Raw genomic sequence first — 68,559 nt, forward strand, 5'->3', positions numbered from 1 at the left:
GCTAAGCAGGCGTGCGTACATCAGCAAGCAGCTTCCTGTCCGTCGCTGCTACAGCCTTCAGTGCCCTCACCTTTGAGCCAAGATCAAACTTGAATTTGCCTCCGTCGTCCTCCTGGACTCGAAAGCCTTCCATCCCTCTGGTCTTCATGGCGTTATAGAGGACAGAGGTGATCTTCAGCAGCTCCTTCACTGCGTACCCATCTGCCTGGTAGAGCTTCTTAGTGTTGAGCTTGATATGTGCTTTGGTGGCCTATTTACAAACAAACAAATCGGAAGGTCCTTAGCAAAAAATATCTAAGCCAAATCTCATCAAGTACTTTCAATTTTTTTTTTTTTTTTTTTTTACCAGAGCACTGCTCAGCTCTGGCTTATGGCGTTGTGGGGGATTGAACCTGGGACTTGAGAGCCTCAGGCAAGAAAGTCTCTTTGCATAACCATTATGCTATACTCCCACCCTCATCAGGTACTTTGTTAATGTCTCTGCTGAAATTTGGGGTGTAGTGTGACTGGACTAAAAGTCAGACTCTTTAAGTGATTCACACATGGCTAGAAGTGCAGATATTAGTACAACTTTGATGGAGAAAACTTGAGTCTGTGACAACATAGTAGCAAACCAACATAGTCTTTGACCCAGGAACTGAATCCTAGGATACACTCAAACAAAATAATATGTCTAGAAAGCAGGGGGCACCCCTGGCTGAGTGCACAAGTTACATTGTCCAAGGACCTGGGTTCAAGGCCCAGGTCCCCACCTGTGTTGGTGGGGGGAGGAAGCTTCATGAGTGGTGAGGCAGTACAGCGCCTATCTCTCTATCTCCACCTTTGCTCTCAATTTCTCTGTCTCTATCCAAAATAAATTTTTGGGTGGAGGAGACAGAATAAAGTTATACCAATGAACTATCATGCCTGAGGCACTGAGGTTCTAGGTTCAATCCTCCACACCACAAGCCAGGGTTGAGCAGCCCTCTGGTAAAAAAAATTTAAAAAAAGTAATAATAAATAAGTTTATTAAGCATAAATAAAATTTAAAATTTACCAAAAAATATATGTATATATACACATAGATCATTAATTACAATTAGCATCAAAGACCAATTTTTTTATTAATTTATTTTCCCTTTTTGTTGCAGTTTTTTTTATTGTTGTAGTTGTTATTGTTGTTATTGATGTCATTGTTGTTGGATAGGACAGAAATGGAGAGAGGAGGGGAACACAGAGGGGGAGAGAAAGAGAGACACCTGCAGACCTGCTTCACCACCTGTGAAGTGATTCCCCTGCAGGTGGGAGCCGGGGGCTCGAACCAGGATCCTTATGCCGGTCCTTGCACTTCGTGCCAAGTGCACTTAACCCGCTGTGCTACAGCCCGACTCCCCAAAGACCAATTTTTTAAAAAATTTTATTTATTTATTCCCTTCTGTTGCCCTTGTTGTTTTATTGTTGTAGTTATTATTGTTGTTATTGATGTCGTTGTTGGATAGGACAGAGAGAAATGGAGAGAGGAGGGGAAGACAGAGAGGAGGAGAGAAAGATAGACACCTGCAGACCTGCTTCACCGCCTGTGAAGCGACTCCCCTGCAGGTGGGGAGCCGGGGTTCGAACCGGGATCCTTATGCCGGTCCTTGTGCTTTGCGCCACCTGCGCTTAACCCGCTGCGCTACAGCCCGACTCCCCAATTTTTAAAAAATATTTTATTTATATCAATGAGAAAGATAGGAGGAGAGAAAGAACCATACATCACTCTGGTACTTGTGAGGCCAGGAATGGAACTCAGAACCTCATGCTTGAGAGTGCAGTGCTTTATCCACTCCGCCACCTCACAGACCACAAAGACCAAATGTTACAACCTGAAAATACCTGGTTGTCAGAAAAGACATGATGAATTTTTACGTAGAACATAGGGGCATGTGGTCCAGGAGGTGGTGCAGTGGGTAAAGCGTTGGACTCTCAAGCATGAGGTCCTGAGTTCAATCCCCAGCAGCACATACACCAGACTAATATCTGGTTCGTTTTCTCTCCACACAAATCCTGATATGCTCAACTGGCAAAAATGCGTAGGGGAGAAGGAAAGCAGTGGTGCTAAGCATGCGTGCATGCACAGGAAGAAACTTTCTGTCTGCCACCACAGCCTCCAGTGCCCTCACCTTTGAGCCAAAATCAAGCTTGAATTTGCCTCCATCGTCCTCATTAATAAATAAATAAAAATGTTTTTTTTTAAATGGGGGGTCGAGCAGTAGCATAGCAGGTTATACGCACATGGTGCAAAGTGCAAGGACCAGCGTAAGGATCCCGGTTCCAGCCCACGGCTCCCCACCTGCAGGAGAGTCGCTTCACAGGCGATGAAGCAGGTCTGCAGGTGTCTGTCTTTCTCTCTCCCTCTCAGATGTCTTCCCCTTCTCTCTCGATTTCTCTCTGTCCTATCCAACAATGACAGCAATAACAATAATAATAATAACTACAACAACAATAAACAACAAGGGCAACAAAAGAGAAACAATAGCCTCCAGGAGCAATGGATTCGTAGTGCAGGCACCGAGTCCCAGCAATAACCCTAGAGGAAAAAAAAGAACATAGGGGCGGGCGGGAGCTGGGTGGTGGTGGTATACCTGGTTAAGTACACATAGTACTAAGCTCAAGGACCTGGGTTTACTCCCAGCTCCCCACCTGCAAGAGGGACACTTCACAAGCAGTGGAGCAGGTCTATAAGTGTCTTTCTCTCTCCATATCTCACCCTCCTCTCTCAATTTCTGAGTCTTATATAATTAAAAAAGGAAGAAAGAAAGGTCAGGTGGTGGCACACCTGGTTATGTGCACAAATTACAGTGTGCGAGGACCTGGGTTCAAGCCCCTGGTCCCCACCTGCTGGGGAAAGCTTCATGAGTGGTGAAGCAGGGCTGCAGGGGTCTCTCTGTCTCTCCTCCTCTCTACCTACCCCTCCCTTCTCAATTTCTCTGTCTCTATTCAATAATAAATAATTTTTTTAAAAAAAAGATAGAAAGAAAAGAAGAAAGGAAGAAAGAAAGAAAGAAAGAAGTGGAAAATAGACACTGGGGCTGGGGAGATGACTTAATAGTTACGCAAAAGACTTTCATGCTTGAGGCCCCTAGGTCTCAGGTTCAATCCCCAGCCCCACCATAAACCATAGCTGAGCAGTGCTCTGGTCTTTCTCTATGTGTCTTCCTCTCTGTATCTCTCTCAATCATTAAAATAAATAAAATATCAGGGGTCTGTGGTAGTGTACCAGGGTGAGTGCACATGGCGCGAAGCACAAGGACCAGCGTAAAGATCTTGGTTCAAGCCCCTGGCTCCCCACCTGCAGGGGAGGTCGCTTCACAAGCAGTGAAACAGGTCTGCAGGTGTCTATTTTCTCTCCCCTGTCTTCCCCTGCTCTCTCAATTTCTCTGTTCTGTTCAACAACAGCAATAATAATAAAGTACAACAACAACAAAATGGAAAAAAATGGCCTCCAGGAGCAGTGGATTCGTAGGGAAGGTACCGAGTCCCAGCGATAAGCCTGGAGGCAATAAACAAATCAATAAAATATTAAAGAAAAACAACAGAAAACATATGACTTTTCAATGTGTATGTGCACACACACATACATGACTGTGGAGTGGTAGAGTTGCGTAGACACTGAGCCCCAGAAATAACCCAGAAAGGAAACACTGTTAGTGAAATAGTTTTTATGAAAAACTTGGAGTGCACTTAGCAAACCTAAGTACTCAACTTGAATGCAAACCTCACTAGGACTCATTCCTTCCTAAGCCATTTAATTTCACAACGAGGGGCTGTGAACTAACCATGAATTGGGCAATGGCCTTAATGAAGAAAACTCGGTCTTGCTCGGTCTCCAACTCAGAAGGAATGTCGGTCTGGGGTTCGTACCTGTCACAGAGAAAAGGAGACACACAGCAAGTCAACAGTCTATGGAGAGAAAGTGGGCAACTGACCTGCCACAAGGAGTTGTCCTGTCCCCGGCCAGGATGGTCAGAGCTGGGAAGAACCCAAAAGTAAAGCAAAGTGCTAAACACCCTGCGGAACAGAGCCTCACTGAAGACGAGGGCTGCTTTCAAAAGGTAAAGTCTGGGGCTCAGTCTACAGAATTAAGTCTGCCTCGGCCCTCAACGTTTAGTTAAAATAATCAAAACTACCGATCTGGCTGGCAGTCCTTCAGAGGGGGCTAACATCACAGGTAGCTTGCAAAGCAGTAGGGCTGGGCTACCCGTGGCCCCCACCGCCCTTCAGATAAGGAAACTGGGGCTTCACCACTTCAGGCCAACTGCTTCGCTTTCCCTTTCTCTCCCCGCAGATGCAGAGACTGAGGGAGAGAGATGCAGACACCACTGCCCTGAAGCATCCTGAGTTGAAGCGGCGCACCACCCAGATGAGCTATCCTGCCCAGCAAAAGCTTTTTTTTTAAATTTTCTTTTATTTCTTTTTCCTTTTGTTGCCCTTGTTTTTATTGTTGTTGTAGTTATTATTGTTGTCGTCATTGTTGGATAGGACAGAGAGAAATGGAGAGAGGAGGGACGACGGGGGGGAGAAAGAGAGACTCCTGCAGACCTGCTTCACCGCCAGTGAAGGGACTCCCCTGCAGGTGGGGAGCCGGGGGCTCGAACCGGGATCCTTATGCCGGTCCCTGCGCTTCGCGCCAGGTCCGCTCAATCCGCCCGACTCCCTACCAAAAGCTTTTGAAAGAGGCCACAGCGGAGTCTGCGAGTTCTGCTTCCCAGATGGATTCCTGTCTGGCTCACAAATGAGAAAGATGCAGTATCCAGTCCAACACCCACCTCCTCAAAAATAATAATAATTTTTTTAAAAAGGTGAAGCTCTAACCTTTTCACAAGCCAGAGAAGCACTTCGGAGACCAGAAAAAAATTGGGTGTGCGGAAATTCTCCATGGAGATGTGGCGCGGGTAGCCCAGCGCCCTCATCATCTCGGTGAAGTCTGCGGGGAGCACAGGCCAGTGAGGACGCGGAGCCGGCGGGGCTGCAGAGCGCCCGGGGCCATGGCAGCTAGGTGGTGCCCGCCCCAGTCATCTGCCGCGCCCATCTGGCCCAGGAGCTCGGGCCTCTCACAGGAAGGACACGGACGGGCCTCAGGCTCCACACAGCTCCCTGCACAGCTGGCCTGCTAGACCGGCCTCACCTTGGGGACAGCACGGAGGCACACAGGCAGGCCTCCTTGTCCCCGCGCACCCCCGTCCCCACAGGACGCCCCCGTCCCCACCAGGACGCCCCCGTCCCCACAGGACACCCTCGTCCCCCCACACAGGACACCCTGTCCCCCCCAGGACGCCCCCCTCCCCCCCAGGACGCCCCCGTCCCCCCCAGGACGCCCCCCTCCCCCCCAGGACGCCCCCGTCCCCCCCAGGACGCCCCCTCCCCCCAGGACGCCCCGTCCCCCCCAGGACGCCCCGTCCCCCCCAGGACGCCCCGTCCCCCCCAGGACGCCCCCCTCCCCCCCAGGACGCCCCCTCCCCCCAGGACGCCCCCTCCCCCCAGGACGCCCCGTCCCCCCCAGGACGCCCCGTCCCCCCCAGGACGCCCCCTCCCCCCCAGGACGCCCCCTCCCCCCCAAGAGGCCCCCCTCCCCCCCCAGGAGGCCCCCCTCCCCCCCAGGACGCCCCGTCCCCCCCAGGACACCCCCCCCAGGACACCCCGTCCCCCCCAGGACGCCCCGTCCCCACAGCCCCCTGTCCCCATAGGACCCGTGGTCCCCTTTCCAGAGCCCGAACCCGCAGGCCGGGAAGGGGGGACACGGGTCCGCCATCGCCACAGGTCGGCAGCGCCAGCGCTGGGTGGGGGGGGGTCGGGGCCTGACGAGACGCCGCTGCTCGGGCGCCCGCCGGGAGAACGCTCTGCCCAGCCCGCGCGGCAGCGGGCACTCCAAGCGGCCTTACTGCGGAGGTCGCGGAACGACATGGCGCTGGGTCCCGGAACCCGGGTCCACGCCGCCGCCGCCGCCGCCGGCCCTCAGCGCTCTCGGGTCGTCATGGCAACCGGCGGATTCCCCCGACAGCGCGCCGGAAGGACCAAATCGGCTGGAGGCGATGTGCGCATGCGCCCGAAGGAGGGCGGGGCAGGACCGGCGCACGCGCAGTCCACTTGGAAGCCCCTCCCCCGGCCCGCGGTTCACGTGACCTCCCCGTTGCCTCGGCAACCCGGGCCACTTCCGGTAGCAGCCTTGGGGCGCCTCCATCCCCGGACCCCTTTCCAGACTGCCACCCCCGACCCGAGCCGAAGCCGGGCGGCAGCTCTCTGCAAAAACTGGAAATGCAATTACGTGACTCTTCACCCTGCCCAGGCAGAAATAAAATGAAATTAAAAATAAAACAGTACAGGGGCCAGGTGGTGGCGCGCTACATTATAGTGTGTTGGGATGCATTGGATCCACCTTCCCGTGGTGCATCCCATGAGTCCCCATTCATTGGGGAAACTGACGATCCTTCCTAGCTGATTGAATCCACATGGATCCCAGTCACTTTCAAAGCCAGCAACAAGCAGCTCCTGACAGCTTTCAAGCTGCTGGTCCTGCTCTTCGAGTCCTCCAACTTAATGTTGAGGGGCTGTCCTTTGCCAAACGCGTTCTTATTGGTCAACTGGCGATACAGCATCAGGCAGATGTTATCTACCTACAAGAAACACATATAGCAGTCGATGAAGCTGCTTGATTCACCATCAGTGGATTCGATTTAATATGCTATAATCTCCATCCTAAACACGGCTGAGCCATCTACGCCAAATCGTGTCTTGCGGACGTTTACCACACGGCCTCTTCGACCTTCTACGAGCCCATTACTATTGGAACTATTCAGCTCGTCAACGTATATAAGCCTCCCAGTGCCTCATGGGATAATGAGGTCCTACCTAGCCCGAATCACCCAGCCGTTTATGTTGGTGACTTTAATAGTCATCACCAAGACTGGGGATATTCCTCCACTCGTGCTGACGGCTCTATCTTAGCAGACTGGGCTTCAGCGAATGACCTCTCCCTATTATACGATCCCAAACAGCCAGGCTCTTTTCACAGTGCTAGATGGAATAAAGACTCGTCACCCGACCTGTGCTGGATTAGCACAGTCAAAGGCCAAGCCTTTCCCACTACAAGACAAGTTCTCAAGATCTTCCCGCACAGTCATCACCGCCCAGCTATCATCCACATTGGTCTCCAGCTCCCACTGATTCTGTGCTCCGAGAAACTAAGATGGAACTTTTGGAAAGCAAACTGGCGTCTGTTCAGTGATCTTACTGTTAGCGAGCATAAATCAAACCACCATCCACTGTAAGGAAGCAAAGATGTTTATTGACGAATTGCAATCCGGGCCGAGATGGTGACTGGTGTTAGTCTACCAAGCTCGACCCCGAACAGGGCTCAAACCATACAATTTATAGGAATTCAGACTACACTCAGGGAGGGGGAGCACATCACCTTATCAACCTACATCCAATAACAGGCTATAGCAAACACAAGATCCAATCATTTCAAACTTAGCAAAAGCATGATCCATTCAAAGCAAAGCGCGGGCTAGTTTCAAATATAGTAAGATCACACAACCAATAGAATTCAACCAGGCAGGGTCGCCACATCCTCCTGTCATTGGCTATGACCACCCATCCGGTAGGCAGCACACCACAAAGTCTGTTCAAAGGTCCTGATAAGGTTTGTCCCCATGTAGGGTCCTTCGAACAATGGGTGGTCTTCACTGATTAGGTCCTGTTTATTCAAGGGGGAAGGGGCAAGGAATTTTTCTACTTCACTCAGCAAGACATACTAAAAGCACTTAACAAACAACTGCATAAAAAGGGAATTTCAAGGCTACTGCCTTTTACACTTACCAACAAATCTATTCCTGCAATTCCAATTAATTCTATCCCCTCTGAAGATTCCTACAGGCGCTTCCGCCAAGCCATCTTCAAAGCAGCTTCCCCAGCCATTCTCGTGGGAGACGTGCTAACTACACGCCTTGTCTTGATGCTGAATGCGAGCAACTACTAAAGCAGTATGATGAGTCAGGCGACCCAGATGTGGCTGACCATGTCATTGCCTCCCTGGATGCAGCATGCCAAGCCCGCTGGCAACAACTCACAGAAAGTCTGAACTTCACCCACTCAAGTAGGAAGGCCTGGAAGCTTCTTCACAGACTGGGTGCCGGTAGCCAACCCCCTCCCGTCTCCCATCCTCCCGTATCTCCAAACTCAGTGGCCAGTCACCTAACTCAAGTTGGACGTGCTAAGATCGACCCAGTCTGGAAAAGAGAAATTTCCCATGAGTGGTCATCCCACTTCCGGTTATCTTGTCCATCTCCAAAACTCTCTCCCTTTACACTGTCTGAACTGCAAGACGCTTTGAAGAGGGTTAAACCGGGAACAGCTGCTGGCTATGATAACATCACCTCAGAACTCATTCTTAACCTGGGTCCCGCGGCAAAGAAGTGGCTCGCTTCATTCCTGTCCCACATCTTGGAATCTGAGTCTATGCCCAAAATTTGGCGTCGTGCGAAGATTATAGGGGTTTTGAAACCAAAGAAAGACCCAACACTGGCCGCCAGCTATAAACCAATTTCTCTCCTCTCCATGTGTTACAAATTCCTTGAGAGGCTGCTTCTGTCACATATTTCTCATCTTACAGAGAAATTCCTATCACCCGCCCAAGCTGGTTTCTGCCCAGGAAGATCTACCTGCAAACAAGCCCTGGCCCTCTCTTCTTCCTCCTCCTCCTCCTCCTCCTCCTCCTCCTCCTCCTCCTCCTCCTCTTCTTCTTCTTCTTCTTTGGCAAATGCTAAAAGAAGAAGAATAGTGTGTAAGGACCTGGGTTCAAGACCCCAATCCCGGGAGTCGGGCGGTAAAGTGCACATGGTGCAAAGCACAAGGACCTGAGTAAGGATCTCAGTGGTGAAGCAGGTCTGCAGGTGTCTGTCTTTCTCTCCCTGTCTTCCCCTCCTCTCCATTTTTCTCTGCCGTATCCAACAAGAACGACAATAACAACAATGGTAAACAACTCTGGGGTTGGGGGGGCAAATATTGAGAGCAGCTGTTGGCCCAAGGCCAATTGTTCCCTGTGTGGATATTTCCACCTGTGCCCACCCTATGACAACTATAAAAAGGTGGGACGAGACGTGATCGGGGTTGCAGACTCTCCCTTTGCTTGGAAGAGTGTCAGCGGCCTAAGCTTCCTAATAAAGGCTCTTGCTATTGCATGTGATTCTGGTCTTCTTTGCGTGAGATTGGGAATCGAACTTCTGGGCATAATACAACAAAGGCAACAAAAGGGAAAAAAAACAGCCTCCAAGAGCAGTGGATTCATAGTGTAGGCGATAATCCTGGAGGCAAAAAAAAATAGTTTTTAATGTTGATGTTCAGTGTCAAACTTCAGGTATCTGTAGTGAGAGACCGTTGGAGTCGAAGGCAGACGTGCTGGGCAGCTCCAGGTCCAGGGTCCTGGGAGACGTCTCAGGCCCTGCTGTAGGGGATCGGATCCCCCTTGCAAATTTGGAAGGGGAGAGTGGGTCGCACCCACGAAGCAGCGAAAGGCTGTCCTCCCATCTGTAGGGAAGCGGCAAGAGGCCGTCCTCCCATCTGTTCATTCAGTGTGTTGGCGGCTGGGCCGCTGGAGGTTTCTTTGAGTGTGTTGTCTCTGTATTTTCTTTGTGTGTGTTGTCTCTATCAGTTTTGTGTTTAAGTCCAAAGTCAGGAGTCAGGCTATTTTGACTCCTCTGACTATGGTCCTGAATCATTTTAGAGAATTTAAACACAGAGCTCATAAATTGGGTCTAGGGGTAAAACAAGACACAAAGAATGACAACAAGACAGGATTCTGATCAAGCTGCAAAATTTTATTGTGTTTACAGGCATTATAAGGCTTTGGGGAAGGGGGAGTGCAGGAGGAGAAGGAGGAGGGGGAGCAATTATCAGGGTGGAATGTCCCTTGCAACATACATAGCCGAAACTATGTCTGTTAACTATAACTATGTGGTGTGTCACTTGTCTTCTGGTAAATGGCCTACCTGCGGGTGTTGGTATGCATGAGACCCCTTCTGTTTCATTTGGTTTAAATCCCCCCTGCTTAACACTATTCTATTTACATAACCACTTCATTCTATTTACATAACCGCTGTTAACAAGCACCTCCCTCCAGGGCATTGGTTCAATCCCCACTGTTTCATGATATGTTCTTGCTCCACCCCCCCTCCTTGTCACACCCTGATCCCTTCTTTGTCACACCCTGATTTTCACCAGTCACTTTTCTCTCCACCCTCTCTATGTCACATCCTGTTTCCACCCTACTTGGGAAGTATATATAAAGACAGCATTGTGAGTTTTAGAGTACTGTACTTTAGTTTAGCTCAGCTTAGATTGTGTTGCGTCCTGCATGAATAAAGAGATACTGCCTACAGCTCAACCATGAATCCCTGGTCGTCTGTCACCTGCCCGTGAAGCTAGCCCGGCGAAAACAACATAACCCATCGAAAACAACATGCGGGGAAATAGAAACTTATCTCGAGGGCTTTCATTGTTTCAAAGGCTTATCTTCTATCAAGCAGAGAATGGCTCTTGGCATCTCCTCCCTTCTTTACAATTTTAACTGAGGCAGGAAATTGAGGGTGAGGGGTAGAGACCTTAACAGCAGATTTGGTGGGCATTAACCAGAGGAGTGAAGTATTGACCTGATTCCTCCCGCAGGGTAAATACAAAACCAATCTTCCCGCATCTTATAAGGGTCTTGGTGTCTTTTGGGGAGGGGAGGGAGAGCCACAGTTTACAGGGTGAAGAGAACTTCAAGGTAAACAATTTTTGTTGCTGACACCAACCTCCATGCAAATCAGGTTTGCTTCACGGGGGACTCAGAGGCAGACTATATAGGGTCCTCCCCCTGCAGTGCTTAGCCTCGCACCCCTTACTGGTGTCCTTGCCCTGCCAAGGTTGGATGCCTCAATGCATAAATCTGAGTTTTATGCCATCCGTAAAGGAGGTCTGTCACCCTCAGGTTCAGCCAGGCCTCTGTCAGCCAAATCAAGTCTGTGGTAATATATTTGTAAGGGTTTGATGCCACGGAGTCAATATGCTGTTTTATAAAATCAGTAATCTTATTGAAAATAAAGGGTCCTAAGGTAATCATTAACAAAAGACTAATCAAGGGTCCCATAAGGGGCTCTGTAGTGACTCAAGACTATTTGTCGTGGAGTCTATAACCTGTTGTAATTTGTCAGAAAATTCATGGAAGGAATATATAGAGTGTCCTAGCGTGCCACCAGCAAGTCTAAGGGAAGCAGTCAGTGGATGTGATGTCCAGGGGAAGAAACACAGCACGTCTGGTCCTCTGGTGGTCGTCAGCGCCAACTGATGAAATTTTTTCTTCTTCATAGAGGGTCAGCTGTGGAACAAGCAAAACTAGGAGGCAAGGACCAGGTAGAGAAGAATTGACATGAAAATATAGGATGGTGTTGTACCAAAACACAGAGGAGGTGCATACACATTAGGTGAGGTTCCTTGAACATGAGGAATATTTTGAGAAAAGTGAGCAGTCAATAAACATGCAAAGATGAAGTCAGCAGTGGTAGGTCAGCAGAAAGAGAAGACTTGGATAGGCTGGTGCGGTTAGCTGGACTATATACTGCCATTGGCGTCCTTTGTGGTAAGGACTTGCCAACAGGGACTGTGGATTTTGCAAGAGCAATAATGTCATCCACCATAATAAAAGGAAAACAAACATGGAAATCCAGTGTTGAAAAAGAGAAAAAGAAGAAATATGTCTCTATGACTGGAAAAGTGGGTGGCTTTGTCAATGAGATACAATAAATGGACAATTCAAATTTTTGTAAATATTAAAAAGGTTTAGTATAGTTACTTCATTGACACTTTAGCCAACTGAATACTGGGGGGTGCATTACCCTTCTTTTTTTATTAATTGAGCTTAAGGGTTTTAGTTTTTCTTGTTTGAGCTGTAGCCCACATAAATTCAGAAAAAGTACCAACTGAGAAAAAAAAAGTTTTTGTTTACTAAACATGGGCAGGTGAATTACATCAACCTGACAGAAAGCATTGGCTTTTATCAATGGAGATTAATCTTAAAAGTCTGAATAGCAGGATCTTAATTAAACAATGCAGGAGCCAGTAAAGTGCTCTCACTATGGCAGGTCAAGCATTAAAATTTTAAGAGGCTTGTAAAGAAATGAGAAAAATTTTAGGATATGAGTGACTTTAGGAGTCATCATACACCCATAAATAAAAAAAAAATGTTTAGTTTTAAATCTTACCACATAAGCAGTCAGTTCTTCATGTGCAGGTGTACCTATAATTATTTACTTAGGGAGAGAACTTGTACCAAGTTAATTGATGATCTAATGGTTAGAATTGGCTTGCATTCTTTTATTTGATTTTAGAAGGCTCTTTATTAAAATATACCAATATCTTATAGAAAGTCAATACCTAATGTGTTGACATGATAAAATGTTTACCATTTTTTAGCATTATTTTAAACTGATTAGACAGTTTAAACACACTATTATAACTTAGTTTACTAAGATCTTTATTCACAAAGCTATCATGAGTGAGCGTAGACATAAAACTCTTAATAGATTTTGCTCCTTAGAACTCTAATATGGCAACTTAAAAGGCTAAAATAAAACCTCATAGCTTAAATGTTCAAAAATAAATTTTTGCTGTCACATTTCTTTTAGATGACAATTTTACACTAATTTTGTTGAATCACATCTGCTGAATAACATTTTTTTATCAGGCCAGGAATATCATGATTAACCCTTCTTTTCCTGGCAAGGCCACTGCTCTACCCAGACTGGGTTATTAGAAAGCCAGTTCAAGCATGGAATTTGTTACAAACAGTGGCAGTTGGTATTGGGGTGCTGTTAAAGTTTAGAATTTTCACAAGAGTGAGAGAGATTACAGAAGCGTTTTACCACGCCTAGAGATCTCAGAAAATCTTTTAACTAATGAATTGATGCTGATATTAGCTATCAGAAGGACGAAACTGTCCTATATTTTACTTTGGTAAAGGTGTGCCAACTCTATGAGTCGGGATCTTTAAAACCACATTTAGCTTAACTAAATCTTATTTAAAACTTAAAACAAACTTTAGTTACTTAGGGGTTAACACACATTAATAAAAACAAGGTTAGCACACAGACTTAAAACAGACATTCTTGGTGAAAAGAAAAATTTTCCCTACGAAAAGCAGCTTTTGGATTTCTTTTTTTTTTTTTTTTCCCCTTTTGTTGCCCTTATTGTAGCTTCATTGTGGTTATTATTATTGCCCTTGTTGACGCAATTCGTTGTTGGATAGGACAGAGAGAAATGGAGAGAGGAGGGGAAGACAAAGAAGGGGAGAGAAAGATAGACACCTGCAGACCTGCTTCACCGCCTGTGAAGCGACTCCCCTGCAGGTGGGGAGCCGGGGGCTCGAACCGGGATCCTTACGCCGGTCCCTGCGCTTTGCGCCACATGCGCTTAACCCACTGCGCCACCGCCCGACCCCCAGCTTTTGGATTTCTAACTCACAGCCTCTCCACCCCCCCACCCCCACGCCCAGGGGCGTTTGTGGCTTAGGGGATGATTGACTGAAGTCTTTGCCAATCTGTGGAGCAGGAGCTCTGTGCCATGATTGGCTGTGCGGACGGAACAGGCGGGCTTAGTTTACCGCCATGCACAGAGAAGCGCGGAGAAAAATCTTTTTGAAAGTTCTTTTTCTGGGCTGAGGTACATTTTACAGTTTTAAAGAAACAAATCATTAAATTTCTATCAAAAGTGTGTACTGGTTCTCTGATTAATAGCTTTTAAGTTAAAGAGAACCTCTTGTTTGATTGATTTCATTCTTTCTTTAAAGAATAGCTTGCTAGCCAGATAAGATCTCACTCAGAATTGGTTTAATGCTTTCTGAGAGTAGAGGGAAAAAAGCTGCATCTTTTTGGCTGGCTAATTTTAAGATAATGCCAAATCAAGAGCCCACAGTTCTTTAACTAATTGTAAATGCTCTCGTTTTTCTTCTACTAATTTTCTAAGGGAAGCTATTCTTTTGTGCTAGTTGAGTTTTAGCCTTGGTGGTATAATCAGTAATATTGGCCAAGTCGAGGACCGGAGCACAAAATGGAGGGGCGGTGGCGTAAGGAGGCAGTCTGGACAAGGAAGAGCGTAGGGGTGGCTGGTCAGGATTATATTTGGTCATTTCTTCATCAAGGGATAAGGCCTCTTCAGGAGAAAGACTATCATCAGGCCCTTCTTTGGCGGGGGGTCTTAAGGTTGTCAAAGAGGGGTAAATCTTAACAGGAGGGCACTTAGCAGGTGGCCTCAGGGGCGGGGCCTCCTGAATCAGGCATGGGAATAGAGACAGACTCACAAACAGAAGGTGGCCGGGAGTGTCCCTGTAAGACTTTTTCTCCCTCTCTCATGACTCCCTATACATCAGGACAATGTTTATATACTTTGAGTATATCATTTACTAAATTCCAATAAGAAAAAGCCTGGACTGGAATCTTTTTTGGACCAAAGGTCTCATAACAATCTCTTAAACAGTTTCCTACTCTAGCCCATCTTTTTTCATCAATAGTCCCCTCTAAGGGAAAACATGGACAAACATCACTCACAAAATAAAAAAAGAACTTCTTGAGATCTTTTTTTTTTTTTTTAACACCAGAGCACTGCTCAGCTCTGGCTTATGGTGGTGCAGGGGACTGAACCTGGGACTTCGGAGCCTCAGGCATGACAGTCTCTTTGCATAACCACTATGCTATCTACCCCCACCGGAGATCCTTTTTCTTAACCCTTACTCCTCGTGTCTTGAGGGACTCCCTGAGTCCTTTAATAAACAAGTCTTGCTTACTAAATGCCTGTCCCATGGTAGTGCTTACCTTGCGGCGCTATGACACTCCTCCAGATCTGACTCACGGCTGGGCTGCTCCGTGGCGATCAATGCGAGCCAGTGCATTACCTCCCAGGCCGCGGTAGCTTAGTGAATTTGGATAGGCCTATCCTCTCTAGCAGCGCCGTTCCAAAGGTCTCCAGAAGGCTTCTTCGCCCCACGTTTGGGCGCCAGATGCCCCGGCCAGCGGGGCGAGAACAGGGGCTAGGAACCCTGGGACCTGGAATGAAAGGGACAGGAGACACAAAGAATGACAGCAAGACAGGATTCTGATCAAGCTGCAAAATTTTATTGTGTTTACAGGCATTATAAGGCTTTGGGGAAGGGGGAGTGCAGGAGGAGAAGGAGGAGGGGGAGCAATTATCAGGGTGGAATGTCCCTTGCAACATACGTAGCCGAAACTATGTCTGTTAACTATAACTATGTGGTGTGTCACTTGTTTTCTGGTAAATGGCCTACCTGCGGGGAAATAGAAACTTATCTCGAGGGCTTTCATTGTTTCAAAGGCTTATCTTCTATCAAGCAGAGAATGGCTCTTGGCACCGGATGATCAATTATTGCCAAAATGAGTGGCCAGCCTTCTCTACCAATCAGCCCCCAGAAGGAACCTGGGACCTGCCTACTATCTATGCCACCAAAGACGTCATCTCAGGACATCCAGGACACCCGGACCAGATTTCTTATATCCTTACTTGGCAGGACCTGGTAAAGAAACCCCCATCTTGGCTAAAACTTTTTCTTCCTCCACAGGGTTCGTGACCCGCTGTTCTTGCTTTAAAGAATTCTCGTTGTCAACCTACTGCCCCCTCTGCACCCCCTCACTCCCCCCTCCTACCCTATTCTCCAAGGTGGTCCCGAAGAAGACCTCCTAGAGTACCCTCCTCCCTACCAACCTCAGCCTCCCCCAGTCCCACAGGAACCCCCGGCAGCAGGCCAGGACTTACGGAGCCCTCCTCGTACGAGAGCCCGTACAGCCCGGAGGACCCCTGACTCGGTGGCCCTGCCCCTCCGAGCCCCAGGACCCCCGAATAAGAATGGCGAACACCTGATGCAGTATTGGCCGTTTTCCACTAGTGACCTTTATGACTGGAAAATGCAGAACCCTAGGTTTTCAGAAAAACCAGCCGCACTCATTGATCTGTTAGATTCTGTTGTTTTTACCCATCAGCCGGCCTGGGATGACTGCCAGCAGCTTTTACAGATTCTTTTTACCACACAGGAAAGAGAAAGAATCCTCTCGGAATCCCAAAAACTTGTGCCTGGGGCAGACGGGACCCACCTTAACCCAGCCCTGAGAGATGCCAGTTTCCCTCTGAAAAGGCCCACCTGGGATTTTAACTCACCTGAAGGTAAGGAGAAGCTTCGAGTCTATCGCCAGGCTCTGATGGGTGGTCTTCGGGCAGCGGCACGCCGACCTACTAATTTGGCCAAGGAAAAGATAGAACCCCCAGCTGCTTTCTTAGAAAGAATTATGGAGGCATATAGAATGTTCACTCCCCTAGATCCAGAAGCTCCAGAGAATAAGTCAGCAGTAATTATGGCCTTTGTAAACCAAGCCGCCCTGACATAGCAGATAAGTCTTTACAGGAACTATTGGCAGTAGCGGAGAAAGTCTTAGCTTTTTAGTAGATATGGGGGCTCAACATTCAGTGTTAACCCAGTCCATGGGAAAACTACCCAAACAAAAGACCTGGGTACAAGGAGCGACTAGCATGACGCAATATTCCTGGACTTCTCGGAGGACTGTGGACTTGGGGAAGGGACAGGTATCTCATTCCTTCATGCTTGTTCCCGAATGCCCCTGCCCCCTTCTTGGGAGAGACCTGCTTTCTAAGGTGGGAGCACCATTACTTTCCAACCCCAAGGACCAGTGGTTGTGACCACCAGCTCCATGCCAGTGCCTATCCTTGCCTTAAATTTGGCTTATGAAGCTTCCTTGAGCCCAGCTGCCTTGCTCCCTGGCCCCGAGTTGGAGGCTCCCTTGCACGACTGCTCCGAGATTCTGGGCTGCGTGTCTAGCCTCCAGGAAGAACTGAAGGACCGGCCTTTAAAGGGAGCAGAAGTGAACTGGTATGCTGGCGGAAGCAGCTTCATTGGAGATGGGGTGAGGTGTGCTGGGGCCGCGGTAACTACTGAACGTGAGGCTGTGTGGGCAGCTGCCCTTTCTCAACACTGCCTGTCTCATTCACAAACACAGGATACGTTCACATTTCCTTTTTTCTTTAGTTTTGTTCAGCAGCGTTCCATAGTTTTCAGTGTTGAATAAACTTGGCTAAGTTTATAATTTTTAAAATTTTTATTTATTCCCTTTTGTTGCCCTTGTTTCATTGTTGTAGCTATTGTTATTGATGCCACTGTTGTTGGATAGGACAGAGAGAAATGGAGAGAGGAGGGGAAGACAGAGGGGGGAGAGAAAGATAAGACACTTGCAGACCTGCTTCACCGCCTGTGCCCAACTCCCAACTTGGCTCCCCCAGAACCTTCCTCACCCTTCTTATGAAGCAGGAAGAACCCTACCACCGACTTCTGGGAAAATTAGGGACTCAGTTCCCCAGAACCACTCCGTCGAACTCGGTTCTGGGTGCACTGAGGCAGGCCTCATCAGGCCTGCTGCTGCCCTGCAGTTTTGTCACCTTTCCTGGGCCTCTGAGAGCTGAATGTGGCCTGTTCCAAACCTGGGGACCAGGGTCCTGCCTGCCTCTCACCCTGCCCCAAATGCAGGGGTCCGGGACAGTGGGCAGCTTCCCCTATGACATCACAGAGCTGGTCGCCGCTGGAGACCCGCAGGTCCCTGCCCTCGGCAGGGGAGAGGCGGGTCCTGCTGCACCTGGTGGCCGCCCGCTCCCCACCACACCGGCCCCCCATGGAAGCCTTGGTTTGTGCCTTCTCTGAGCTGCGCATACAAGAAGGTGCTGGCCGCTATGGCAGGAATGACAGAACAGGAGCCTTGACAGGACAGAACAGGAGCCTTGGTTCCCTACCTGGGTGGCCTCAGGGGAACACCTGCTTGGGACAGGAGTGGCCACAGGCCTGGCTGTGAGGCCCCAGGTTCACTGCACAGTCTCTCTGCTGGCCCCGGGGTGGTCTTCCCAGGCTAGGGGGCAAACAGCAGGCAAAAGAGCTGGAAGGGATCCTAGAGCCCACATCAGGCTACTGCCCTGCTGCCCAGGAGGGGAGGGGAGCCCTGTAGCATGGGGGGGAGGTGCTGTGACTGGGCCCATCTCCCGCCCTCCCCTTCACAGATGCAGTGAGTCGGGGCCAGGGACGTGCCAGCCACCCGGACACGCCGCCCAACATCTACGAGGGGGGGCTGGGGGCACAGCAGCAGCAGAGCCCTGGCACCCAGGGCAGCAAGCCGAAGAACTTCCGGCTGCGCCACCTCCGCGGCCTGGCGCTCTATCTGCCCGGCCACATGAGGCCCGCCGGCCAGTGTGAGAGCCACTGGCTGGGACGGCTCCTGGCCGGTGGCTGCCTCCCGCCCCAGGGCGCCCCAGGCCCAGGTAACAGTCCCCAACCAGCCCCCCTGGAAGCTCAGCTGCCCAGGGACAGCCTGGGAATCACAGGTGAGCGCCTGTGCCCCGAGGGTAGGGTGGTGTGGGGGTGCTGGGCCCTTCTCCTCCGAGTCCTGTGTGTCCTGGACTCAGGACCATAGGCAGGTCTCCCTAGCCAGGCCTCTGTCTCCTCACCCTACAAGAAGGAGTTCAGGTTAGGTCAGTCTCACCCTCCACCTCCCAGGTTCTCTGTACAGACAACTGGCCCAAGGGCGGGGGAGACAGCATAATTAATGGTTCTGCAAAGACTATCATGTCATGCCTGGTGCTCTGAAGGCAGAGTTCTGGTAAAAAAAAATAAATAAACTTGTCCCCTCACCTGTTCTGGAATCCACCAGGGTCACAGGGTGGGACCAATAGGTGGGGTCCTGCCCCCCCTTGACTCTTCTCTCCCTCTGTCCTCAGCTTCCAGTACCAGCATGGACCCAGCCAAGGGGGCCCCCTCCCAGCCCCATCCCCCCGAAGGCTTGGGGCTCAGGCCCAAGAGGTCCTGGGGGACCCTGGAGGAGTCTGTGTGTCCGTTATGCAAGAGGACGCGCTTTGGGGCTCTGGACAGGGACTAGGAGCAAAGTGCAGGGTTGGCTCTCCCAGCTTGGACAGGGGGGAGATGGGCCCAGAGCGGAGGGTCGGTCCCCCCCAGCTATGCCAGACAGCAGCGCCCCAGCCCGGCTGGTCACAGGAAAACCCTGGGTGGGCCGTCCCTCCGGAGGGTCAGAGGAATGGAAGTCAGTGTGTGTGCCCTTGCAGCCACTTGAACCTGGGCGGCCAGCAGAGTGGAGCAGGGCTCCCGGGAGCCCGGGTGGCCTGCAGGTCCAATATCAATAAAAGCTAAGGCCTGCGCCTTCTGGCCTGTCCGTCCTTCCGTCTGTCTGTCTTCAGAAAAAGCTGCCCCTGGCACCCACACTGAATGCCAGGCTCCCTGTGGGTTGAGGATGGGGTAGAGGGAATCTGGGGGTCACCTTCCTGGGCACCTAGGGTCTTGGCAGACCTTCGAGGCACCAAGGCCAGCAGCACAGGGAAAGTGGACTGGCGAGGGGCACCTCATCTGGGCCCTGCCTAGCCCTTTCCCTGGGGTGTGGGCCTATCGGGACTCTGAGAGGCCCCATACCTCCAGGTAGGGTCGGCACAGCCCCTTAGGCCTGTGTCAGTGTCTCTCCACCTCAAGTCACAGCCCTGGAGAGGGGGTGTCCTGGCATTTGGGGTGTCCTGCAGGACCCGACCTTTACCACAGGAAGCCACCTCCTCCCTTACAACTGAGAAACTCATCTCCACTGCCGTGGGGGCTCAAAGCCACCATGGCTGGGACCCCGGCCCGTCACTAGACTCCGAGTGAAGCAGCCCTCACTGTCTGGCTGGAGGGGCTCCTCCATGGGGGTTACCTCCCCTGCATCCCCCCACTGGAGCCCCTCAGATTCTGACTACAGGAACGGTAAGTGTGGGCAAAAGAGCAGGCTTGGTCCTCCACCTGACAGCCATGATGGGCAGGGCGCCCAGGTCATCCACACTGGGCGACAGAAAGGGCGGCTGTCTTCTCAGCCTCCAACACCTGCTCCCAGAGACCGGGCAGCATAGGGGCCGGGTCCTCACCCGGAGACACGGGCTCCCATGAAGGGCTGTGCCCAGCAAGGAGCTGGCTGTCCAGGCGGCCACTCAGGCTCAGACCCGTGGCCCCATGGTGACCTCAGGTAAACTGGCACCGGTGCAGGGACTCTGCCACAAGGCAGAAAGCCAGCCCAGCCTGGGACGTCACCTCAGACCTACAGCCGACCTTCCAGAACCCCCAAGGCTTTCTCAGAGGCTGAGGAGTGGACAGGAGGGCACCCCGAGACCAGTATCAGGACATGGCCGATGAGTGTCTATTTATTTGCAATGAGACAAACTACAGTCTGCTGGACACTGGGCTGGACGTGACGGTGATTGGGGGGCGAAGAGGGGATTAGGGCAAGGCCTCTGAGCTCCACTTTAGAGTGTTGGAGGCAGAACCTTCTGGAAGACTCTTCCTTTTCCCCTTGGGGCAGAAATAGAGATCACGTGATCACCGTTGATTCAGGGATGAGGACGCAGAGCTAGGCCTCAGTGTGTGGGTCCCAGGAGCTCACCTGGGAACCGGCCAGGACCTTCTGGGGAGGGAGGGACGCCCAGCTCCACTCAGGCTGGTGCTGTGGTGATGGCACAATGAGGCTGGGCAGGACTGCGGCCCGCCCCTACGGGCAGGGCAGGGCAGGTGGTGAGCAGCTTTGGGGGTGCAGGGGTGGGGTGGGCCAAGAGGGTAGCCTGAAGCAGGAACCGTCCATGTCTCGTCTCTGCCTAAGGTCGAGGGCCATGGTGCAGCACTGCCCCCACGGCCAGAGTCCAAACCCCACTTGCTAGAATCCACATCCCACTCAGCTCTCTCCTGCTGGCATCTGGCCAGACTTCGGGAGCTGGGGAAGGCGATCCCTGAACCCCTGCGGCCCCCATTCTACTCTTCCCCAAACAGCAGGAAGCCCCCCACGGGAGGCCATGGATGGGCAATTAGAGACCCGTCTGTGGCAGGGAGCTAGTCCCTGAAGCAAGGGTCGGCAGGTGCCTATGCATTAAGGCCAAGTCTGTCCACATTGCTCAGGCTCCTCCCTCCCAGAAGTTCATTCCAGCCCGCAAGGAAGGCACTGGAAGGGTCGGCAGTGAGAGCAAGAGGCCTGCTGAGGGGCACAGACAGGAGAGCCCCCCGTCTTTCCCTCTTGCTCCCAGGACCTTGGAAGAAAACAGACCACAGTGAGCCCCACCACACCAGCCATGAGTACAGGGCAGATACAGGCGGTGGGAGCCAGCATGGGCTGAGGTGGAAGTTCCCGGAACAGGAGGGAGGGCTGGAAGAGCCTGTGGGAAAGAGCAGAGAGAAGCAGGGGTGAAGACCCTGCAGAATCTGGCAGCCTGCCCCACCAAGCCATCTGGGACCCTCAAAACAGCAGCCCACCTAGTGGCTACCAGGGCAAATCATGGCAGGGAGGGAGGAGGCCAGGAGGACACAGCCTGGCAGGGAGAACGTGGCCCTGAACGCCAACTACTCAGGGCATGTCCCCCCAGGGGCCACTTCTGAGCAGAGCCCTCTCCTGCGCTACGGAGGATGGTCAGCTACCTGGGTCTTCTTGGGACAGAAACACTGCTAGCGTCAAGCTGGGTAGCCAAGAGGGCAGCTCGGCCACAGGTGCCGGACTCGCGTCAAAAGGCAGAGCCGGTGCTGGGGAAGTAGCATGTGCCACCTTTAGGCCGCCTGGAAAGTTTTGTTTCTGAGGCCCCAGGGAATCAGCCTCGGACCATGCTCGGTACTGCCGAGCTTCCTGGCCCAGGCTTCACTGCTCATTTAGAGAGGGTGGAGACAACCCTGGGCTCCCTGGTGTTGGACTTAGACGAGAAGTGGACAGGAGGCTGAGAGCAGACAGGGAGCCCTCAGCCAGCACCCATGGGGCCCTCTGCTCCCTCTGGCCCCAGTGTCCACCCCACCCATACCGTACCTGTGAGCTAGTGCCCCACCACTCTGCTCCCGAGTGAGCCCGCACAGCACCGGGCTGGCCACAAGCTCCTGCACCCAGGCCATGGAGGTGGTCCACTGACCCGGGAGGGGGGGGCAGGCTCCAAGGTGGGTTGCCGAGGTGGGGCTCACATGGTGCGGCTATACTCCAGGCCACCCTTGCTGGAGATGCCGGACCAGGGCAGGAAGCTGCAGAGCAGGCTGTGGGCCTGGCGGTAGAGCCGGTGCGGGATGGAGCAGGGGCTCAGGTTGGCGAGCGCAGAACCCAGGTGCTGGATGTAGTCTGTGCGGTCGCGTTAAGGAAGCAGTCTGGGGGGGCGGGGGGCTGGCACCCCCACCTGTGTGCCCAACCATCACTCCCAGACATGCAACCAGAGCTACCCCCTCTGGCTGGCGCAGCGTGCCCCCAGCATAAAGGATATAAGATGGTCCAGGGCGGGTGGCCGCCATTGATGTAGAGGACGTAGGTGAAGCCGTCCTTGAGCACACCTCGGATGGAGTAGTAGTAGGGCAGGTAGTGGTGCTGCCGGAAGTCCCTGTTCTCATAGAAGCTAATGGCTGTGCTGTTGCTGGTGAGCACGTGCAGGTAGATGGCCTTGCAGTGGTCCTGGGCGGTGCTCGAGATGTGGTCCTTCAGGCTCTCGAGCAGCAGGGAGCCTGAGGGAGGGGAGGCCATGGGACCACCCACCTGCCACCCAGTCCTCTGGGCGAGGAGAGGAGTCAGAGGCTGGCCTGTCGGACGCCCCCAACCTACGCCAGGGGGAGCGGAGACTCACTAAGGCCTCAAGACAACAGGTTGTCAAGTAGAGTGTGGGCCGGGCAGGCTTGGGGGATATAGGAAGGCCCTGCTCCTGGCTGTGGCCGCTGGGCAGGGCAGAGAGATGCTCTGAGGCCCAGCCCCTCCCCGGAAGGTGATGGGCCGCCCCTCTGTGGTAGCTGGGACAAGCACTTGTGACCAGACAAAAGCTGCACGAGAGGAGGGCAGTGCCCTCTAAACAAGGCCCCCCCAGCAGCTCTCCCCACCCACATCAGTGAGGGGCAGGGGCAGGGGGCCCTCACCTATGCCATGCTTGCGGAACTCCTTCACCACGCCCAGGCTGAGAATGTACGCGACTTGTGTGTCGACAGAGAAGCTGGAGGCTAGAATGTCTCCATCCTGGAGAGAAAGCCAGATGCAAAGTGTGAGATGTGGGGCCAGGCTGCTCAATTCTAAGCCCGTGCGAGGCCCCTAGGCTCATTAGCGAAAGAAAGAGCAGAGCAAGAAGCTCTGTGGCAGGGTCTAGGCAGTGGCCTACCTGGTTAAGCACACACATTACAGTGCACAAGGACCCAGGTTCAAGCCCCTGGTCCCCACCCGCAGTTGGAAAGCTGCATGATTAGTGAAGTAGGGCTGCAGGTGTCTGACATTCTATTTTATTTATTAGTTTATTATTGGATAGAGACAGAGAAATTGAGAGGGGAGGAGGAGATAGAGGGAGAGAGACAGAGAGACACCTGCAGCTCTGCTTCACCACTTCTGAAGCTTTCCCCTGCAGGTGGGGACCAGGGGCTTGAACCTGGGTCCTTATCACTGGGGTTCAGTGACTGCACTATGAACCCAATGCTCCTGGAGGCCATTTTCTCCATTTTGTTGTTATTATTATTATTATTATCACTATTGCTGTTCTTGTTATTGGACAGGACAGAGAAATCGAGAGAGATGGGGAAGACAGAGAGGGGTATCAGCTCCCTCCCAGCCCGCACATGCTCAGACTCTCAGCTGAGTGACAGTCACCACACTAAACCTGACAGGCCTGGTCCCTCAGCACAGGCCCACAGACCATGCACTGTGGGGAGGACTGCGGCAGGTCCCCGATGCCACCCTGCACACCCACCTCTTTGTGTATCTTGGTCCTGCCCTTTATCTCAGCCACAATCATGCCCACGATGGTGCCCCGGTAGGTGGCAGCAAGGGAGAAGAACTTCTTGTTGGAGGTGATGTCCTGATACCATGAGTCTGGGTAGCTGAGGAAGCGGAGGAAGAGGAGGGGACTGTAGGTGAAGCCACCAAGCAGGACATCTGAGAGCTGTCCTGCTCCAGACGGGAACCCCAGGGAATCCATCTCCTCTGCAGGGTGACAAGGAGTCCATCCCTCAGTCTCCCCCAAGCCCCTGTGTGCACTTGTGTGTGAAGGGTATGACCGGGGCCTTGGTCATGCACGATTTCAAGGCTCCGAGGCTGCTGCTCCATTCACAGTGATGCCGGAGCTCAAGTCTGGGCTTATGCATGGCTTCTCTGCTTGAATTGCATCTCAAGAGTCCTCTTTTCATTGAATTTTATTTTAAAAGATTTTATTTATTAATGACAAAGATATGAGAGAGAGAGAGAGAGAGAGAGAGAAGACACCAAGCATCACTCTAGTACACATGCTGCTGAGGACTGAACTCATGACCTCATGCCTGAAAGTCCAGTGCTTTACTTCTGGGATCACTATATATTTTTTAAACATGTACTTATTTGCTTATGAGCGAAAGTGTCAGAGCAATCCAGTGCTGGGGAGTTAACTCAGGACCTCATGCCTGCAAGTCCAGTACTCTACCCACTGTGCGCTCCCAGTCCCTCGAGGAACCACTGAAATGACTGTTTCTCAGCAAGTCCACCTGAGAACTCCTCTGAGTGAAAAGCCTGGTGGTCGTTGGAAGCAGGACCTAGAGTGACTGGCCCCTGGCCCCCAGCCCCACCCCACCCCCGCACCCCACTTACTCAATGGGGAACCAGTCACTACACAGGTGCTTCACGGTGTCTATGTCATCATGGCAGAGCAGGCGCAGGCTGACCTCACTGAGCGCGCTGGGCGGCGCCTCCTCTGTCATCCACACCTGGGGAAGGGCAGGGCGCTCAGGCTCAGGGCCAGTTAAAGCAGCACAGCACAGAGCCCGAGGAGCTGCCCCTGGCAGAACAGTTGTTCCCACACAAAACCTGAGGCATGGGGATGCTAGAGGGTGAGGGGTTGAGAAAGGACAGAGACCCCCAAGGATTCGCAGGCAGTCAGGCAGATGCCAAGGGGCCTCATCTCCAGAGCTGTGGGGGCTCCTTCTAAATGCCCAGTGTGAGGGGGGCTGTGGTGTCTCCTCTCTATCTGAACCCAAAGGCAGCCTGCAGCAAGTTGAAAATACAATGAAAACCCAAACCACAAGGAAATGCAGGAAGAGGGGTGGGCAGTGGCCCCTCTATGAAGCCCAAGGCTGAACCTCTGTTGGACTCACACCCACCCAGGAGCAAGTAGGTGTCCCATCCGTGAACTGGCCCCATGTCCCCTGGCTCTGTGGGCAGAAGGGGCCCTGGAAGGAAAGGGCAGCAAGAGGGAATGGGGGTTGAGAACCCCCCCAGGCTGTGGCCCTATTAGCTGGCCTCTCCCTCGCTGGTGCCAGCCACATCAGATGCTTCCCTGCACCGCCCTGAAAATCAAGCCGGGGGCAGGGAGGGCTGGAACCAGGCAGTAGCACAGCGGGTTAAGAGTACTTGGCGCAAAGCACAAGGACCCAAATAATGATCCTGGTTCGAGCTCCCGGCTCCCCACCTGCAGGGGGGTCACTTCACAAGCAGTGAAGCAAGGCTGCAGGTGTCCATTTTTCTCTCCCCCTCTGTCTTCCCCTCCTCTCTCCATTTCTCTCTGTCCTACAACAGCAGCAATAGCAACAAAATGGGAAAAACAGCCTCCAGGAGCAGTGGATTTGTAGTGCAGGCACCAAATCCCAGCAATAACTCTGAAGGCAAAAAAAAAAAAAAAAAAGGCCCTGGTTAAATATGGAATTGGGTCAAATTTGGTATAAATTAGTACTTAAGGGAGTCAGGCGGTAGCGCAGCAGGTTAAGCACACGTGGCGCAAAGCGCAAAGACTGGCGTTAAGGATCCTGGTTTGAGCCCCCAGTTCCCCACCTGCAGGGGAGTGGATTCACAGGCGGTGAAGCAAGTCTGCAGGTGTCTGTCTTTCTCTCCCCCTCTGTCTTCCCCTCCTCTCTCCATTTCTCTCTGTCATATCCAACAACGACGATGTCAATAACTACAACAACAACAAAAAAAGGGCAACAAAAAGGGAATAAATAAATATTGAGGAGTTGGGCGGTAGCACAGCAGGTTAAGCACACGTGGCGCAAAGCGCAAGGACCGGCGTAAGGATCCTGGTTTGAGCCCCCGGCTCCCCACCCTGCAGGGGAGTCGCTTCACAGGCGGTGAAGCAGGTCTGCAGGTGTCTGTCTTTCTCTCCCCGTCTCTGTCTTCCCCTCCTCTCTCCATTTCTCTCTGTCCTATCCAACAATAGCAATAACAACAGTAACAATAACAAGGGCAACACAAGGAAATATTAAAAAAATAAGTATTTTTTAAATTAGCCCTTGAGCACAAGGGTTTTTTTTTTTTTTTTTTTTAAGATTTTATTTATTTACTAATGAGAAAGATAGGTGGAGAGAGAAAGAACCAGACATCACTCTGGCACATGTGCTGCCGGGGATTGATCTCAGGACCTCGTGCTTAAGAGTCCAAAGCTTTATCACTGTGCCACCTCCCCGACCACAACAAGGTTAATGTTTCTAACCAAAACTGACTTTTAAAAAAGCGATTCAGCCTCTGCCAGCATCTGCCTCCCGACCAGAGAGGGTCCTGTCTCCTCACATGGTTCTGCCTTGTTGAGCTTCGCTTTTCAGCGAGTCAGGGGCGTTCGCGTTTCCTATGGGGAGTGGGGACGGGGGGCTTTCAGGCCTGGTGACAGGTGAAGAGTAGGAACACGTGTGCCTTAATGTGATCTCACAGGCTGTCTTCAATCAGCAACAACTTGGAGATCTGATAAGCAGAATGAGTGCCTGTTTTGCCCCAAAATAACCTCTCTTGGCATCGACTTTTAGGCCCCATGCCCGTGGTACAGCATGGCATTCTGGGTGCTGAGGCCCAAAATAAACACTCCAAACACAGATTCAAAGTTGTCGAGGGGCAAGAGGGGGTGGCTGTGGCCTGGACAGCAGAGTATCTGGAGGTGGTGATGTGTGAACTTTGCAAAGCGACTTTTACATAAAGTTGTGTGTGTTTTACATAAGATCCAACATTTTTAGAGATCTCTAAGTCTGAAGACAATCTTTCTTTAAAGGATTAAAAAGCACATTCCTATTTCCTCGGGTGTGTGTGGGTGTTCTTTGAAGCCTTTTTGTTTCACTACCAATACAGACTCATGATGAAGTCACGCAATGTGAAACAAAAACGCGACTTCTCTCCTCAAAACCACTGCTGCTGTGGCTTCTTTAATATTTATTTTCCCTTTTGCCCTTGTTTTTTATTGTTGTAGTTATTGATGTTGTTGTTGTTAAATAGGACAGAGAGAAATGGAGAGAGGAGGGGAAGATGGAGAGGGAGAGATTCCCCTGCAGTGGCTTCTTCTTTTTTTTTTTTTTTTGCCTCCAGGGTTATTGCTGGGGCTCAGTGCCTACACCGTGAATCCACTGCTCCTGGAAGCCATTTCCCCCCCTTTTGTTGCCTTTGTTGTTGTAGCCTTGTGGTCATTATTGTTGTTGTTGATGTCGTTCATTGTTGGATAAGACAGAGAGAAATCAAGGGAGGAGGGGAAGGCAGAGAGGGGGAGAAAAAGACTCCTGCAGACAGGCAACTCCCCTGCAGGTGAGGAGCTGGGGGCCGGAACTGGGAGAGGGCTTGCCTGGTGTGGGCCCTGGGGGCTCTGGGTGGTGGCTATAGTCACACCAAGAGCAGCTGACAGTACACTTTTCTTTTTTTTATTTAATTTGTTTATTATTGGATAGAGACGGAGAGAAATTGGGGGGGGAGATAGAAAGGGAGAGAGACAGAGACACCTGCAGCCCTGCTTCACCACTCGTGAAGCTTTCCCCCTGCAGGTGGGGACCAGGGGCTTGAACCCGGGTGCTTGTGCTCTGAAATGTGTGCGCTTAACCAGCTGCGCCACCACCTGGCCCCAGTCAGTGCACTTTTTTTTCTACATGGATAGTTCTTTTTGGCGGAGGCAAAGTTAAAGTGACCACAGCACTGAAGCTCCCTTGGTGCGATGGGGGCCGGGCTGGAGCCGGGCTGTGTGATGGGAGTTATCCTGGTGAGCTATGTCGCCAGCCCCGTGCATGATTATCCTAATGAAAAGGTCAAAAATGAAAGTCCAGAGCAGTGGAGGGGGGAGCAGCATAAAGATTCTGCAAAAGACTTTCATGTCTGAAGCTCTGAGGTGCGAGGTTCAACCCCCAGGCCAGAACTGAGCAGTGCTCTGGCATGTGCCCCTACACCCTGAACAAAATAAGTATCTTTTTGAATCATTAATTTTTTTTTTAAGTCCAGAAGAAAAAAAGTTGAAACTGAGAGCAGCAAGAACAACAAATGTCTGACTAGCAAGATAGTGGAGCTCTGGCTGGGAGAGAGTTCCCCCAGTAGAGCACACACCTGGGCTTGAACCCTGTACCACAAAGGAGCACCATGAAGGGGATGCTCCTGACTTGGTGTCTCTTCCACCTAGAAGAAAGAGCTCACCTGGAGTCGGGCGGTAGCGCAGTGGGTTAAGTGCACGTGCTGCAAAGCACAAGAACTGGCGTAAGGACCCCAGTTCGAGCCCCGGTTCCCCACCTGCAGGGGAGTCACTTCACAAGCAGTAAAGTAGGTCCGCAGGTTTCTATCTTTCTCTCTCCCCCTCTTTGTCTTCCCCTCCTTCAATTTCTCTGTCCTATACAACAATAATAACTACAACAATAAAACAACAAGAGCTACAAAACAGAATAAATAAATATTAAAAAAATGGGGGGGGCCAGGCAGTGGCGCACCTGGTTAAGCGCACACACTACAGTGCACAAGGACCTGTGTTCAAGCCCCTGGTCCCACCTGCAGGGGGAAAGCTTCACAAGTGGTGGGCAGGGTTGCAGGTGTCTCTCTGTCTCTCTCCCTCTCTATCTCCCCTTTCCCTCAATTTCTCTCTGTCTCTACCCAATAATAAATAAGTAAAATAAAGTTTAGAAAAAAGATATTTAAAAAAAGAGCTCACCAGGAGTGGGAGTGGGAGTGGGAGTGGGGGCACTCTGTGGACACACAGCCCCAGCCAGAGAAGCTCCGGCGGTGGGGGAGAAAATAAAAGGGGTTGGGGAGATTACAAAGCAGTTATACAACAGATTTTCGTGCCTGGGGCTCAGAGGTGCAGGTTCAATCCCCACATGCCAGAGATGAGTAAACCAGAGACAGAACAGGTCACCTAAAAAGAAACAAGTCTGAAAATTGTACCTAGCAACACTTCCCAAAGAAGAATGAACACAAGGCCCAAAGAGTTGGATTGGTGAGGGAGACAGCATAATAGTCATGTAAACAGACTCTCATGCCTGAGGACCCTAAGTCGCGGTCTCAATCCCTGGCACCACCACAGCCGGAGCAGAACAGGGATCTGGTCTCTGTCTTCCTCTCTCTTTCATTAAAATAAAGCAAATGAAATAGTTTTAAATTAATGTATCATGTGGTCTGGGAGCTGATGCAGTAGTTAGGGCATTAGATTCTCAAACATGAGGTCCTGAGTTCAATCCCCGGCAGCACACGTACCAGACTGATTTCTGGTTCTTTTTTTTTTTTTTCTTTCCGCTCTATCTTTCTCATAATTAAATATTTAGAATAAGTAGACAAACTAACATATCATTGCATTTATTGGTTCTCAGGGAGAACTGCACACCACCATCCTATAAAATTAAACGGTGTGCTTCTTACGGCTGCTCTCAAGATGGGCTTAGAGTCAATACTTTGCCACTGAGACAGAACCCGTCCCAGGAGCACCAGAACTGAGAAAGGGAAACTCTATTTGATTTTTAACAATAATAATCATCTAAGAACAGGAACCAGAAAAATGTTTTTAATGTGGTCTGTTTAGGATGTTGAAATGCTCTTCTGTCTTTTCTGAGGAAGCAACGGGAACAAAGTCTCGCTCAAGCCTCGTCCCTGATCAACCCCCACCAGTTTTTACAAGTCTGAAGGCAAGTCCACATTTATTCCTGGCTCGGACACACTGAATGCCTTGCGGCTCCAAGTGCTTGGGGCTTAAAGGCAGACATTAGAGAGTCTATTTTGAGGCAGAATGGGCAGTCACTCCGCTCGTATCACGCGCAGAGACAGAAACCACTACCTGGTCGGCCACACACGGCTGCTGCTCCCACCAGCATCACTTCCAGGTGTCCAGATGCCGCCCAGGTGTGGCCAGGGGCTGACCCTCACTGCTGAGACTCCCCGCTGCCGGGCCACTCAGGGGCAGCTAACTGGACCCTCGGGGTCCATCGGGTGGACGCGGACACCAAGCACTCCCTGCAGACGTGCAGCTGGACCCACTCCCGGCAGCCCAGCACTGAGTGTCCGCCGCTCACACAGCCGGCGCCCCGTCATCAGGGCGAGGCTGACAGCTGCGACACTGCCCGGATCCCTTCCAGGGCTGAGCTGCCACCATCCCGGGGACCCGGGGTCCTCCGTACACCGGCCTTGCTGCTGCCAGGCGAGGCTCGAGGCTCGGACACCACCCTCTCTCTCCCTCCTCTCCAAGCCCCGCACGTCCACCTTCCCACCACCCCAGGCAGAGGCCGGCCGTTGCTAAGCAACCTCAACGTGTCCCGACGGGGTCTGAGCCGGCGCGGCCACCGTCCCACCAAAGCGCAGGTCCCGGCGGGCTGGGGCTGGGGCCGGGGGCCCACGGGGGCGGCGCTCCCCGGGACTGCAGGGCGCCGGGGTCCTCCGCGGCCACCGGAGCTGAGCCGCCACGGGCCTCGAGGCCGCGCGCGGAAGGCGGCTCTGGTCTCATCTGCTCTCGCTGCACCTGGAGCAAGGCCGAGACTTGAGAGAAAGGATCAGACAGCAGACACACTGGCTGGGGCTCTGTTCTCTCCCGCCTCCGCGGAGTCCACGAGTCGCCCCTCTGGCCTCACAGGCCAGGCTCGGGGCAGACGAACACCGGTCACACCTGCCCGTCACACCGCTTTCGCCCTGCTGATGGCCCGGCGCGCAGCCACCGGGCCGCCATTCGCCGGACACGCTGCCCTCAGGCCGCTGGCAAACAGCCGCCCTCCAGTCCCCGGCAGGTGACCCGCCACCCACAGCGGCCTCCCGCCCGGGTCCGAGCAGCTGAGGTGCCAGGGGCCCCCCGCCACCCCTCGCGGGCCGCAGGGACCCGGGGGCGGAAACGCCGGCCGCCCCCGGAGCGACGGCCCCCGCCCGGCTCGCGGCCCATCCACCGGGCCGCCTCCCACCCGCCCTCGCAGCGCGGCCGGCAGGGCCTCACCTCGGGCGGGAGCCGGCGGCCGCGGACAGCGCGGAGGGCTCAGCGCATCGCGGGGGCCGGGCGCCGGGAGCCGGGCCGCCGAGCCGCCGAGCCCGCAGCGAGTTATGTAACCGGCAGGGCCCGCACCGCGACGGGGGCGACCGTCCGCGGCATTTCCGCCTCCCGCTCCGGCCCGGGGTGCACGCTGGACGCCCATTGGCCCGCGGCACCCACGTGAGCCGCCACGTGATGACGCCGCCGCCGCCATCGTGGAAGCGGGCGAGAGGCTCACCGCCCTGCCCTGCCCTCCCCTGCTCTCCCCGCGGACCTGCTCGTTAGGGATCCGCGCGCTTAGCTGCTGGCTTTCGAGTCATTTGCAAAACCCCCTGAGCCAGAGGGTGGACTTGGGGCCGGCAGAGGCAGACAGGTCACCACACACGGAAGCAATGCGCGCTCAGCATATATTTTTTTTCTCAATGATTTTCTTTATTTATTCATGAGAAGATAGGAGAGAGAGAGAAAGAACCAGACATCATCACACTGGTACATGTGCTGCCGGGGATTGAACTCAGGACCTCATGCTTGAGAGCCCAGTGCCTTATCCACTGCGCCACCTCCCGGACCACAGCACATTCTTCTAACACCCCGACAAGGTGCATGAGGAGATGCGTGACAGGAATGGCGAGATAGCTCACTGGGGAGCGCGCCTGCTCTGAGCCTGACCTCAGCACCCGGAAGCTGTGGAATCTGTCGCTCCGTCCGTCTGAAAGTCGGCCCTGGGCAGTGACAACTCCAGCAACGTGTGTGCGAGGCTGTCTCAATCTATCTTTGGTTGTCTACACGTGTAGTGGCCAATGTCACCGTAACTTAGGTGAAGCAACCTGTACTATTGTATTTTCTAACTTTCAGTAGGTCCCCCTTCCAATCAGGGCTTTGCGAGGGCTACACTGCCTGTGTGATTCCACTGCCCCCAGCTGATTTTTTCCCCTTTGTTACAGCTGCAGGATGACAGAGGGATAAAGGAAGCAACATCACCACCCTGGTGCATTGCCCAGGAAGCTTCCATTTGCATAGAGCTCCCAATGTGGTTCTGGTAGCGCGAACCCAGGGATGTGCTATCTTCCTCACCAATTCCTATATTTACAAAAAATATTTTGTTTTTAATATTTATGTATTTTTGTGGATAGAAATAGAGAAAAATCAAGATGGAAAGCGGGGCAGAAACGGGAAGAGATACCTGTATACTACTGCTTCACCCCTGCAGGTGGAGGCTGGGAACCTGAAATGACTATAACACTGCTCAGCTCTGCCTTATGGTGATGCGCAGGACTGAACCTGGGACCTCAGAGCCTAAAGCATGAAAGTGGTCTGCATCTCCATTATACTATCTCCATAGCCCTAAAATATTTTTCATCTTGTTAAAGATTATTCATATGCTACTTTTTAATTTTTTAAATTATTATTTATTGGATAAAAACATGCAGAAATCAAGAGGGTAGGAGGAGAGATGGAGAGAGACAGATACCAGCAGCCCTGCTTTACCACTCATGAAGCTTCCCCCCTGCAGGTGGGGACCAGGGGCTTGAACCAGGGCCTCAAACCTGCGTCCTTGTGCACTATAATATGTGCACTCAACCAGGTGTGCTACCACCCAGCCCCTTTATATGCTATTTTATATTTAAATATTTTTGCGAGAGAAACAGAATAGATTGAGAGGTGGTCTGGGAGGTGTCGCAGTAGATAAAGCATTTAACTCTCAGGCATGAGGTCCTGAGTTCAATCCCTGGCAGCACATGTACCAGAGTGATGCCTGGTTCTTTCTCTCTCTTATATCTTCTTCAGGAATAAATAAATAAAATGTTAAAAAAAAAAAAAAAGTAAAACAATGAGAGTAAGAGACTGAGATCAGAGGGCTGTTCAGCTCTTGACTTATAGCAGTGTTTGAGATTTAAGCTGGGACCCTGGGGCCTCAAGTATGCGAGTCCTATACTCTAACTCACTGAACATCTTCAGTCACCTAATGTTCTGTTTGTTTCAACCAGAGCACTGCTCAGCTCTGGCTTATGGTGTTGCTGGGGACTGAATAAGGGATCTCAGAGCCTCACCATTACCCTGTCTCCCCTACCCACGAATTGTCTTTTTAAAATATTTATTCCTTCCCTTTTTGTTGCCCTTGTTGTTTTATTGTAGTTTTGTTGTTGTTGTCTTCATTGTTGGATAGGACAAAGAGAAATGGAGAGAGGAAGGAAGACAGAGAGGGGGAAAGTAAGACACCTGCAGACCTGCTTCACTGCTTGTGAAGTGACTCCTCTGCAGGTGGGGAGCCGGGGCCTGGAACTGGGATCCTTATGCCAGTCCTTGTGCTTTGCGCCACATGCTAACCTACTGTGCTACCACCCTGAACCTATTTTTTTTTTAAATATTTTATTTTATTTATTCCCTTTTGTTGCCCTTGTTGTTTTATTGTTATAGTTATTATTGTTGTTGTCGTCGTTGTTGGATAGGACAGAGAGAAATGGAGAGAGGAGGGGAAGACAGAGGGGAGGAGAGAAAGACAGACACCTGCAGACCTGCTTCACCTGCAGGTGGGGAGCCGGAGTTCAAACCGGGATCCTTATGCCGGTCCTTGTGTTTTGCGCCACCTGCGCTTAACCCGCTGCGCTACAGCCCGACTCCCACCTATTGTTTTTTTAAGGCTTGGAAAAGTGGACATAAAGTCAACCAACGTAAGGCAGCAGTGAGTACCCAGGCAACTTCATGGCAGCACAAAGAAGCTTCTGAGTGCCCATAAGAAAGGATGGAGGTCAAGAAACAGAGAACCGGTTGGACACTGAATCAGCCTGGGGATTCAGGAAGGAAAAAAGGTGTCGTGAGACCTGTGTGGGGCGGGCGGCACGGGCTGTTCTCCCTCGGGGTTCCAAAAGGCTTGTGGCGACTTGGATGGATGTAAACCAGCACAGACAGTGTGACCAAAGACACGCCCTTCCCACTGTCTGTCTTTCCTCTGCCTCCAGGGTTATCACTGGGGCTTGGTGCCAGCACTCCGAATCCACTGCTCGTAAAGGACATTTTTTCCCCCCGTTTTATTGGATAGGACAGAGAGAAATCAAGAGAGGGGGGAGAAACAGAAAAAGAGAGAGAAAGACAGATACATGCAAATCTGCTTCACCACTCGTGAAACATTCCCCACGCAGGTGGCAGTCTGGGGGCTTGAACCTAGACCCTGTGTGTGTCATTGCACTTGTACTATGTGCGCTTAGCCAGGTGCACCGCCGACAGGCCTCCTGTCTCTGAATAAAGCACTGGACTCTCATCTCAAGCATGATAGCCTGAGTTCCATCCCCAGTACCACATATGCCAAAGTGATGCCTCCCCCCCTCTTTTTAAACATTTATTTTAGGTGGAGACAGAAATTGAGAAGAGGGGTAGATTAGGAGGGAGAGAGACAGAGACACCACAGCATTGTTTCACTACTTGTGAAGCTTCACCTCTGTGACTAGAGACTGAGGGCTTGAACCCGGGTCCTTGTGCACTGTAATGTGTGAACTCAACAAGGTGTGCCACCATCCAGCCCCCCCTTTTTTCTATTGTATTTGACAGAACAGAGAGAAATTGAGAGAGGAGAAGGAGACAGGGAGAGAGAATGAGACAGCTTCACCACTTGAGGCTTCCCATTGCAGGTGGGGAATGGGAGCTCGAACCCAGGTCCTTGTACATGATGAGATGTGTACTTTACAGAGTGAGCCACCGCCCACCTCCCCTTTTTTTCGTTGCTTTTCCCCATTCCCATTAGTAAAAAGTCCTTTACAAAAAGAATAATTTCAGGTCTGGGTGGTGGTGCACCTGGTTGAGGGCACATGTTACAGTGCACAGGGACCCAGGTTCAAGCCCCTGGTCCCCACCTACAGGGGGAAGGAAGCTTTGCGAGTGGTGAAGCAGGGCTGCAGGTGTCTCTCTATTTCTCTCCTTTTCTATTTACCCCCTTCCTTCTCAATGTCTAAGTGTCTCTGTTCAATAAATAAAGGTTTAAAAAAGAGAAAGAGAATTTGTCTCTTTCTTAAAAAAAAAAATGAAAAGAGAATAATTTCCCTGGGTGAAGTAGATCACATAATGGCTATGTAAAGAAATTCTCATGGTGAGACTCCAAAGCCTGAGGTTCAGTTCCCCACACCACTATAAGCCAGAGCTGAGCAGTGCTTTAGAAAAAAAAGAAACGATTTTCCCTTCTGTTTCTGCCTGATCTGTCCCTCTACCTGAAAAAGTCAATCAGCCTGGAGCAGTGAAGCCCCAGTAAGAACAACAAAGCCTCTTCAAAGAATTGAATTAGGTGGGACCGGATGGTGGTGCACCTGGTTGAGCGACATGTTACAGTGCAAAAGGACCCAGGTTCAAGCCCCTGGCCCGCACCTGCAGGGGGAAAGCTTTGCGAGTGGTGAAGCAGGGCTGCAGGTGTCTCTCTCTGTCTCCTCCTTCCCTCTCAATTTCTGGCTGTTTATATCCAATAAAGAAAGATAATAAAAAATTTTTTTTAAAAAAAAGAATCGAGGTAGGCATGTAATTCACTTTTGTTCATCTAAGCTTGGGCTTGGGTTTTGTGTCTCATCTAATTTTAACCATCATCTTTCTTTTCTTTCTTTTTTTTAAGTTTTTTTTTTTTAATTTATTTCTTTCTAGTCACTAGAATGAGACAGGATTCAAAGGAAAAGGTCACGAGAACCTCTTATTCCTGGTGAAAGGACCCGAAGTCCGGATGGGGGGGTGTATGTGGGGTTTTGGCAGATGGCTCAACAGGTTACCAGCTCAGGGACAGCCCTGGGCCACTGCATGGGAGCGCCAGCAGGCAGGAAGCTTTGTAAGGGCTGCAGCCATGCCGGTGTCTCTCCTCTCTGTCTCTTGTTCTCTAGCTAGAGGGGGAAAAATGTTGTGCGGGCAACCTGTCCTAGCAATAACCGTTGTGGCAAAAATAAATAAATCTGGTCCCAAAGGAGGCTCCCCCTAAATCAGAGCAGCACTAAACTTAAAGCACAATGGACGAGGAAAAGATGACTGCTAGCCTGGAGCCATGCCAGGCTGTTAGTGGTCCTGCAACTTTTTGAGGCTTCGGTTGGTCCTGCCCTTCAGGAAGTCTGTGCTTTCATTGCTGCGTCCCTTCCTCCGGGCACCCAGGGAACCTCATTCCTGGCCCATTTCCACAACGCCCAGCTCTTCCCTGGCTGTCAAGGGATGTCTCCTGTGGCAGGCGTCGTGAGTTACCTATCAAATATCTTTTCTACTTCCTTTTTAAATTTTTTTAAAAAAATATTTTACTTATTTATTTATTCATGAGAAGATAGGAGAAAGAATCAGACATCACGCTGGTACATGTGCTGCTGGGGATTGAACTCAGGACCTCATGCTTGAGAGACCAATACTTTATCCACGGCGCCACCTCCCGGACCACGTCCTTTTTAAATTTTTTTCTTTTTTTAAAAAATATTTTACTTATTTATTTATTTATTTATTCATGAGAAGATAGGAGAAAGAACCAGACATCACGCTGGTACATGTGCTGCCGGGGATTGAACTCGGGACCTCATGCTTGAGAGACCAATACTTTATCCACGGCGCCACCTCCCGGACCACGTCCTTTCTAAATTTTTCTAACAGGTGAGGGGGGAGGTCTCCAGTGGTTAAAGCACGATCGGCCCCAACCCGTCTCCGCGCCGGCTGCCGCAGCCGCACACGACACGGCACCTGCACGGAGCCTCCCGGGCTCCACGCCCCGGGCTGGGCCTGTCTCTCAACGTCGTTCCGTTGGGTTTTGTGACTTGCGACCGACACTCCCCACAATCTATTAGCCGAGTGCAGTTACGGCCGCGGCCGCCGTGGCACCACTCACGGAGGAAGCTGTGCGGGGCTCCCGGGCGCCCGGGCGCGGAGACCCAGACACGCGCAGGGCTCCGGCTCCGGCTCCGGCTCCGGCTCCGCGCCGCTCGCTGCGCTGCAGACACGCCTGGCAACCAGCGCTTCCTGCGGCAGCGGCGGCGGCCCCGGGCCCCGGGCCCCCGGCCCGCAGCGGCGGGCGTCCACCTCGACCGTGGCCCGCACCGCGCCCGTGAGGCGGGTCCTTCCTGCGCGGCAGGAGTCAGGAGGCACCGGGGGTCCCGCGGCAAAGTGGCGGCCACGGGGTACACCGGGCCCACGTCGAGCAGCCGGCTTCCTCACCTCCGTCCGCGCCGCGCTCGGCTCACCGCAGCTTCTCCTTTCAGAAGCCACTCCCTCCCGGCTGCTGGGGTGGCCCCATCTTCCCGCTCCCTCGCTCGCGGGCCCACCTAACGCCCCCTTCCGTTGGGTCCACGCGCCGGGAGCTCGTCGGGGAGACCCAGCCGGAGGAACCGGAAGTGCATACTTGGAGGAAGGGGAAAACTACATCTCCCAGAATGCCCGGCGATTCTCTCGGCGAGGAGCTCGATTGGCTAACACGCTCAAGGGACGGCCCCGCGGCCACTCTGGCCAATCACAAGGATAGACGGTGTCTAAATACGGGGCGGGCCTCTTCCACCTGCCTGCGGGGAGCGTGGCCACGTGCTGGGTGCGTTGTCTGTCGGGCACCGCTGCCTGCCGCCTTTGCCCGAGCAGCGGGGCAGCGCCCCAAGGTCATCAGACCCAGAGTGGGGTCAGAGGTGGGGTCGGAGGGCAGCCGTCGGGTGAGGTGGGGGAGCAAAGGGCTGGCGCTCACGGGGCAGTTTCGCCGCCTCACCGCCTCGCTCCAGTGTCTCTTCTCCCCTTGTAGCTCCATCCCGAAGTCCCTGTGGCGACTTGGGGGAAGCTCCCCCCACCCGTGCCCCCAGGTGGCGTCCACGCTCCCGACAGCCGGCACCAGGTGAGACCTGGGTTCAGCTTCAGGGGCAGCTGCTGCCTCGCCGCCAGGAGAGACGCGCCGACCCCGCACTGGGCGCCCGGGAGACCGGGTTGCCGGGACCAGGCGCCTGCACGGCTGTGGCGGGTCCCGGGGCCTCCGGAAGGCTGCTCGCACGTGCAGGTTTCTAGGCGAAACTGCATTTCTGTTGAACAGACACATAGAAAAGCAACCGGCCAGCAAAACCCCCCAGGTGGTTTTTCTCAGTTCTCCTGGCTGATGGGACAGATAAACCCAGGAAGGAGGGAATGGGTTTGGGGTGCTGCTGCTGCGGTGAGTGGCGGTGAGATCAGCGACAGGACGGGTGTTGGGAGAACAGGGCCCTCCGTCCCTCTGGCTCTTATTTCCATTGGAACCTGTTTGCTAAGCATGTTCCCTCCCCGGACCACCCTCATCGTTCCTCTTCTAGAGGAGCACACCTTGCTCACAGGTGGGCCGTAGGCCACGGCCTCCATTTCTACTCCCACGTGCCCAGTGTCCACCCTAAGCACCTGGGCACACCCCATCGCTGCACTCGGCCTTTTCTAGATTTCTTTTTTTACGATTCTTTATTTTCTTTTTTATTTACTTATTTCCTTTTTGTTGCCCTTGTTTCCATTGTTGTTGTAGTTATTATTGTTGTTGTTGTCGTTGTTGGATAGGACAGAGAGAAATGGAGAGAGGAGGGGAAGACAGAGAGGGGGAGAGAAAGACAGACACCTGCAGACCCGCTTCACCGCCTGTGAAGCGACTCCCCTGCAGGTGGGGAGCCGGGGCTCGAACCTATTCTAGATCTTCTAAGCCTGAGTGCTGAGCCCGCCCAGAGATGGGCTCTCGTGTTGTTTCAGGGACCAGTGCTACCTGAGGACCTGGCTGTGTATTTTTCTCAAGAGGAGTGTGTGTGTGTGTGTGTGTGTGTGTGTGTGTGTGTGTGCGCCCTGCCCAGAGGTCTCTAAGCAAAGGCACCACACAGGAGTGCTTTGAGGACATGGCTTTGATGGGTAACATATTTGCTTTTCCTACAGTTTGGGACTTTTGATTAGATATCATGTCGCAGCCGCATGTTGATATGGGGGTGGGCCCTACCCATGGAGTGTAAGAGTCAGACATCTGCTTTTTGGTGACCTGTTCACGATAGCAGTAGTGGCTGGGCTTCCCAAATAACTGCTGCAGTTACATCAGTTTCCCCAGGCAAGCACCATTCGTGTAAGTTGCTACCACTCACTGAAGATTGGAAATTGTGGGCTTTGGAGAGTGCCGTCAATATTCTTTCCTTTCATTTTTTCCCTTTTGTTGCCCTTGTTTTTTTATTGTTGTTGTAGATATTGTTCTTATTGATGTTGGATAGGACAGAGAGAAATGGAGAGAGGAGGGGAAGACAGAGCAGGAGCAAAAGACCTGCTTCACCGCCTGTGAATCGACTCCCCTGCAGGTGGGGAGCTGGGGACTCGAACCAGGGTCCTTGCGCTTTGCGCCACATGCGCTTAACCCGCTACTCTACCGCCATCAATATTCTAACAGACGTTAAGACCTGAGGACCCAGGTTCAGTCTCCAGCCAGCTTCACCATGAGCCAGAGCTGAGCAGTGCTGTCATTTCTGACAGGTCCCAGTGGCACTGGCTGCTGTTTCCAGTGGTCTGCACAGCAGCTGTCCCACTGCCCAGCCCCTTGGTCAGTATGAATCCTGGTCTCCGCTCTACCTGTGTTAGCTGTCGCTTGAGGTAGTTTAAACAGAGAGAGGCTACGACCTAGAGGGCTGACTAGAAAGCTCCACCCACAAACAGTGTCTACAAGGCTGCTGCAGTCCCTGGCTCCTCAGACCCTGACTGTAGCTATTTCCTGCTTCTACCCTTTGCAAAGCCACCTAGAAGATTTATTTGACTTTCAGAGAGTTCAGAGCGCTGCTCAGCTCTGGTTTATGGTGGTGCAAGGGTCACACCTGAGCTATTTCCCTGGCCCTGACTCTTAATTTCATTTATCGCTTTTTGTTTTGTTTAACCAGAGTGCTATTCAGCTTTGCCTTACAGTGGTGTGGGGGATCAAACCTGGGACTTTGGAGTTTCAGGCATAAAAGTCTACTTGTATAACTGATAGCTATCCCACCCCTCCTTTTGTATGTTGTTATTTTTTAATATGTTACTTTAATAGGAGAGAAACCAGAACAGTGCTCAGCTTTGACATATGCCAGTGATTGACACACACCCCCATGGAGCCTCAGCTCTTGCATAGCCATTTCCATGATGCTATCTCTCCTCCCTGCTACCAGTATCTCAATTAGAAGGTGAACCAGGGGCTGGGCAGTAGCACCGCGGGTTAAGTGCACATGGCGCAAAGCACAAGGGCCAGCGTAAAGATCCCAGTTCAAGCCCCCAGCTCTCTACCTGCAGGGGAGTTGCTTTGCAAGCAGTGAAGCAGGTCTGCAGGTGTCTTTCTCTCCCCGTCTTCCCTTCCTCTCTCGATTTTTCTCTGTCCTATCCAACAGCTGTGACAACAATAACAATTACAACAAAGGCAACAAAATGGGGGAGAAAAAAAAAAGATGAACCAGCAGCGCTTCCTAGGCCCTGTGTAGTGGTCCTGATTGCTGTGATGCCACCTCGCGATGCCATCTTATGTTTCACTCTGTTTTGTCTTTACCAACAGGGGAGGAAGGCAAGACCGAGACACATCAGCAGTTAAGTCTAGATTCTCTGGGGCTTGAAGAGCTTGCCCTGGAAAAGTACTCCATTGCTGTGCCTCTTGCCTGTAACTCAGAGAAGGCCTCTGAGAAGGAAGTTGGGAGCCCTGAAAGGATGCCATCGGGGGGAGCCCCCACTGTGGAGAGAAGGTTCATCAGCCTTTCCATTACCATTGAGAACCACAGCCCGCTAGTCACACTACCTCAGTGCTTAGGGATCAGAGCGCTTTCTGAAGTCCTGGAATTTCCCTGGGAAGAAGACTCACACGTGTTCAAGTGTTCTGCCTGTGGCCAAAGCTTCAGTGATGGTTCACACCTTGCCCTGCACCAGCAAACTCACCTGGGGGAGAAGAAGCATGCGTGTGCCGAGTGCGGGAAGCTCTTCAGCCACAGAGCCACCCTGCGCATCCACACGCGCATCCACACGGGCGAGAAGCCCTTCCGGTGCTCGACCTGGGGCACCAGCTTCCGCCAGCACTCGCACCTGGCCGGGCACATGAACGTGCACGTGAAGAAGCCCCACAGCTGCGGCATCTGTGGGCGGAGCTTCCTGTGGCTCTCGGGCTTGGCGCAGCACCAGAAAGTCCACGCTTCCCAGAACCGCTGCGAGTGTCCTCACTGCGGGCAGCTGTTTGCCCAGCAGACACACCTGGATCTGCACATGAAGGCGCACGCATCTGCTGTCCAGCACTGGCACAGCCTGCGCCCTGGGCAGCCCTCCTACCTCAGCCTCCCCGAGAGGGCCACCGCTGACGGTGGCCACGGGAGAACCCTGCTCTCCTCCTCCCAGTTGAAGCCCTTCGAGTGTCTTCAGTGTGCGGCCACCTTTTTGAATCTCTCTGAGCTCACTTCCCATCAGAATACTCACTGGAAGCAGCCCCAGAGATGCAGAACAGCTACAGATGGTTTTCATGTGAACTCTGAGCTCGAGCACCACCAGAATGGGCACACCGCAGAGAGGCCCTTTAAATGTACAGAGTGTGGGAAAAGTTTCAGGCTCTACATGTATCTGGGCATTCACCAGAGAATCCACGCCATGCAAATGTGATGCGTTCCCTGTAAGGCTGTGCTTGGCTGTGTGGAGAGTGACACCTGGGGACAGGTGGCCTTTATGTGTCTGCCAGGCCCTGTGCTGGCCTCTTCAAGTGTTCCAAGCAGTGCGTCACCCAGTGTTCACCAGGCCTGGAGTGAGAGGCTGTGGTTTATGGGTTACAGTCACCACATAGCTGTCGTCCGTCAGCGTCCTGGGTTGTGAACGAAACCAGAATCCTTAGTTGCTATTCAATGTCATTTATGTGAACTTTTGCTATTCAATGTCATTTATGTGAACTTTAGAACAGTCAAGTCTTTTTTTATTAGTTTTTCATTAAAATGGAGTTTATTGCTAAAGTTATTTATATGGTTTCTAAGTTATTGAAATAATGATAGTTTTTTTTAGAGAGTTGGGTGGTAGTGCAGCAGGTTAAGCGCACGTAGCACAAAGCGCAATGACCGGCATAAGGATCCTGGTTCAAGCCCCCGGCTCCCCACCTGCAGGTCCCCTCTTCTCTCCATTTCTCTCTGTCCTATCCAACAACGATGACATCAATAACACTAATAAAACAACAACAACAATAAAAATAAGGGCAACAAAAGGGAATAAATGTTTTTTAAAAATAGTTTTTTTAAACCAGATCTGCACATATATTGCCTAGAAAAGTAAATACTTCTCCATTTAGTACTTTTTATTTTTCCTATAAGTGAGTATCATAATTATACAAGGTTTTTTTGTTTTACATATGAATTTCTGAAGTGCTTACAAGCTCTTTTAACTTACTTTTTTATCGTGTGAAAAGTTCCTAGTTGGGTAAACTTGGTCGTATCACTGTGGCCATTAGTATCTGGAGTTCTGGGGCTGGATCTGATGTCACCGGTTTTATGGTTCCCATGTCCGCAGGGAATTTGGACATTCAGCCATAACCCTTTTTTGCTGCCTGGACTTGAAGGAGGCGGAGACACTTGCCCTCAGGTTCGCCAACCCTGTCCAACGCTTGACATCTCATCACCCAATCTGGTCCCCTACGCCTACACTGAACTTCTCTGTTCCAGACTCTTGGAAACAGAGTTGGCAGTCAGCTGAGGTCAAGAACAAACACCTCATCACAGACCCCTGCAAGCGTCAACCCGGCTTTGACCTAGCACGTTATGACTGGGCCCTCCTCAATCGCTATCGAACAGGCCATGGCCGGTGCGCCGCTATGTTCCATCGCTGGGGAGCCAGAGACGACCCGAACTGCCCCTGCGGCTCCAGACAGACTATGACCCACAAAGTCAACGACTGCCACCTCTCCAGATTCAAAGGAGGTCTCGAAACTTTACATCAGGCTCAACCTGACGCTGTTGACTGGCTACGGAAGAAGGGCAAACGCTAGAAGAAGGGTTGACCTCCACATTTCCTGTTCTCTGTGGACAATAAGTAATTGTTTAGAGAGCATGCTCGGTAGTTCTGGTATATTATTGAGGTCAAAACTGAGCGAGCTCACATGTAGAGCGTGGTCCCTGACACGTTTGCAGCCCATGTTCAAGTCCCAGCGGCACAGGGGAGGTGCTGTGGCATGAGGAGACGGATGCAGAGCTGTCTGTCTCACTATGAGAGTGAAAATGTGACCCGGCTTCTGGTGAAACCCTGATTCCACCAAAAAAATTAATTTCCAGTATAGATCTGTGATAAGAGAAAGAGTGTTTAACAGGGAAATTGAAAGCCAAGAAGGGGGTGTCAGGGTCTTGCCCAAGACACGGGAAAACTAGTGGTGTGGCCCTGTAGGGCACACGGTGGCTGGAGTGCTGGTTTTGACTTCAACCCCTAGCACCACAGGTGTCATGTTCATAAATCTTGGGGAAATTTTTAATACTGGTACTGGCATACAGCACACCTTCCATGCTCTTCAGGTCTGGTGTTCAAACCCTGGTACCACATGTGAGGGAGAACCATGGATGATACACATGAGGGGATGTCTGTGGTCTCAAAAAAAGAGAAGGAAAAACTGGCAGCATGCTGGGGCTGTCGTTTAACTTACGGTCACTGTACCATCAAAGCAGTGTTCTGAGGGGTAGGGAGGCGAATGTTCCCGAAGGCTGCCAGTGCTGTACTTCCTGCGGTGTGCCTCTCAGCGGCATTCCAAGCCTAACTCACATGGACAGCTGGTTATTAAGCGACGAAAGCTAGCCATAACTTCGTGTCAAACCTCCATCCCTATCATCAGATCTGTATCGCAAGCTCTACAATACAGGCTTGTGTTTTTCGAAAAATGTGCTCTGTGTTGACAAAGGGAAATGCAGGACGTTCAAAGAGTCTCACTGTAATGCTCCACAGCATCACAAGTCTGCGGGTACTGCTGCTAGGTCTTGAGAGTTGGCACGATGGATAAAAGTGTTAGATTCGTGGTCCGGGAGGTGGCGCAGTGATAAAGCTTTGGACTCTCAAGCATGAGGTCCTGAGTTCAATCCCCAACAGCACATGTGCTAGAGTGATATCTGGTTCTTTCTCTCTCTCCTCTTATTTTTCTCATAAATAAATTTAAAAATCTTAAAAAAAAAAAAAAAGTGTTAAAGATCTCAGTTCGAGCCCCCAGCTCCCCACCTGCAGGGGAGTCACTTCACAGGCAGTGAAGCAGGCCTGCAGGTGTCTGTCTTTCTCTCCCCGTCTTCGCCTCCTCTCTCCATTTCTCTCTATCCTATCCAACATCAACGACATGAATAACTAAAATAATAGAAAACAAGGGCAACAAAAGGGAAAAATAAATATTAAAAAATACATTAAACACTTTGCTTCTGATGTTTTAAAAAAAAAAAAGTGCTAGGCTCTTGAGCATGAGGTCCCAAGTTCAATCCCTGGCAGTGCATCTAATACAGTTACGAATAGTTTTCTCAGTCAATACATGAAATCTTTTGTATTTTATTTTAGTTGATTAGTTTTACCAGAACACTGCTCAGCTCTGGCTTATGGTGGTGCTGGGGATTGAACTTGGAATCTTTGGTGTCTCAGGCAAGATAAGCTCTTCGCATAACCATTGTGCTATCTCCCCAGCTCAATATATAAAATGTATGAGAAGGGAGTCGGGAGGTAGCGCAGCGGGTTAAGCACACATGGCACAAAGCGCAAGGACCGGTGTAAGGACCCTGGTTCGAGCCCCCTGCTCCCCACCTGTAGGAGAGTCGCTTCACAGGTGGTGAAGCAGGTCTGCAGGTGTCTTTCTCCCCCTCCTCTCTCCATTTCTCTCTGTCCTATCCAACAATGATGACATCAATAACAACAACAATAATAACTACAACAATAAAACAGCAAGGGTAACAAAAGGAAATATTTTTTAAAAATCTATGAGAAAAAGGGGGGGGGAAATTTAACTAACTCGCTAACAGGCCTTTCTGAAACTTGGAGCCCTGAGAATTCATTGGGCCAAGCAGCACTGCGACTGCAGGTTTTCTAAATGATCTGCCCGTTTACGTTTTTCATTTTTACCAGAGCACGACTCAGCTTTGGTGTATGGTGGTACAGGGGATTGAACCTGGGAGCCTCAGGCATGACAGTCTTTTCGCATGACCATTATGCTATCTCCCCTGCTCACCAATTTACTCTATTTGAAGTATCATCAGCTGTTTTGAATCTTGTAGAGTGAAGGATTCTCAAGATACCCCAACCCATCTTTTCATGGCCTCCTGATTGCAGGTGTTCTGTATTTATTTATTTTTGCATCCAGACAGGAAGGCGGGAGAGGCCACCCCTGCAGCTCTCTAGATGCCCGTGGCCAGCACCATCCGGTGTAAAGTTTTCCAATGGCGCCCAGGGTCTGGGGGGGCGGGGGCCAGCGCGGGTTTGCTTTGTCCCTGAAGCACTCCACCTGGGGGGGGGGTAGGGCTGGGGGGAGGGAGAGGGAGAGAGAGCACACACTACAAGGGCTGACAAGAGTATGGAGAAATGGGACCCCACATTATGTCAGCAGGTAAAATGGAACAGCCCTTCTCTTTGGAAAGCAGTCCCACAGTTCTTCACACAGTTAAACAGTCACCGTCTGACCCAGCAATTGCACTAGGAAAACATGTCCACATAGATATTAACATACCAATATTAATAGCAGCATTACTCACAATAGCCCCAAAGTGAAAACAACCCAAATGCCCATAGCACACATGTGGAAAACTGGCTGGTCCACCCAGTTAAGTAGATCAACTCCATGAACCTATGGAGCAAGACACCAAGCAATGTGGCCCCAGGGTGGCACAATGGATAAGGTGCTGGACTCTCAAGTATGAGGCCTCAGGTTTAATCCCCAGCAGCTCATGTACAAGAGTGATGTGTGGTTCTTTTTCTCTGGTTCCTTGCCCCCCACCCCTTATTAGTAAAGTCTTAAAAAGACTTTGACACTCCAGACAGATACATACATACATAGAGTAGGGGGAAGAGAACACTAGAGCATCACATGGAATGCTGGGAATGCTGGGAACTGAATTTAGAACCTTATGATTCCAAGTCCAGAACCCTATTCACTGTGCCACCTCCCTGATCCCCAAGATTACTTTTTCTTAATGGGAGAGGGAAAGGGAATACCAAAGCATCACTCTGGCACATGCAATGTCAGGGATCAAATTCAGGACCTCATATTTGTAAGTGGCTCTAGCCACTGCACTCTCTTGGGATGCAATAATTTTGTTAGTTTTTTAAACTAATGGTTTATGTGAGGAAGGAGAGGAGAAAATACTCCCCTCTGCCACTTCAGTGTGTACATCACCTTCTGCTGTTGAATGTCAGTTTATCTATTGCTTGGGCAGGTTTTCTTTAGCAGCTTTGAAGATTTTCTTCTTCTTAATCAAAGTTGCTATGAAACTAAAATTTTTTTGTGCATGCATGGGTAAATCGTGGAGGTTACAGCCGTTACACTGAAACCAACTGCTCTTGTTCCGTGTACTATAAAAAGCAGAGAGCAAGAATGTTGTGAGGTTGTAGCCCGCAGACTCTCCCCTTGTGTGGAAGGGTGTCGGCGACCCAAACTTAAGCTTGCTAATAAAGGCTCTTGCTATTGCATGTGATTCTGGTCTTTCTTGTGTGAGATCGGGACTCAAACTTCTGGGCACAACATTTGATTACTTGAACCCTTCCATACAAAAAATTCGACTTCACATATCCTTTGCAATGAACAGTCAGGAATTACAGACTATTGCAAGGATATTGGGGGATCTGTATTCCACCATGTGTGCTTAACCCGTGGTGCCACCGCCCGGCTCCCAGGATCTGTATTCCAAAGATCTTTTGCCTTGACATTCTGGTGGATCACTCATCTTTATTAAAGAAGTTTGTGCAAGATAAAAGATTGTGATTCAACAGCAAATGCATAAATACATAAAATACATATAATTTACTCTTAAACATATTTTAGACAATAAATAAACCAGCAGGGGTGGAGGAGATTTATCAGTAAGGGGGCACCTATAGGACTGTCCTTATTCCCTCTCAGAAGTTGCCCTGCTCTCTAAGGGACTAAGGTTCTCTTTGTGGTCCATTACCAGTATCTCATCATCCTGGCACTGTGCAGTCACATCTCTACCAGCTTCTTCTGAACTTCTCACTACCAAATGTATTCCTTGGAGCTTAAAATATTCTTGCTCTCTTTGTAAGTCACACAGGTGGTCTTTGTGATTTACATGCAAGTAAGAGGAAGAAACACGACACCTTCCTTCCATCAGGAAGCATGAAGCCTTGTGTTCAGTCACCATGGTGGAGCCTATGGTGCTGGTGAAGGTTTGAACTCTGCCGAAAGCTTTTCCCACACTGGCTGCACTGGTAGGGCTTCTCTCCAGTGTGGATCCTCTGATGCAGTTTCAGGGTTGACTGTCGTCCAAAGCAATTCCCACATTCCCCACACATGTATGGTCTCTCCCCTGTGTGCACTCGTTTGTGTCTTTTCAGCTCTGAATTCCAAGTGAAGCTTTTCCCACAGTCATCACACCTGTAAGGTTTCTCTGCAGAGTGGGTGGGCTGGGGACCAAGACGCTGCAAGCAGTCGCTCGGGCTTCTTTTACCTCCTTCGCTTTTCTTCAGCTCCCTTAGTGTGTGGCTTTTTCGGGGACTGCTGATGTATTCCAATCCCCGGCCATGTCTCTGGTAGCAAGTAAATGGTTTTTGAGCATTTGGGGGTCTGACCTGCCTCTGAGACAAGAGGGGTTCACTCGTCTTCACCACTCTTGACTCAGGACTTTGCAGACCATTCCCTCTGGATTTGCTAGCTGACACTGCACATGGCTTTGCTCCGTTAACCCTCTCCTGCTGTGGATTCTCCTTGTTGTCACTTTTCTTTCTGGGGGCCTCTACAATTAGAAAAAAAGGTTTCATTTTCTGCAGTGAGTTTGAAGAAGAACTCTCAGTGAAAGCCTTATCAAATACACTGCAATGTTTCTCAAAGTGTGAACTTCTGCTGGCAACTTGCAATAGACTCTTAGGAGACAAGCGTCAAATAAGAGGGTGCTCCTCTCCCCCACAGCTGCTGTGTAAGGATCTGGGGAAAACAGGGAGGGATCTGGAAATGTGCAGATAACAGGATCCTGTGGAGACTTTAATTTACATTAAAATCATATATCCAGGGAGTCGAGCAGTGGCACAGTGGGTCAAGCACACACACGTGGCACAAAGCACAAGGACCAGCATAAGGATCCCTGTTAAAGCTCCCCACTCCCCACCTGCAGGGGGGTTGCTTCATAGGAAGTGAAGCAGGTCTGCAGGTGTCTGTCTTTCTCTCCCCCTCTCTGCCTTCCCCTCCTCTCTCCATTTCTCTCTGTCCTATCCAACAACGACATCAATAACCACAACAATGTTAAACAACAAGGGCAACAAAAGGGAAAATAAATAAATAACTATGAAAAAAAAGAAAGAAAATGAGATTTGGGCACTTAGTTCACCAGTAAGATACCTGGACTGTTTGTACATTACCCGGGATAGAGTTCCAGCAGTATATGGGAGGTGCTACAACAATGGAGGAAGCTTTGGTGCTGTGCTTTAAAAAAAAAAGAAGTGGCGGGATTCGGGCTGTAGCGCAGCGGGTTAAGCGCGGGTGGCGCAAAGCACAAGGACCAGCATAAGGATCCCGGTTCGAACCCCGGCTCCCCACCTGCAGGGGAGTCGCTTCACAGGCGGTGAAGCAGGTCTGCAGGTGTCTATCTTTCTCTCCTCCTCTCTGTCTTCCCTTCCTCTCTCCATTTCTCTCTGTCCTATCCAACAACGACAACAACAATAATAACTACAACAATAAAACAACAAGGGCAACAAAAGGGAATAAATAAATAAAATAAATATTAAAAAAAAAAAAAAGAAGTGGCACACTAGACAAAGTCATTGGGCTCTCAAGCATGAGGTCCCAAGTCCAACCCCTGGCATTGCATGTGTCAGCGTGATATTATAGTTTCCTCTTTCTTATAAGTAAAATGCTGGGGTGGAGGAAATAGCATAAAGATTATGCAAAGAGACTCTCATGTCTGAGGCTGCAAGGTCTCAGGTTAAATCCCTCATACTACCATAAGCCAGAGCTAAGTAGTGCTTTAGTAAAGAGAAGACAGTGTTGGTGTACTAACCAACAAAGCAGGTACTCTGAGGGAGGAGGGCGTCAGGAAGGTGGAGAGGGCACGGAGGGCCCAGTGCACAACGGCGGACAAGCACCTATGGTGGGCGACCAGAGCACGTTACAGAGGCCTGCCATGAGGAGTAAGACTGTACTGTGAACTAGTATTTCCTCAGTAAGATTACTTGAAGAGAAAAATTAAATACCCTGTCAGTAGAATGGGGAGATCATACATGTTTGAGGACTGGGTTCCACCAAAAAGGAAAAAAAAGATAAATCACAGAACTGAAGAAATACTTGCATATTATGTATATTGATTGTGCAGTATACAATAAAAAGACTAACTCAATTTAAAAACAAGCAAAGGATCTGCACAGACATTTCCCCAAAGACAACATTCATCTGCCCTGTAAGTCATGAAAAGATGTTCAGTACCTTAGTCATCAGGATAGTAAATCAAAACTTCCACTGCGTACTACTCTATGTCTAAAAAAGAAGGATATAATAAGAAAAGGCTGACTACAGCAGGTGTTGACCAAGTTGTAGGGACACCACCACTGCTCAGCTCTGCCTTATGATGTGCTGGGACTGAGCCTGGGGCCGCAAAACCTCAGGCTTGAAAATTTTTTTTTATTCTATTATTTTTTATTTGATTGGACAGAGAAATTGAGAGGTAAGGGGGACAGAGTTGGAGAAAGAGAGAGACAGAGACACCTGTAACACTGCTTACCAGCTGTGAAGCTTTCCCCCTGTAGGTAGGGGCCAGGGACTTAGACCTGAGTCCCTGTGCTTGGTAACCAGATGCGCCTACAACTGGCCTCTTGAAAGTCTTTTTGCATAACCATGTGCCATTTCCTCAGCCGAGGAATCAACTCTTCCAGGGATCAAAGGGCAGGTGGCACACACCTTCAGCTGATGGGAATATGTGTGCTCACTTTCTTCAAAGCCACAAAGACTATATATTTGGGGGCAGGAGCTCAGCCAGGATTACAGTCCTTCTCCACAGATGAACCGCTGACTACATCCTATAGCGACACCCCCAAGACTGGCCACAGAATCAAGGTGTAATGATCCTGGTTCGAGCCCCCCGGCTCCCCACCTGCAGGGGAGTCATTTCACAGGCAGTGAAGCAGGTCTGCAGGTGTCTGTCTTTCTCCCCCTCTGTCTTCCCCTCCTCTTTCCATTTCTCTCTGTCCTATCCAACAACGACGACATCAACAAAAATGATAACTACAACAATAAAAACAACAAGGGTGACAAAAAGGAAATAAATATTAAAAAAAAAACTTCACTATAAAAACTCTAAAAGGAGGGGGATAGGCAGTGGTGTACCTGGTTAAGGACACATATTTCAGTGCACAAGGACCCAAGTTCAAGCCCCTGGTCCCCACTTGAAGGGGGAAGCTTCACCAGCAGTGAAGCAGGTCTGCAGGTATCTCTCTGTCTCTGTCTCTTTCCCTCTCTATCTCTCCCCCTAAAATTTCTGTCTGTATTCAATAAATATATAAAAAATTTACAATATTAAATAAATTTAAAAAGAGTTTCTTTTTTTTTTATTAACTTTTATTTATTGGATAGATAGCCAGAAATCAAAAGGGTAGGGGAGATAGAGAGGGAGAGAGAAAGAGAGACACCTGCAGCCTTGCTTCACCACTTGCAAAGCTTTTCCTCTGCAGGTGGGACTAGGGGCTTGAACCCGGATCCTTGAGCACTGTAACATGTGCACTCAACCAGGTGTGCCACTACCTGGTCCCAAAAAAACTTTCATGCCTGAGGCACTGAAGGTCCCAATTCAATCCCCAGCACCACCATAAACTACAGCTGAACTGTGCTCTGGTTAAAAAAAAAAAAAAAAAAAAAAAGACAACAAGGGCAACAAAAGGGAAAATAAATAAAATTTTAAAAAATTACAATAAAAAGGGGGTCAGGCGGTAGCGCAGTGGGTTGGGCGCATGTGGCGCAAAGCGCAAGGACCAGCATAAGGATCCCAGTTCGAGCCCCCGGCTCCCCACCTGCAGGGGCGTCACTTCACAGGCGGTGAAGCAGGTCTGCAGGTGTCTATCTTTCTCTCCCTCTCTCTGTCTTCCCCTCCTCTCTCCATTTCTCTCTGTCCTAGCCAATGACAACATCAGTAACAACAATAACTACAACAAAAAAACAAGGGCAATAAAAGGGAATAAATAAATATTTAAAAAAAAATGAAGTGATCAAGTACATACTTCTTATGTGTTGTATCACTACCATTCTATGTAAACATTTGTTAGGACTAAACATCTAGTGCTTGTAATATTAATTTAACCTATATTTATTTATTTTATGAGTACTGCTCGGCTGTGGCTTATGGTGATGTGAGGGATTGAACCTTGTCCCTCAGAACCTCAGGCATAAAAATCTACTTGCAGGGAGGGGGAGACAGCATAATGGTTATGCAAATAGACTCTCATGCCTGAGGATCGTAAGTTCCAGGTTCAATCCCCTGCACTACCATAAGCCAGAGCTGAGCAGTGCTCTGGTGTGCATGTGTGTGTGTGTCTGCATCTCTCACAAAAATAAAATTAATAAAAAATAAATAAATAAATAAATAAATAAAATAAACTACTTTGCAGGGGGTTGGGCAGTAGCGCAGCAGGTTAAGCGCACATGGCACCAAGCGCAAGGATGGGCACAAGGATCCCAGTTTGAGCCCTGGGCTCCCTACCTGCAGGGAGTCACAGTGAAGCAGGTTTGCAGGTGTCTATCTTTCTCTCCCTCCTCCTAATTTCTCCCTGTCCTATCCAACAACAACATTAATAACCACAACAACAATAAAACAACTAGAGCAACGAAAGGGGAAAAAAATAGCCTCCAGGAGCAGTGGACTCACGGTGCAAGCACTGAACCCCAGCAATAACCCTGGAGGCAAAAAAAAAAAAAGTACTTGCAAGGGCCCAGTGGTGGTACACTTGGTTGAGCGCACATGTTACAGTGCACAAGGACCTTGGTTCGATCCCCTGGTCCTCACCTGCAGAGGGAAAGCTTCATGAGTGGTGAAGCAGGGCTGCAAATGTCTCTCTTCCTCTAAATCCCCCTCCCTTCTCAATCTCTGTCTCTATCCAATAAACAAAGATTAAAAGAAAAAATAAACCTTACTTGCATAACCTTTATGTTGTCTCTCTAACCCCACGCAGAACATGAATAGTAAGCAAACTCGGCTCAGAACGTGTTGCAGTAGACAAAGTTTTGGACTCGACATGAGGGCCCTAGTTGAATCCCTGGCATCACATATGCATTTTCTTTTTTAAAGCAAAGAAAGAAGCCAACCAATCTACACCTCTCAAAAACTATGAGATACTCTGAGGGAGACCAGGGGCAGGTGAGGGGAAAAGGCAGCGTTTACCTGTCCCTTTGGAGGCTGGTTCCTGCAGGATGGGAGTCGTCTCCCCATGACTGGGGCTCAGCTGGTTCTGCCAGTCTTCCTGGGAAGATTCTTCTAGAGAACTTTCCCAGGAATATCGCCTAGGAATTTGCAGTTGAAAATTTGGCAGTTCTTGCCCTCCAAGTTGAGGTCCAGTTTTCTCCAAGAGCACCTTCTGCCCTTGCAAACAAACCGCCACCTAGGAGCAAGGCCGTGGGTCAGCACTTAGCCCCAGGACTGGGTACCCACACGGAGGCCGGAGGGTGACTCCAGTAAAGCCTAAACCGCTCCAAGGAGGCAAAGGAGCTGAGGGACAGAGGGACCTGAACTTCCGTGTGCTGCTAGGGTGTCTCTCCCTCTACCTTAGGGGTGCGCACATGTGGCCCAGGGTATCATCTGGACTGCCCCCTCCAAGGCAACCACAGGAGGGGCTGGAATTTCAATCAACACTCGGGTGAAAATGTAAGTGGGTGAGACAAAAGAAAAGAAAAAGAATTCGGACTGAAGGAAAACTTTAGGAGGAATGGGGCGGTGGAGAGGCGGACTTTAAACTTCTCCCGGGGCAGCCGCTGGGCAGGTGGACCTGGGAGTCCCCAGCTCGATGGCCCAGATCGCTTGTGCCACAGTTACCGCGCTTCCGTCAGATCACTCAGAAGGCGGGTCTACCATCCGCCTGCCTGCGTAGCTTACCACCCACCCCGCTCCACTTCACTCTGAGAGGAAGGCAATGACCGGAGGGCTTTCTGACCGCCTGGCACCTCTGCCCCGGCATCCGCAGAGGCCAAGCCGAGCGTGGTGCAACCACCATCCTGCCGCCAGATGGACCGACCCGCGCCCGCAGCCCCCGCGACCCCAAAACCGAGGGACCCCAGCCCACCAGGACCCCAACCACCCAGGAACCAACCCCAGGAACTCAGCCTCCCAGGACCCCCGGGACCCCAGCCCCCCCAAGAACCTCAGTTGCCCCCGGACCCCAGCCACCCGAGACCACAACCTCCCAGGAATCCAGCCCCCTGTTCCCCAGCACCCCCAACACAGCCCCCTGGAACTCCAATCCCCGGGCCCCTAGCCCCCCCGAAACTCAACCGCCCGGGACCCCAGCCCACCCGGGACCCCCGACCCCCCGGGACCCCAGCGCCCACGGAACCCAGCCCACCAGCCCCACAGGAACACAGCCCCTGGGACTCCAAACCCCGGGCCACTAGCCCCACGGGCCCCTAGCCCCCCAGAAACTCAAATCCCAGGGACGCCAGCCCCCGGGAACCCAACGCCCCCGGAACCCAGCCCCCCCCGGGACCCCCAACACCTGGGACCCCAGCAGCCCCGGGACAACCGAGACCACAGCCCACCCGGGAACCAGCCCCCCCCCCCACCCCAGATCCCCGGACCCAGCCCACCCAGGACCCAGCCCCCCTGGAAACAGCCCCGCGGACCCAGCCCCCCACGGGACCCCAAACCAACCGGGACCCAGTCCCCACCAGGACCCCAGACCCCTGGGAGCCAGCCCCCCGGGACCCCCGACCCCCCGGGACCCCAGCCCCCCCGGGACCCCAGCCCCCCCGGGAACCAGCCTCCCGGGACCCCAGCCCCCCCCCGGGACCCCAGCCCCCCACGGGACCCCAGCCCCTCCCCGGGGCCCCAGCCCCCCGGGACCCCAGCCTCCCACGGGACCCCAACCCCCCCGGGACCCCAGCCCCCCCCCGGGACCCAGCCCCCCGGGACCCCAGCCTCCCACGGGACCCCAGCCTCCCACGGGACCCCAACCCCCCCCCGGGACCCAGCCCCCCCCCGGGACCCAGCCCACCCGGGACCCCGGCCCCCCGGGACCCCGCCCCCCGGGACCCCAGCCCCCCGGCCCCCCGGCCCCCCGGGACCCAGCGCTCCGCCCCCGCGGGGCCGCCCCTCCTCACCCACTGCTTGGGCCTCTTGGCCGCTCGCGGCAAGTCCTCCACCAGGGCGGCCAGGGCCGAGGGGCTCCTGGCGGGGCCGCGGGTCGGCTCGCGCGCCCGGAGGTCGGGCGGCAGGATGCTCAGGAACTGCTCCCGCACCAGCAGCTCGAGCATCTGCTCCTTGGAGTGCGCCTCGGGCCGCAGCCACAGGCGGCACAGCCGGCGCAGCCGCCACAGCGCCTCGTGAGGCCCCGACACGTCGCGGTAGCTGAGGCGGCGGAAGCTCTGGCGGGCGAGCTCGGGGTCGGGGTCGGGGTCGGGGTCGCGGCGCGGCGGGGACCCCCGCGTCTCGGGCTCGGCGAGGATGTGCCGGGCGGGCGCCGGGGACGCGCTCAGCGTTATCTCCATCTTGGCCGCCATGGCGGCGCCGGGAGACGCGGGCGTGGGCTCAGACGCCGGGACTCATGGCGGCGGGGCGGAGGAGCTTCACCCCCGCGGCGGGCGCCTGCGGCCCTCGGGGAGGACCGGGAATAGACGGGGGACGTGGCCGTCACCCCCGCTGCCGGCGGCCCAACCTCCGGCCCCGGGCATCTCCGGAGTCCAGCCGGCCGCGAGCCCCTCGCCGACGCGGCCCGGAGCGAGGTAGGGCAGCGCCCGCGACTACATCAACACAGCCCTGCGGCCCGCCAAGCCCCTGGAGGCCGGGAAGCCGCGAGCCATGGCCCGGGGCAGAGCCGCGGGGCGGGGACACGCCCACTGGCCCAGGAGCTCCCACGAGCGAGAGGCCCCGCCCCTTCCCCATCGGCGCACTCGCTCATTGGCTGCCGGCCACTCGGCCGTCGCAGTGCAAGCCGGGAGTGGTAGTTCGCTGCGAGTAAAAGAGTGGCAGCCACTTCCGGGCCCGGGTGCCCCGCAGGTTTAGGAAGTCACAGCGCGCCCTGTACCCAGCGCTGCCCTACTTCATACCCCGCAGCCATCGCTATGAGAGCGAGCGCTCCCTGAGCACCTGTCCGTCCGGGTTTTCTCTTTCTTTCTTTCTTTCTTTCTTTCTTTCTTTCTTTCTTTCTTTCTTTCTTTCCTTCCTTCTTTCTTTCGTCCCTTTTGTTGCCCTTGTTGTTTTATTGTTGTAGTTATTATTGTTTGTTATTATTGTTGTTATTATTGATGTTATTGATGTTGTTATTATTGGTGTTATTGTTTGTTATTATTGTTGTTGTTATTGTTGTTATTATTATTGTTAATATTATTGTTATTATTATCGTTATTATTATTGTTATTATTGATGTCGTTGTTGGATAGGACAGAGAGAAATGGAAGACAGAGAGGGAGAGACAAAGACAGACACCTGCAGACCTGCTTCACCGCCTGTGAAGCGACTCCCCTGCAGGTGGGGAGCCGGGGCTCGACCACGATCCTTATGCCGGTCCTTGTTCTTCGCGCCACCTGCGCTTAACCCGCTGTGCTACTGCACGACTCCCCCGTCCAGATTTTCTTAACATTTAATTTTTTTTTTCTTTTTTCTAAAGTAAAATGAGGACGAAGCTTCGGGAGGGACGCACATGGAGCGGTGAGGGAGGAAGGTGAAACCACCCAGCCAGCCAGATCAGTGCGGTGGCAGATGTCACAGCCAGATCGCCCTCACATCCTGGACCACGGGATTGAACCGGGGTCCTTTGGCACTTTAAAATGTGTGCTTAAGGGAGTTGGGCTGTAGCGCTGCGCGTTAAGCGCAGGTGGTACAAAGCGCAAGGACTGGCGTAAGGATCCAACAACGATGACAACAATAACTACAACGATAAAACAACAAGGGCAACGAAAGGGAATAAATATTTTTTAAAATGTGTGCTTAACTAGATACTCCACTGCCTGCCCCCACTTAAACTTTTTTTTTTTTGCCTCCAGGATTATCATTGGGGTTCCGTGCCTGCACTACGAATCCACTACTTTTGAAGGCCATTTTTCCCATTATGTTGCCCTTGTTATCCTTGTTGTGGTTATTATAGTTGTCATTGCTGTTGCTGTTGTTGGATAGGACAGAGAGAAATGGAGAGAGGAGGGGAAGACTGAGGGGGAGAGAAAGATAGACACCTGCAGACCTGCTTCACCGCCTGTGAAGCGACTCCCCTGCAGGTGGGGAGCCGGGGCTCGAACGGGGATCCTTACGCTGGTCCTCAAGCTTTGCACCACCTGCGCTTAACCCGCTGCTCTACCACCTGACTCCGGGTATCATTTACTTTTGACTCCAGGATTTGAACTGCTGAAATATTAGAATTAGAAAATAAACTAAGTGGGGATTCAGTCATGAAGGAGAATGATTTGGGTGGTGCTGAAGTCGTGTGCAGACACTTGCCATGAAGAGAGATAAGTTCTGTAAACATTATTTCTCTGTGGTAAGTTAGTTTTATAACCCTCTCATTTCACTGTTTTCTTTCTCTACAGTCCAGTGTATTTTTATTCTTTTAAGGTTTGAGATCAAGAATGGGATTGAAGCTGAGAATTTGAAATGGGGGTAATTCGAGGTAAACAGAAATGGGGAGTCGGAGGTAGCACAGTTGGTTGAGCGCAGGTGGTGCAAAGCGCAAAGACCTGCATGAGGATCCTGGTTTGAGCACTGGCTCCCCACCTGCAGGGGAGTCACTTCACAGGTGGTAAAGCAGGTCTGCAAGTGTCTATTTTTCTCTCCCCTTGTCTTCCCCTCCTCTCTCCATTTCTCTCTGTTCTATCCAACAATGACGACATCAATAACAACAACAATAATAACTACAACAGTAAAACAAGGGCAACAAAAGGGAGTAAATAAACATTAAAAAAAGGAAACAGAAATGAAAATGGATTTTTGGAGGAACTCTAGTGGAGATTTGGGGAGCTCAGAACTGCTGAAATCACAAAAAGAAAGAGCCTGTGATGAGAAGGCAACATCAGCGTTTTGTAAGAAAGAGTGAAAAGTCCTCAGTTCAGGAGAGCACAACTCACCAGAGACTTCATACTGAGGAGAAGGCCTACATCCACTTTCTGTGTGGCAGAGGCAACAGTGAGTTCTCCTTCACCCCTCAAACCAGTCCCTCGACTAGAAAAAAAAATCTAAATGTTATGAATGCAGAAAAAGCTTTAGCTGAGGTACTTACTTTGTTCGGCACCAGAGAATCCAGACAGGAAAGAAGCCTCGGAAGTGTGGGGAAGGTTTTAATGAAAGCTCTACCCTCACTGCCCAGATAAGAATTCACACAGAGGAGAGACATACAGCTGTGGGCTTTGTGGGAAAAGCTTCAGTCAGAGGTCTAGTCTCATTGTCCATCAGAGGACCTACCCGGGGGGAGAAGCCTTAATGCAGTATTTAATTTTTTTGTATATATTGATTTATTTTCCCTTTTGTTGGCCTTTGTTTTTTGTTGTTGTAGTTATTGATGCCATCGCTGTTGGATAGGACAGAGAGAAATGGAGAGAGGAGGGGAAGACAGAGAGGGGAAGAGAAAGACAGACACCTGCAGACCTGCTTCACAGCCTATGAAGCGACTCTCCTGTACGTGGGGAGCCAGGGGCTTGAATCGGGATCTTTATGCCCATCCTTGCACTTTGTGCCACGTGCGCTTAGCCCACTGCACTACCACCCGACTCCCGTAACATTCTCTCTCTTTTTTTAAAAATTGATATGTACTTTATTTTTAGATTTTTTAATTGCCTTTATTACTGGATAGAGATAGAAATCAAGAGGGAAGGGGAAGATAGAGAGGGAGAGAGACAGAGAGACACCTGCAGCCCTGCTTCAACACTTATGAAACTTCCCCCCTGCAGGTGGGGACTGGGGGCTCAAACCTGGGTCCTTGTGTACTGTAACACATGTCCTCAACCAGGTGCATCACCACCCGGTCCAACATTCTCTTTTATTTTATTTTTTAATATTTATTCCCTTTGGTTGCCCTTGTTTTATTGTTGTAGTTATTATTGTTATTGTTATGTCATCATAGTTGGATAGGACAGAGAACAATGGAGAGAAGAGGGGAAGAGAGAGGGGGAGAGAAAGATAGACACCTGGAGACCTGCTTCACCGCTTGTGAAGTGACCCCCCTGCAGGTGCAGAGCCGGGGGCTTGAACCAGGATCCTTATGCTGGTCCTTGCGCTTAACCCGCTGCGCTATCACCTGACTCCCATATTTTTAAAAGGAGATTCAACAACAGCTCCCAGTGTAGTGCTCACTGGTGAGTCCACACTGGAGAGAGTCTGTACACCTGTAGTTGGTAGTGTGGGAAAAGCTTCAACAACAACTCCTATCTCAGTGCCTACCAGAAAATTCATACTGGGGAAAAAACAAACAAACATACAAGTGCTCTCAGTGTGAAAAAAAGCTTCATGGAGGCCAGGCAGTAGCACAGCAGGTTAAGTGCACATGGCACAAAGTGCAAGGACAGACACAAGAATCCCGGTTCGAGCACTTGGCTCCCCTCCTGCACGGAGGTTACTTCACAAGCCGTGAAGCCGGTCTGCAGGTGTCTATCTTTCTTTCCCCCACTCTTGTCTTCCAGTCCTCTCTCCATTTCTCTCTGACCTATCCAACAATGACAATAATAACAATAAACAACAAGGGCAACAAAAGGGAAGAAATAGCCTCCAGGAGCAGAGGATTCGTAGTGCAGGCCCCAGTGATAACCCTGGAGACAGGGAAAAAAGAAAAGAAAAGAGAAAAGGAGAGGAGAGGAGAGGAGAGGAGAGGAGAGGAGAGGAGAGGAGAGGAGAGGAGAGGAGAGGAAAAAAAAAGCTTCACAAAGAAATCTGCCGGGAGTTGGGCAGTAGCAGGTTAAGCGCACCTGGTGCGAAGTACAAGGACCAGGTAAGGATCCCGGTTCGAGCCCCCGGCTCCCCACCTGCAAGGGGTTCGCTTCACAAGTGATGAAGCAGGTCTGCGGGTGTCTGTTTTTTTCTCCCCCCTGTCTTCCCGTACTCTCTCCATTGCTCTCTGTTCTATCCAACAATGATGATATCAATAACAACAATAATAACTACAACAATAAAAAACAAGGGCAACAAAAGGGAAAATAAATAAATAAATTGACTTATTAAAAATATATGTGTGTGTGTGATTTCAACGCTCCTGTGTTGCTTTTTCATTCGGAGAGGGAGGGAGGGAGAGACGCCAGGCACAGGAGCTTAGCCCACTGGCCTGGCATCTCCCATGTGGTGTAGGGATTCACTCTGGGCCACGTGCCTGGCAAAGCAAATGTGTGCTTTATCTAGGGAGCTGCTATCTCTCTGGTCTCGTTATTTTACCTTTTCAAAGACAGGGCCACTGCAATATGCTTTTTTTTTTTAAGGATTTATTTATTTATTCATGAGAAAGGAGGAGAGAAAGAATCAGACATCACTCTGGTACGTGTGCTGCCCGGGATTGAACTCAAGACCTCATGCTTGAGAGTCCAGTGCTTTATCCACTGTGCCACCTCCCAGACCACTGCAATATGCTATGTATAAAGTTCTCCCTTAAAAAAAAAAAAATTCACGAGTAGGGTAGCAGCACAGCAGCATAGCAGCAAAGACTGGCGTAATGATCCCAGTTCAAGCCCCCAGCTCCCCACCTGCAGGTGGGGTCACTTCACAGGCGGTGAAGCGGATTGGCAGGTGTCTTTCTCCTCTCCTTGCCCCCCGTCTTTCCCTTCTCTCTCCATTTCTCTCTGTCCTATCCAACAGTGAGGACATCAATAATAACAACAATAATAACTACAACAACAATAAAAAACAAGGGCAACAAAAGGGAAGATACGTAAATAAAGTTTAAAAAAAAGAAAAGTCTTAAAAAATTTTTTTTAAATCAACTTCAATTTTGCTTTATTAAAAAATTCTCCCAGGAGTCAGGTGGTGGCGTAGTGGTGCAAAACGTAGCGGTGCAAAACGCAAGGATCAGCATAAGGATCCCTGTTCAAGCCCCTGGCTCCCCACCTGCAGGGTAGTCGCTTCACAGGCGGTGAAGCAGGTCTGCAGGTGTCTGTCTTTCTCTCCCCGTCTTCCCTTCCTGTCCTATCCAACAACGATGACATCAATAGAAACAACAATAATAACTGATTAGAAAAGAAAACACAAGTTGAACCTGAAATGGAATTGGAGTATTACACCAAAGTAAAAGACTCTGGGGTGGGTGGGTGGGTGGGGAGAATACAGGTCCATGAAAGATGATGAATGACATAGTGGGGGTTGTATTGTTATATGGGAAACTGGGGAATGTTATGCATGTACAAACTATTGTATTTACTGTTGAATGTAAAACATTAATTCCCCAATAAAGAAATAAATTATTAAATAATAATAATAATAATAATTACAACAGTAAAACAACAAGGGCAAAAAAGGGAATAAATAAATAAATAGTAAAAAAAAATTAAAAGAGAGATGTTCATGTACAGAAAGACCTCAAAATTTAATTCCTTAGGTCAACATGTGCTCTTCTGCACTTTCTTCTGCTCATGGAGACATCTATTTGCTTATCCGTGACTCAGCAGTACATTTAGTGACATTTGGTCTTAAATGGCTGCATCAGATAGTCTCACTACAACTCACAGAAGTAGCTCAAAACCTGTAGGTTTACTGCAGTTCCTCAGCCATCGGTAGTGGGTGAGTGAGTGTCACAGTGCAAACAGGAGGTGGATCACCCAAGCCTTCCCAGTCTCTTGGTGCTTCCCCTTCTGTGCCTCTGCTGCTGGAGAATCCTCTAAGTGATCATCTGGGAACATTTGGGACCTTGGGCTGAAGTTTCAAAACATACCTCATCACATGAGACCGCTGTCACCAGCTGCTATTTCCTCTCATCTCATCTTTCTGCACTGCATTCCTTGGCTTGGCCTCTGGGTGAGAAGAACTAGAAGAACTGAGGGTTTTTTTTGTTTTGTTTTTGCCTCCAGGGTTATCGCTGGGGCTCGGTGCCTGCACTATGAATCCACTGTTCCTGGAGGCTATTTTTTCCCTTTTGTTGCCCTTGTTGTTTAGTGTTTTTGTTACTGCTGTTGTTGTTGGATAGGACAGAGAGAAATCAAGAAAGGAGGGAAGACAGAGAGGGGGAGAGAAAGATAGACACCTGCAAACCTGCTTCACTGCCTGTGAAGCCACTCCCCTGCAGGTGGGGAGCCGGGGGCTTGAACCTGGATCCTTATGCCGGTCCTTGCACTTCATGTAATGTGCGGTTAACCCGATGCACTACCGTGACTCATTATTAAATTGTTAATCATTATTAAATCACTAATATGTTTTTAAAAGAGTGCTGGTGCACCTGTTTGAGCATATATATATATATATATATATATATATATATATATTTATTTATTTATTTATTTTAACCAGAGCACTGTAGTTTTTAGTTCTGGCTTATGGTGGTGCAAAGGACTGAACCTGGGACTTTGGAGTCTCAGGCTTAAGAGTCTCTTTGCATAACCATTATACTACCTAACCCCCACCCAGTTAAGTACATATGTAACAATGCCCAAGGACCCTGCAGGGGGAAAGCTTCATGAGTGGTGTAGCAGGGCTGCAGGTGTCTCTGTCTCTCTCCCTTTCTATATTCCCCTTCCTCTCTCGATTTCTGGCTATATCCAATAAATAAAGGTAACCAATTTTTTTTTATTAAAGAAAAAGTATCATGGATGACAGATTTCCAGAGAGCTCTTCAGTCCTTCCTACTTCTGTGAACCACCTTAAGGAGATGTGGCTGCTTGTTTTTGTCACTTAGGACTTCAGGCTACCGAGGAGCAGCGTTGCTAGCAGAACTGTAACTTCAGGGCTGAATTCAGTAACTCAAGTGCTTGACAGGTCCCTCCCCTTGTTTCCTAGTTCCTTCTCACCTGGGAAAGTGAATTCATTCAGCACAAGGAAGACACTGAAGTGGAGGGGGCATCACTAGAGCTGTGGGTTAGGGATGGGGGTATTGACAGGCCTCAGAGCAGAGAATTCTGAAGGACTTGCTCCCTCTCTAGGCTGTCTCTATAACCTGTCTGAAAACTCATGGAAAACTGACTTTTTTTTTTTTTTGCCTCCGGGATTGTGGCTGGGACTTAGTGCATGCACTATGAATCCACTGCTCCTGGTGGTCTTTTTTTTTTTCTTTTCATTTTATAGGATAAGACAGAGAGAAATTAAGAGGGGAGGGGAACATAGAGAGGTGGAGAGAAAGACACCTGCAGACCTGCTTCACCGCTTGTGAGGCGATCCCCCTACAGGTGGGGAGCTTGGCGCTCAAACCAGGATCCTTGTATAGGTCCTTGCACTTCGTACTATGTGTGCCTAACTCACCAGTGCCCGACCCCAAAAAACTGACTTTTTTTTTTTAAACCAGAGCAGTGATCAGCCCTGGCTTACGGTGGTCCAGGGAACTGAACCTAAGGCTTCAGAACCTCAGGCATGACAGTCTGTTTGCAGAACCTCCGCCTGAAAATTGACTTACTTTTTTTTTTTTTTTTTGCCTCCAGGGTTATCACTGGGGCTTTGTGCCTGCACTAGCAATCCACTGCTCCTGGAGGCTATTTTTTCCCTTTTGTTGCCCTTGTTGTTATTGTTGTTGTTACTGTTATTGCTGTTATTACTGTTGGATAGGACAGAGAGAAATCGAGAGAGAAGTGGAAGACAGAGAGGGGAAGAGAAAGATAGAAGCAACCCCCCTACGAGTGGGGAGCCAGGGTATCGAACCGGGCGGGATCCTTATGCCAGTGCCTGTGCTTTGTGAAATATGCGCTTAACCCGCTGCTCCCCACCTTCAGGGAGGACACTTCACAAGCAGTGAAGCAGGTCTGCAGGTGTCTATCTTTCTCTCTCCGTCCCCCTCTCTTCTCAATATCTCTCTGTCCTACTGAATAAAATTATGCGGGAGAAAAATGGCCAACAGGGGCAGTGGATTCGTCATGCTGGCAGGACCTGAACTCCAAGTGCAGAATAGAGAAATAGCTGGGCGCATGTGGGAACCCCCTGAATAGCTCTTCAGCTCAGGTCCTACCTTTGCAAATTGAAGGTAATTAGCCAAGGGCATCTCCAAAGGGAAGACAGGGTAGAGGTACTACCCAACCCAGGCCAGGAGGAAAGCTTCTGCAGGCTGCTGGCAGTGCTTTCCTGCGGGGCCAGCCTGATTCGAGGGCCTTCTCAGGACAACACAGACAACGTGCAGGTGTGAGGGAAGAGGCAACAGGGGGAAACGGGGCATATGGTGAACACCAGGATACTGGCCAGTATAAGGGGAGGCGGTGTCTTCAGTGTGTGATGAGAATTTAAAGTCGTGGGCTTGTATAGCAGGGAGTCTCTTGATCAAGGAAAAAGCAAAAGGAGGTTTAAATAAAAACAAAGGGCCAGGCGGTGGCACACCTAGTTGGGCGCACATGTTATAATATTCAAGGACCCAGGTTCAAACCATTGGTCCCCACTTTCAGAGAGGAAGCTTTGCAAGTGGTGAAACAGTGCTGCAGGTGTCTGTCTCTCTTCCTTTCTATTGCCTCCTTCCCTTTCCATTTATCTCTATCCAACAAATAAAGATAATTTAAAAAATAGATTTCATCAGCGGGTTAAGCGCATGTGGCTCAAAACGCAAGGACTGGCAGAAGGATCCCGGTTCGAGCCCCTAGCTCCCCACCTGCAGGGGAGTTGCTTCACAGGCGATGAAGCAGGTCTGCAGGTGTCTATCTTTCTCTCCCGTCTCTGTCTTCCCCTCCTCTCTTCCTCCTCTAACAAGGATAACATCAATAACAACAACAATAATAACTACAACAATAATAAAAAAGGGCAACAAAAGGGAAAATAAATATATAAAAAAAAAATATATTTTTTTTCCTCTAGGGTTATTGCTGGGCTCGGTGCCTGCACCATGAATCCACCGCTCCTGGAGGCCATTTTTCCCCCTTTTTTTGTTGCCCTAGTTGTTGCAGCCTCGTTGCAGTTATTATTGCCATTGTTGATGTTGCTTTGTTGTTGGATAGGACAGAGAGAAATGGAGAGAGGAGGGGAAGACAGAGAGAGAGGGGAGAGAAAGATAGACACCTGCAGACCTGCTTCACCGCCCGTGAAGCGACTCCCCTGCAGGTGGGGAGCCGGGGGCTCGAACCGGGATCCTTATGCCAGTCCCTGCGCTTTGCGCCACCGCCCAACTCCCTATAAAAAATATTTTTAAAAAATACATTTCATATAAAAAATGAAAAACAATTGGTCTGGGAGGTGGCACAGTGGTTAAGGAACTAGACTCTCAAGCAAGAAGTCCTGAGTTCAATCCCCGGCAGCACATGTACCAGAGTGATGTCTGGCTCTTTCTCTCTCTCCTATCTTTCTCATTAATAAGATATATAAAATATTTTTTTTAAAGTAATGAATGGTGAGAACAGAAACCAAGCATTTAAAAAAAAAGAAAGAAAAACAAGGGGGCCAGGCAGTAGCACAGCAGGTTAAGCGCACATGGCACAAAGCACAAGGACGGGCATAAGGATCCCAGTACGAGCCCCGGCTTCCCACCTGCAGGGGAGTCACTTCACAGGCAGTGAAGCAGGTCTGCAGGTGTCTGTCTTTCTCTCCCCCTCTCTGCCTTCTCCTCCTCTCTCCACTTCTCTCTGTCTTACCCAACAACAATAACAATAACAACAACAAGGGCAACAAAAAAGGGGAAAATGGCCTCCAGGAGCAGTGAATTTGTAGTGTAGGCACTGAGCTCCAGTGATAACCCTAGAGGCAAAAGAAAAGGAAAGAAAAACGAGAGAGATTATGATTGAACATAACAAACAGTGTACTCTGTCTGGAGGCTTGCCTGCCCAGTGGCACTGGACTCTACTAAGTCTTCTACGGCGTCCTTTCTTGCTCTCTCCTTTCCTTTTGACCAGAGTACCATTTAGCTCTGTCTGTTGCATTGAAGCTGGGGCCTCTGGTCTGTCAGGCCTCAAGTCATTGCTGGTGCTATTTCCTTTATCCTCAACATCCTTATTCACTTCCCAAACATTTCTTCTAATTCAGAATGAAGTAGATAGAGGCCTAGGAATGTAGATTTCTGAGTAGCAGGGGTGGAGTCTTCTGTCCTGGACCCCAGAACCACTTCAACATCTCTCATTCACACTGGATCTAGCTTCTGGGGTCCTCAACTCCAACTAACACTTGTCTCTACAATGCTTAGGAAAGGAGATGGGAGGACTGGACAAGGGACATAGCATAATAATTATGCATACAGACTCACGCCTGAGACTGCAAGGTCCCAGGTTCAGTCCCCTGCACCACCCACCATAAGCCAGAGTTGAATAGTGCTCTGATTAAAAGAAGAGGAAAAAGAAAAAAAGAAAAAAGAAAAGAAAGAAAAAGAAACAAGAAATGGGAGAACTGTCATGGGCCCCACCAGCCTCTACCTCTCCACATATGGCATTCCCTAGTGCGTGGTGTGGCAATAGTCAGAAACCAAGGCTTTCTTCCCAGAATTTTTTTTTTTGTATTACCTTTTGTTGTCCTTGTTTTATTTTGTAGTTATTATTGATGTTGTTGTTGGATAGGACAGAGAGAAATGGAGAGAGGAGGGGAAGACAGAGAGGGGGAGAGAAAGAGAGACACCTGCAGACCTACTTTACCACCTGTGAAGCAACTCTCCTGCAGGTGGGAAGCCAGGGGCTCGAACCGGGGTCCTTATGCCGGTCTTTGTGCTTTGCGCCACCAGCACTTAACCCGATGCATTACCGCCCGATTCCCCTTCCCAGAGATCTTTCTTCTGTTCCCCAGATCCATCATCTAAAAAAAGATGTGTGTGGGTATGGGGGTAGATAGCACAGTAGTTATGCAGAGTCTCTCGTGCCTGAAGCTCCAAAGTCCCAGGTACAAGCTCCCACACCACCATAAGCCAGGGCTGAACAGTGCTCTGGTAAAAATAAATAAATGAATGAATAATAAAATAAAAAGAAAAGTGTGTGTGTGTGTGTGTGTGTGTGTGTGTGCGCGCGCGTTTACACAGAGACAGACAGACAATGGGAACAAGCAGTCGATCACAGAGCTGAAAGGGCTGCTCAGTGCTGAGATGCCTGTGTCCCAAGGACTGAAGGTGTGACCTATGGCGCCTCTGCATGCCCGTAGACTTTTTAATTTGTCACTTTCTTTCTATTTTTTATTTATTTATTTATTTATTTATTTATTTATTTATTTATTTATATTTTCCCTTTTGTTGCCCTTGTTGTTTTTTATTGTTGTAGTTATTATTGCTGTTGTTGTTGTTATTGTTGTTGGATAGGATAGAGAGAAATGGAAAGAGGAGGCGAAGACAGAGAGGGGAAGACAGAAAGACAGAGAGGGGGAGAGGAAGACAGACACCTGCAGACCTGCTTCACAGCCTGTAAAGTGACGCCCCTGCAGGTGGGGAGCCGGGGGCTCCAGCCTGGATCCTTACTCCGGTCCTTGTGCTTTGCGCCATGTGCACTTAACCCACTGCGCTACCGCCCGACTCCCTTTCTTTTTTTTTTAAAGATTAAAATTTTTTAAAATTTATTTTCTGTTTTGTTGCCCTTGTTGTTTTTATATTGTTGTTGTAGTTGCTATTGTTGTTGTTATTGATGTCATCACTGCTAGACAGGACAGAGAGAAATGGAGAGAGGAGGGGAAGACAGAGACTCGGGGAGAGAAAGACACCTGCAGACCTGCTTCACCACTTGTGAAGTGGCTCCGCTGCAGGTGGGGAGCCCGGGGCTCCAGCCTGGATCCTTACTCCAGTCCTTGTGCTTTGCGCCTCGTACAAAGGAGTCACTTCACAAGCGGTGCAAAGGGGGGTCTCTTCACAGGTGGTGAAGCAGGTCTGCAGGTGTCTTTCTCTCCCTCTCTCTGTCTTCCCCTCCTCTCTCCATTTCTCTCTGTCCTATCCAACAACAACGACATCAATAACAACAACAATAACTACAAAAAAATTTTTTTTAATGAAGGAGAGATAAAGGGGGCTGGGTGGTGGTGTGCCCAGTAGGGTGGACCACAGGTTACCATGTGCCAGAACACAGATTCAAGCCCTCAGTTCCTACCTGTGAGGGTGGAGCATGGTTAGTGGTGAAGCAGCACTGCATCTCTCTCTTCTCAATTTCTCTCAACAAAGGAAAGGGAAAAAGGGTACCGCTGATTCATCATTTAGGCAGAAACTGAGCGATAACCATGATGGCAATTAAAAAAGAAAGGAAAAGGAGGGGGAAGAGGGAGGAACACAGAGTAAGAGAAGGAAGAGGAGGAGGAAAGCAAAGGGAGAGCGGGAGTGAGATGAACACAGCTCTGAAGCTCCTGTTTGCATGTGGGTCATGTGCACAGCAGAGCAGACCCGCTACACAGGTGAGCTCTCACTCTCTTTTTAAAGAACCCAACTTTATTTTTATTTATTATTATTCTACATCAATTAAAATATTTATTTATTCCCTTTTGTTTCCCTTTTTATTGTTGTAGTTATTGTTGTTATTGATGATGTTGTTGGATAGGACAGAGAGAAATGGAGAGAGGAGGGGAAGACAGGAGGAAGAAAGACAGACACCTGCAGACCTGCTTCACCGCCTGTGAAGCGACTCCCCTGCAGGTGGGGAGCTGGAGGCTCGAACCTTATTATTATTTTTACCAGAGCACTGCTCAGCTCTGGCTTTTGGTGGTGCAGGGATTGAACCTGGGACTTTGGAGCCTCATGAAAAAAGAGGCATGGAAGTCTCTTTGCATAACCATTATGCTACTTTTGTACAAGTACTGATCTTTTTTTTTTTTCCTCCATGATTATCGCTGGAGGCCATTTTTCCATTTTGTATTGGATAGGACAGAGAGAAATTGAGAGATGAGGGGAAGATAGAATATCCACTATTCCAAGCCTTGGGTCCATGATTGCTCAACAATTCATTTGGCTTCATATGTTAACTCTCTTTTCAGTCACCAGGTTCCAGATGCCATCAGGATGCTGGCCAGGCTTCCCTAGATTGAAGACCCCACCAATGTGTCCTGGAGCTCAGCTTCCCCAGAGACACACCCTACTAGG

At 50.6% G+C, this 68,559-nt stretch overlaps 5 protein-coding genes across 11 annotated transcripts in view; 2 read left to right on the top strand and 3 right to left on the bottom strand.

The window, feature by feature from the left end:
• CLUAP1 (clusterin associated protein 1) overlaps positions 1-6,060 on the bottom strand; it is a 25,607-nt gene extending 19,547 nt beyond the window's left edge. For 2 of the 3 annotated variants that reach the window (XM_060172502.1, XM_060172501.1), the window contains exons 1-4: positions 5,901-6,060; positions 4,834-4,945; positions 3,798-3,882; positions 71-250 (exon numbers count right to left, since the gene is read on the bottom strand). In XM_060172502.1, the coding sequence (XP_060028485.1) occupies positions 71-250; positions 3,798-3,882; positions 4,834-4,945; positions 5,901-5,922 (399 nt within the window). In that variant the 5' untranslated portion in view covers positions 5,923-6,060. The remainder of the gene's footprint in view (positions 1-70; positions 251-3,797; positions 3,883-4,833; positions 4,946-5,900) is intronic. The other variant, XM_060172503.1, reaches the window with a different exon arrangement.
• Positions 6,061-16,822: 10,762 nt separating this feature from the next.
• Positions 16,823-19,274, top strand: C15H16orf90 (chromosome 15 C16orf90 homolog). Of its 2 annotated transcripts, none has more exons than XM_060172511.1 (3): positions 16,823-17,778; positions 18,112-18,369; positions 18,826-19,274. In XM_060172511.1, the coding sequence occupies exons 1-3, from the start codon at positions 17,619-17,621 to the stop codon at positions 18,981-18,983; spliced, it is 576 nt and encodes a 191-aa protein (XP_060028494.1). In that variant the 5' UTR covers positions 16,823-17,618; the 3' UTR covers positions 18,984-19,274. The 2 variants fall into 2 exon arrangements, with proteins under 2 accessions (XP_060028494.1, XP_007522082.2); XM_007522020.3 differs by having other exon boundaries at positions 16,824-17,778; positions 18,112-18,432.
• Positions 19,275-21,922: 2,648 nt separating this feature from the next.
• NAA60 (N-alpha-acetyltransferase 60, NatF catalytic subunit) lies at positions 21,923-37,412 on the bottom strand. The gene is made up of 6 exons (XM_060172510.1): positions 37,390-37,412; positions 24,675-24,790; positions 23,806-23,935; positions 22,991-23,087; positions 22,353-22,588; positions 21,923-22,215 (listed from the first exon to the last, which is right to left on the bottom strand). The coding sequence occupies exons 2-6, from the start codon at positions 24,782-24,784 to the stop codon at positions 22,060-22,062; spliced, it is 729 nt and encodes a 242-aa protein (XP_060028493.1). The 5' UTR covers positions 24,785-24,790; positions 37,390-37,412; the 3' UTR covers positions 21,923-22,059.
• ZNF597 (zinc finger protein 597) lies at positions 36,213-42,132 on the top strand. The gene is made up of 5 exons (XM_060174091.1): positions 36,213-36,257; positions 36,307-36,429; positions 36,901-37,393; positions 37,958-38,047; positions 40,706-42,132. Exons 1-5 carry the CDS (start codon positions 36,213-36,215, stop codon positions 41,785-41,787), a joined length of 1,833 nt encoding a protein of 610 aa, XP_060030074.1. The 3' UTR covers positions 41,788-42,132.
• Positions 42,133-47,033: 4,901 nt separating this feature from the next.
• On the bottom strand, positions 47,034-55,392 carry ZNF174 (zinc finger protein 174). 4 transcript variants are annotated; one of them, XM_060172492.1, is made up of 3 exons: positions 54,626-55,392; positions 52,698-52,914; positions 47,034-48,077 (listed from the first exon to the last, which is right to left on the bottom strand). In XM_060172492.1, the coding sequence occupies exons 1-3, from the start codon at positions 55,022-55,024 to the stop codon at positions 47,476-47,478; spliced, it is 1,218 nt and encodes a 405-aa protein (XP_060028475.1). In that variant the 5' UTR covers positions 55,025-55,392; the 3' UTR covers positions 47,034-47,475. The 4 variants fall into 4 exon arrangements, with proteins under 4 accessions (XP_060028475.1, XP_060028478.1, XP_060028477.1 ...); XM_060172495.1 differs by having other exon boundaries at positions 47,652-47,871; positions 54,626-55,391; XM_060172494.1 differs by lacking the exon at positions 47,034-48,077 and adding an exon at positions 48,110-48,311.
• Positions 55,393-68,559: the final 13,167 nt, after the last annotated feature.

The sequence above is a fragment of the Erinaceus europaeus genome, chromosome 15, assembly GCF_950295315.1.
Source record: "Erinaceus europaeus chromosome 15, mEriEur2.1, whole genome shotgun sequence".
Classification (NCBI taxonomy): Eukaryota; Metazoa; Chordata; class Mammalia; order Eulipotyphla; family Erinaceidae; genus Erinaceus; species Erinaceus europaeus.

Excerpts from the sequence above, each read along its gene's own strand:
- ZNF174 (XM_060172492.1), bottom strand. The coding sequence starts at position 55,024 with ATGGCGGCCAAGATGGAGATAACGCTGAGCGCGTCCCCGGCGCCCGCC. Across the intron at positions 52,915-54,625 it reads CCAAGAGGCCCAAGCAGTGG|GTGGCGGTTTGTTTGCAAGG; the intron begins GTGAGGAGGGGC and ends CCTTGCTCCTAG. Across the intron at positions 48,078-52,697 it reads ACCAGCCTCCAAAGGGACAG|AGGCCCCCAGAAAGAAAAGT; the intron begins GTAAACGCTGCC and ends TTCTAATTGTAG.
- NAA60 (XM_060172510.1), bottom strand. The coding sequence starts at position 24,784 with ATGACAGAGGAGGCGCCGCCCAGCGCGCTCAGTGAGGTCAGCCTGCGC. Across the intron at positions 22,589-22,990 it reads GTTCCGCAAGCATGGCATAG|GCTCCCTGCTGCTCGAGAGC; the intron begins GTGAGGGCCCCC and ends CCCCTCCCTCAG. Across the intron at positions 22,216-22,352 it reads ACCCGCCCTGGACCATCTTA|GACTACATCCAGCACCTGGG; the intron begins TATCCTTTATGC and ends CGCGACCGCACA.
- ZNF597 (XM_060174091.1), top strand. The coding sequence starts at position 36,213 with ATGGACGAGGAAAAGATGACTGCTAGCCTGGAGCCATGCCAGGCT. Across the intron at positions 36,258-36,306 it reads GCCTGGAGCCATGCCAGGCT|GAAGTCTGTGCTTTCATTGC; the intron begins GTTAGTGGTCCT and ends CCTGCCCTTCAG. Across the intron at positions 38,048-40,705 it reads CTCCCGACAGCCGGCACCAG|GGGAGGAAGGCAAGACCGAG; the intron begins GTGAGACCTGGG and ends CTTTACCAACAG.
- C15H16orf90 (XM_007522020.3), top strand. The coding sequence starts at position 17,619 with ATGACATCACAGAGCTGGTCGCCGCTGGAGACCCGCAGGTCCCTGCCC. Across the intron at positions 17,779-18,111 it reads TGAGCTGCGCATACAAGAAG|ATGCAGTGAGTCGGGGCCAG; the intron begins GTGCTGGCCGCT and ends TCCCCTTCACAG. Across the intron at positions 18,433-18,825 it reads GGACAGCCTGGGAATCACAG|CTTCCAGTACCAGCATGGAC; the intron begins GTGAGCGCCTGT and ends CTCTGTCCTCAG.